The sequence below is a fragment of the Callospermophilus lateralis genome, unplaced genomic scaffold, assembly GCF_048772815.1.
Source record: "Callospermophilus lateralis isolate mCalLat2 unplaced genomic scaffold, mCalLat2.hap1 Scaffold_63, whole genome shotgun sequence".
Lineage (NCBI taxonomy): Eukaryota > Metazoa > Chordata > Mammalia > Rodentia > Sciuridae > Callospermophilus > Callospermophilus lateralis.
In genome coordinates, this window is record NW_027514713.1 from 2,832,545 (window position 1) to 2,904,633 (window position 72,089).

The 72,089-nt window shown below is 36.4% G+C and overlaps 1 long non-coding RNA gene across 1 annotated transcript; it reads left to right on the top strand.

The window, feature by feature from the left end:
* The first annotated feature begins 25,434 nt into the window (after positions 1 to 25,434).
* On the top strand, positions 25,435 to 58,412 carry LOC143389595 (uncharacterized). Its single transcript, XR_013090151.2, has 3 exons — positions 25,435 to 25,525; positions 45,004 to 45,186; positions 58,082 to 58,412. It is a non-coding gene; the product is annotated as an uncharacterized LOC143389595 (long non-coding RNA).
* The last annotated feature ends 13,677 nt before the right edge of the window (positions 58,413 to 72,089 follow it).

Consider the following 72,089-nt stretch of genomic DNA (forward strand, 5'->3'; position numbering starts at 1 on the left):
GAATAGATATTGTTTTTACTGGCTACATTGTATTCCAGTCAGTGAATAATCTTGTTTTGCCAACTTTCCAACTGAATGTTTTCTTTCTCTTCATATTTTTCTTTTTGTTATTATAAATGGAATGAAGTGAACATTATGTTCATAATTATGTATCTACATTGGTTAGTATTGTCTCAGGAATTTTTATTAAAAGTAAATTTTTTTGGTCAATGATGTTCAGAATATTTTTTTCAGATATTTTAAAGTTGGTAAGATTTTCATCTATTGAGATTATTATAGTTTTATTTTTTGGTTGGATTAAGGAGATAGAGGACTCCAGGGTGCTTTACCCTGTGATTCGTATAAATGTTTCAAAAATGAATAAATGATAAATTTATTCTGGTAATGCTTGCTTTGAGAATTTTCTAATTATCGTAATTTCTGAACTGAGGTAAGCTGATGACTGGGCAGAATACTCATACATTTTTCAACCCATAAAATTACTGTTCTGTTACGTGATGAAAAAAATATTTTAAGATATTTTTGATTAATTATTTGATGACTTAATTGGAGATTTTAGATCCTTCTCACAGTGTGTATACATTTACTTATTCAACAACAAAATTATTCATGTTATAGTGCTAGGACCAGGAGGGAAAAAAAGAGAGAGAATTCCTCAATTTGCTCACTATCTAGTAATATAAAGTCATATATTACCTGTGGTATGCTGAAAAGTGGTGGCTTCTAACAGCAGGGTATCAAAACACAAAAGAACATACTACCCTTGTCTTTTAAAGGTGGAGCTGGGGGCTGGGACTGCAATCCATAGGCTGTTGTACAATCCAGCACTGCTTTAAGTGCCTTTTCTGTGATTGCAGTCTGACTCCTGATGTTTCTATCTTCCTCTGAATGGATTGACAAATTTATTTCACACTGCTTCCTCTGATGACCTTTCTTTATGTCAACATCTTACAATGTAGAAATTATTAAACAGGAATCATTTGGGCAGGGAACACCTTCCCCCTCCGCCTTCTTCCCGCCTGTGTGCCGCTTAGATGCATGAAAGTGAATGAAGTTGACTAATGGGGTTTAGTGCCAATTTCTCCATTCCATGTTATCAGTTGTAGGTCCCAATTTCTAGCACATGGACTATTCTCCATTGATGGATTTCCTTCTTGCATACATACTGTTTTTATTTAGAGCGTCCCCTGATCCCATGCAGTTTTCAAACTGTTGGTTGCTTTCCCAAGGGCAGAGGCTGTCCCTGGAGGCTGCATTTCATGCTTCAATTATTCAAATAGTCCCTTGTCTCTGGAACAGGGGTACCGTTCAGTGTGCTCTGGATATGCATATGTGGAAAGCAGTTCTCTCAAGGTGGGGAGGCTGCATTGGACATGGTGTTGTTTTTGAGCCAAACATTATTATTTTTGGCCAGTTGGTGGTTTTCTTCTCCATGTCAGAGAATTGAATTATTAATGTGGTGGAGTGAGCTGGGTAGCTATTTCAGGGTACTCATTTGCTAGATTACCTGTTCTAAAGAATGCTAAATGGAATCCTTTCTTTTCTGTAAAGTTTATCTTCATCTAAATTTGCTTGCACAGTGTACATAGACATGTCATTTCTCAGTATGTGCATAATTGCACATGAGGGAAGACCATATGCTATTCCTTTTTAGAAGGGAAAGGTTTGAAATTTTTACAACTCTTTTGGGCTTAGAAGACTTGTCCTCAGTGATACTATTAGTCAAGTGTCCAGTGGCAAGTCATGCAAGTGGTTTATCCCAGGAGAAGTCAAAGATTATAATTGATTTTTCAGGCCAGGGTTTGTGTGATTGTGGGGTTACCTGACATCAATTGGTACCAAAGATGAAGGACATTGGTTTGATAACTGATTTGGTCACTCTCTGCCCTGCTATGGGAAGGGAAGTTTTCTTTTTAAAAGTTACACTACAATAGTGTGTTCCTAGTTAAGTGGATATGTTATCTTGGTGTCAAAGGAAAAAAAAAAACAGTTATATGCCTCTGTGTGATTGTTATGTGACCATGTGTGGCATTCCAGGGAAAGGACCTGTAAGATGACAGGCAAGGCATACAACTCACTTTTCCACAGAAAATAACTTGACTTTCACTGGTGCAGATCATTGTTGAAAAGAACACCCATGTGCTGCTGGGCTGTAAACTTTCTGATTCCTGCATGTGAACAGGTTCTGGCCCATTTTATTAAAATTTTGGCCTTCAATTCTTTGCAAGGTGAAATACACACACACACACACACACAAAAAGGGACTAGGTGAGAAATGGGTTCTTAGTGGATTTACTTTGTATTTACTGAGTGCTTCTGATTTTAAAAAGTTCAGATCCATGGACCATAAGATCAAAGTAAAGGATAGCTTCTTAAGGAATACTCAAGTATTCCTGTTCAGGTGCTACTGATTACACTATTTCCTCTTTAGAGTGTACTTTATGATTTTGAACAATCTACTGAGAACAATGTGTGAATTATAGATCAATTCTATGATAAAGCTTTCAGTTAAAAAGAGTAGGACAGCACAAAATACCATAAAAAAGGGAAAGAAGAAAGAATAAGCTACCTACCATATACTTTTATATTGGTTCTTTTTAGTGACACTTCTCATTCTTTCTTAGCATAGCTCATACAGATGTTTTATTTTAAGAATTTGTTTTAAAATAATTGCTTTCACAGGGTAATAGTTATAGTTTGGACAGATATGTTCTTAATTTGTATAGATATATCTTGATCGAAGTAAGAAGGAATAGAAAAAGCCCTTTCCTTGGGTTGGTGAACTAAAACTAATTCTCAAAATATAGAAAGGCTAGGAAAACAAACAAACATATAAACAAAATCTAGAGAACAACAACAAAAAAGGAAATGGAGATATTGATGTTGAAATTCTGAAAAAAAATACTGAGCAAGATTGAACATAGTGAACTTTAATTAAAACTAACATAACAATATCTTAAGAGAGTAAAAGCTTTAAAAAACCAGAACCAAGTAAATACAGAAATCTCTTAAGATTGATTTTTCTTGGCTCTGGCAAACGATTCAATGAAAATGGAAAATGACTATTATTGTCAGTCATGTATGGCCCTGCCTGTATGATTTCCCAAAATAAGCCTTATGGTCGAAGCTGCTTGAATTATAAATAAATAAATAGAGGTACCTTCTCTCTGGCTTCCTTACCTGACTCTCATTAAACCCTATCAGCAACTGTAGAGGGCCAAAGAAGCAATTTCAATAAATATTTCATTACGTGGGAGCCCATTTGCTGGTATTTCAAATAAATAAGTACATTTTTTCACTCAGTGGGCACTAGAAGGGAAAACTCTGGTTTCCATTTTCAGACTTTATTTTACTTTCTGAGGAGGTCAGTCATTTTCGTTTTCCAGTGTACAACTCAATTATTTATTGGAGGAAAATGTCTTAAACCAGAAAAAGGGGAAAAAACCAACCAAATAATTTATTGAAGACTGTCTCATGGCAGATTAATCCCTACCACTTGGCCAGGGCTCATTCCATAGTGATCAGACTGATCAAGCTTAAATTGTATGTCCACAAGAAGTTGCATAAATAATCCCAAATATTCTGAGCTTATTTTTACTCCGTCATCTCTACGACCTTCACAGAAAATGTCAGAAAGGCATTCAGAAAAAATATAGCCTGAGACCCTCTAGTTATGGTATTTTCTAATAAATAACAACGTTTTGGGGCTACTTTCACCTAAACACATTTATCAGTGAAGACACATATGTTTCCTCTAGGTAATTGAGTAGAAATACTGCTCTTTTTCTTATGGATAACCGGGAAATATGTTTAAAAGTATTTTTAACTCACACTTAGGAGTGATGTTCAGAGCTAGAGTTAGTGCTTAAGTAATATCTTAATTGTATTAGACTGAACATACTCTGAACTATGGTCTATTTTTAATTGCCCCCTACACAAAGAGGCTGTGGGTGTGGTTGATATTTCTGAAAAACTGACTCCCTTCCTGTCTCTCCGAGGGATGCGCCTTGATTTGCAGCTACAGAGAAACAAGAGCTGTCTTAGAGATTTTGCCTGCTCACTTATTGCTCAGCAATTTCAGTTCAAAACTGAAGTTCTAATCTCAGCTGAGCTACCTTCCATTCTTGACTTTTCAGTTTTGACTAGAAACATCATCAGTATTCAAGTTTCTCAAACAGAAATCATGAACTTATCTTAATCCTTCTTTCTAATTCCCTTTGGCTAATCATTGTGTGCTGTATTTTCTATCTTACAAGATATTATAAAATGAGCTACTGTAAATTATCCCAATTTATGTGGTAGAACATGGCAAGGGTAATCTAACTGGACTGTTGCTATCCTCCAGGTACCAGAACATGAAACCTGTGCCACTTGAGTACCATCCACTTCTATGCCTTTGCCAAATTCGAAAGCTTAGAAGGAGAGTTTGTTGTTGCTTCCTGTAGCAACCCAGCCCTGATCATGGTGAAGGTTAAGCTCTTCAGAAGCTGCTTATCACATTGCTAACCCCTGAGGACCAAACACCATGTGAGAACACTGAGGCTCTGTTAAGTCCATTCACACTGCTTTGACACAACTTAGTGTCAAAGTGTCCACAATCCTTCAAGAAACTGTGGAAATTAAATCTACTCTTCTTCACATACATGTTTTCCTCAGCTATCTACTGGACATCTTCTTTGGGACATCTCATAAGAACATCACACTTAATAGATCTTAACCCAGACTTAATATTTCCTTTTTCCAAAGTGTTCCTTTTCTGTGTCTCCCATCTCGGTGAATATCTCACCACCATCTATCTACTTGCCCAAGACAGCAGTCTAGAGCTGCCCTCCCTCTGTCAAAATCTAATTAAGTACCCAAACCTCTTGAGTTTGTCTACTAAACATATTTTAATTGTATTCATTTTTCTGTCATCTTAATTGCTACCTAACCTGTTTCAGGTCTTCATTCTGAAATACCTCAATTACCATCACTGTTTCCCAAATTGTCTCTCAGCCTCTACTCATTCCCCAACTTTCCTCAATTCTGTTTTCATATTCTAACCAGGATCATGTTTCTGAAATGCAAATTTGACAATTTCATGAACCTGCATAACATGTTTTCAGGCTTTCACCTGCCTTCAAGATACTGACCAAATTCATAAATCCCTGCTATGGTTTGAATATTGCTTGGCCCCTTGAAAATTCAGAACTAAAATTGAATCCCCATTATGAGATATTAAATTGTGGGACCAGTTGGAATCTTTAAGAGGTGATTAGGGCTCTGCCTTGGTCATCTCTACGAAAACTCTCCTTCTAAGCTTTTGAATAGATTAACAAATGGGTTAATCTATTCAAGTGATTAATGGATTAATGGAGTAAATGAGTCAATGGTTTATCTTGACATTGGGTCTGCTAAAAAAGTTAGTTTGGGTAGGTCCCTAGTACTCCCTGTCTCTTGCCACATGATGCTCTTGCAACAGATGCTTCTCACCACCATGAGCATCTGCCATGAAAGAGGCCATCACCAGATGCTGCTCCTTGATCTTGGATTAGAACCAAAATAAACATGTGATGTGTGTGTGTGTGTGTGTGTGTGTGTGTGTGTGTGTGTAATTTACCCTGTCTGTGGTATTTGTTATTGCAACAGAAAATGGATTAAGGCAGTCCTCTAAGGTCAAATTTCTGTTAATACCTCTAATGCCTACAGCTTACCTCTTCCATTCATGCCATATATGAGCAGCTTATAAACTTGAGTAATGTGTCATGAGAACATCTTCATGACTTTGCCTTGCTAGTCCTTCATACTTGGATTACCTTTCTCTGTCTCTTTGCCTTGTTAATTCTCATTCTTTGATTTAAATATAGATGTTGCTTCTTCTGGAAAGCTTTCTATGCTTACCCAAGTTCTGAGAATGCCCTGTCCTTCTTATATGATAACATTCAGCACATTCTTAGATAATTGTCTGTTTAACCCAGTTTGTCTCATACCAACACCAACAATGGCCAGGATTATGTATGGCAGATTTACCACTCAGTTTCTTTGATTCAGCATGAGCCTAGTGCACAGAAAACTCTCAAAGATTTGTTGAATAAATAAATGAAACAAAGAAATGGCAACTTTTCTTATCTTCCTGGGAAAACAACGGTACCATTAAAACAAATCTCCCAATCTCCAAGGTATCTGCAGTCCCAAATTCCAAGCCCACTTCCCAAATTGTGTGATTATAAATATCACCAAGCTCTCCACAGAATGGAATAAAAATTCCATAGAATGGAATAACAATACCTGCATGAGACTACTTTAAGTAAACTCACTATAAAATTCAAGCTTTCCCATAAATAAAAGCAATAATTATGTCTGCACTGGCATGTGCATGCATATATTAAATACTTCAGAACTATTACTCAAGTTCTATAGTATGTTTTTAAGCTAATCATTGCTGCATAACAACCTTCTCCAAAATAATTTAAGTGGTTTAAAAGAACAATCTTTATTTAGTTCATAATTCTGCAAGTTGGAAATTTAGGCTAGGTTCAACTAGGCAGTTGGTCTTGGTTGGGCTCTATGCCAATTATCAGGTTAGCTCGGGAGTGGCTGGCCTCAGTTGGATAGGTTGGCTCTATTCCATGTGTTCTCTCCTCCTCTGTTAGGTTACCTTGAGCTTGATCATATAATGGGGCAGATTCCAGGAGAGAAAACAGAAACGTGTAAGACCTCTTAAAGTAAAGGCTTGGGACAGGCACATTATAACTGCTGCATTTAGTTACACAAGTCCAAAGTCAGCCCATTTTAAGTAGGTAGGGACATATATTCTTACCTCTTGATGGGAAAAATCCTCCAAAGACATTATAAAGGGTGTGGAAACTGGAAGGGAAGTAATTGTGGCCATTTTCCTAAGAAGCCATCTTACTCTTGTCAGCAACTTCCTTTAATTATGGATCAACTCATGAATCTGTGACATTTATTAATCTAAAATTATTCAGTGACTATTCATTCCTTATGAAATAAAATCCAAACTCATAGTAAAGCCTTCTACAAATTAGCCTTGTCTGCTTAGGTCCTTTAGGACTTAAGAATGGAACCTTTGCAATCCCAACAAACCAGTTGTGATGTTCCTGTCCTCTACAGTTCACACTGATCTCTGTACCTTTTCTTGATAATAGCAACAATACTACTTACTGTATGACTGTTCTAAACACTTTATATATGTGTATGCTATTCCTAGGAAGTGGTACTATTGTTTAAATCTCCTTATGGATTAAGAAACTAGGGCACAGAGAAATTAAGTAACATGTCTGCAGTCATTCAGCTAAAAGTCTAGTTTCAGAATCTGGATCTGGAGTTCATGCATTCGTCCTCCAGGGCTTTTTACCTCTTGAGATCTAACTCAGTTTGGAATATATTCACATGTCTCTTGACGTCTTCTGTGTGCAGTATTCTATTTGTGTGCCTGATGCCTCTTTGAGTTCTGAGCTCATAACATGCCCTACATTTGTAACCATCAGACCTAGCACAGAATCAGTCTGTGTTGCCCTGTCCAAACAGATGGAGATGTGTCTTTTGTACCATTAAAATCTATGCTGCTTCTTGAAGCAAGCAGGGGTGTCCATACTTGTATCAAATAAAATAGACTTCAAGCCAAAGTTAATCAAAAGGGATAAACAAGGACAATACATACTGCTCAAGGGAACCATACACCAACAAGACTTGACGATCATTAATATATATGCCCCAAACAATGGTGCAGCTACGTTCATCAAACAAACTCTTCTCAAGTTCAAGAGTCTAATCGACCACAACACAATAATCATGGGAGATTTTAATACACCTCTCTCACCAATGGACAGATCTTCCAAACAAAAATTGAATAAAGAAACCATAGAGCTCAATAATACAATAAATAACTTAGACTTAATTGATATATACAGAATATACCACCCAACATCAAGCGGATACACTTTCTTCTCAGCAGCACATGGATCCTTCTCAAAAATAGACCATATATTATGTCACAGGGCAAAGCTTAGCAATTACAAAGGAGTTGAGATACTACCATGCATTTTATCTGATCATAATGGAATGAAATTGGAAATCAATAATAAAATGAGAAAGGAAAAACCCTACATCACATGGAGATTAAACAATATACTACTGAATGAACAAAGGGTTACAGAAGACATCAAAGAGGAAATTAAAAAATTCTTAGAGGTAAACGAAAACTCAGAAACAACATATCGAAATCTTTGGGACACTATGAAAGCAGTACTAAGAGGAAAATTCATTTCATGGAGTTCATTCCTTAAAAGAAGGAAAAGCCAACAAATAAATGACCTCATACTACACCTCAAAGCCTTAGAAAAAGAAGAACAAATCAGCAGCAAATACAGTAGAAGGCAAGAAATAATTAAAATTAGAGCAGAAATCAATGAAATCGAAACAAAAGAAACAATCGAAAAAATTGACAAAACTAAAAGTTGGTTCTTTGAAAAAATAAATAAGATTGATAGACCAGTAGCCACACTAACAAAGAGAAGAAGAGAGAGAACCCAAATTACTAGCTTACGGGATGAAAAAGGCAACATCACAACAGACAATTCAGAAATACAGACGATAATTAGAAATTATTTTGAAACCCTATACTCTAATAAAATAGAAGATAGTGAAGGCATAGATAAATTCCTTGAGACATATGAACTACCCAGATTGAATCAGGAAGATATAAATAACCTAAACAGATCAATATCAAGGGAGGAAATAGAAGAAGCCATCAAAAGACTACCAACCAAGAAAAGCCCAGGACCGGATGGATATACAGCAGAGTTTTACAAAACATTTAAAGAGGAACTAATACCAATACTCCATAATCTATTTCAGGAGATAGAAAAAGAGGGAGAACTCCCAAATTCATTCTATGAGGCCAATATCACCCTGATTCCCAAACCAGAGAAGGACACCTCAAAGAAAGAAAACTACAGACCAATATCTCTAATGAATTTAGATGCAAAAATCCTCAATAAAATTCTGGCAAATTGTGTACAAAAACATATCAAAAAGATTGTGCACCATGATCAAGTAGGATTCATCCCTGGGATGCAAGGCTGGTTCAATATACGGAAATCAATAAACGTAATTCACCACATCAATAGACTTAAAGATAAGAACCATATGATCATCTGGTGGACGCAGAAAAAGCATTCGACAAAGTACAGCATCCCTTTATGTTCAAAATATTAGAAAAACTAGGGATAACATGAACTTACCTCAAAATTATAAAAGCTATATATGCTAAGCCTCAGGCTAGCATCATTCTAAATGGAAAAAAACTGAAGGCATTCCCTCTAAAATCTGGAACAAGACAGGGATGCCCTCTCTCACCACTTCTATTCAATATAGTTCTCGAAACACTGGCCAGAGCAATTAGACAGACGAAAGAAATTAAAGGCATAAAAATAGGAAAAGAAGAACTTAAATTATCACTATTTGCGGATGATATGATCCTATACCTAGAAGACACAAAAGGGTCTACAAAGAAACTACTAGAGCTAATAAATGAATTCAGCAAAGTGGCTGGATATAAAATCAACACGCATAAATCAAAGGCATTCCTGTATATCAGCGACAAATCTTCTGAACTGGAAATGAGGACATCTACCCCATTCACAATATCCTCAAAAAAAATAAAATACTTGGGAATCAACCTAACAAAAGAGGTGAAAGATTTATACAATGAAAACTACAGAACCCTAAAGAGAGAAATAGAAGAAGATCTCAGAAGATGGAAAAATATACCCTGTTCATGGATAGGCAGAACTAACATCATCAAAATGGCAATATTACCAAAAGTTCTCTATAGGTTCAATGCAATGCCAATCAAAATCCCAACAGCATTTCTTGAAGAAATAGATAAAGCAATCATGAAATTCATATGGAAAAATAAAAGACCCAGAATAGCAAAAGCAATTCTAAGCAGGAAGTGTGAATCAGGAGGTGTAGCGATACCAGATTTCAAACTGTACTACAAAGCAATATTAACAAAAACAGCATGGTACTGGTACCAAAACAGGCGGGTGGACCAATGGTATAGAATAGAGGACACAGAAACCAATCCACAAAATTACAACTATCTTATATTCGATAAAGGGGCTAAAAGCATGCAATGGAGGAAGGATAGCATCTTCAACAAATGTTGCTGGGAAAACTGGAAATCCATATGCAATAAAATGAAACGGAATCCCCTCCTCTCGCCATGCACAAAAGTTAACTCAAAATGGATCAAGGACCTTGATATCAAATCAGAGACTATGCGTCTGATAGATGAAAAGGTTGGCTCCGATCTACATATTGTGGGGTCGGGCTCCAAATTCCTTAATAGGACACCCATAGCACAAGAGTTAAAAACAAGAATCAACAAATGGGACTTACTTAAACTAAAAAGTTTTTTCTCAGCAAGAGAAACAATAAGAGAGGTAAATAGGGAGCCTACATCATGGGAACAAATTTTTACTCCTCACACTTCAGATAGAGCCCTAATATCCAGAGTATACAAAGAACTCAAAAAATTAAACAATAAGAAAACAAATAACCCAATCAACAAATGGGCCAAAGACCTGAACAGACACTTCTCAGAGGAGGACATACAATCAATCAACAAGTACATGAAAAAATGCTCACCATCTCTAGCAGTCAGAGAAATGCAAATCAAAACCACCCTAAGATACCATCTCACTCCAGTAAGATTGGCAGCCATTATGAAGTCGAACAATAACAAGTGCTGGCGAGGATGTGGGGAAAAGGGTACTCTTATACATTGCTGGTGGGACTGCAAAATGGTGAGGCCAATATGGAAAGCAGTATGGAGATTCCTGGGAAAGCTGGGAATGGAACCACCATTTGACCCAGCTATTGCCCTTCTCGGACTATTCCCTGAAGACCTCAAAAGAGCGTACTACAGGGATACTGCCACATCGATGTTCATAGCAGCACAATTCACAATAGCTAGACTGTGGAACCAACCCCGATGCCCCTCAATAGATGAATGGATAAAAAAATGTGGCATTTATACACAATGGAGTACTACGCAGCACTAAGAAATGACAAAATCATGGAATTTGCAGGGAAATGGATGGCACTAGAGCAGATTATGCTAAGTGAAGCTAGCCAATCCCTAAAAAACAAATGCCAAATGTCTTCTTTGATATAATGAGAGCAACCAAGAACAGAGCAGGGAGGAAGAGCAGGAGGAAAAGATCAACATTAAGCAGAGTCATGAAGTGGGAGGGAAAGGGAGAGAAAAGGGAAATTGCTTGGAAATGGAAGGAGACCCTCATTGTTATACAAAATTACATATAAGAGTTTGTGAGGGGAATGGGAAAAAAATAAGGAGAGAAATGAATTACAGTAGATGGGGTAGAGAGAGAAGATGGGAGGGGAGGGGAGGGGGGATAGTAGAGGATAGGAAAGGTAGCAGAATACAACAGTTACTATTATGGTATTATGTAAAAATGTGGATGTGTAACCGATGTGATTCTGAAATCTTTGTAATGTTTTGAATAACCAATAAAAAAATAAAATAAAATAAAATAAAAAAATCTATGCTGCTTCTTGGAAGGAAAAAAAAATCAGAGTGAAGACTATTAGTCTTCACAGCCTCTCCAAGAAAGAAGTGACGAGTGGGAAGCTCTATCTCATTTTGCAAACAGGAAATTTAGGCAAGTGGAGATGAAATCACCCAGTGCTGTGCCAGGATTCTTATTTGGGTTTTCTGATTCCTAGTTTTGTGTTCTATCTACCAAAAAGTGGTATTTGTCTATGAAGTGCAGCTGATGGATGCTTAATTTCCCCTAGAACAAAGTTAAAAAACATAACAATTAAATTAAATCACCCAAGAGGGACGTTGCCTTTCATTGTAAAATATTGAGGGAACAAACTATTGGGGAAACTTTTTTTCCCCCTGGGGTATAGTGCTTTCTTCTCTTTCAGCAGAATATATTGTGTCTGATGGAGCAAAAAATTGTTTTTAAGAAACCCTGCACCAATCTGTCTGCCCCAGCTCAGACACATGCTCGCACAGAAAATTAAATTCACAGAAATGAGAGAAAATCAAGAGAACCAAAGGAGCACGTCTTCTGTTTCCCAGAATCATTCTCTAGTGTATTTAGTAGCCTGTTGGGTGATAGGGTGATGAGGGAAAGGGATTGGTTAAAGGGTAATAATTTTTTTCATGTCTCTTTGCTTATTTCATCAAAGCACCAAAAATTAGTAAGCATTATGTACATTTTACCTACCTGGTTTTAATCTGTAAGAAGGTTTATTAGAACTTACTTAAGACAGGCTTTTTCTTCCAGCTTGAGTTTCATGACTACCATTTGCTTCATTAGCAGCAGTAACTTCTTGAGTATAAAGCTTGCTTGAAATAGTAAGTACTGAGAGAATGTGGAGAGGGAAGAAGAAATAAAGGAAGAAGCTTAAGAAACGGTGCCATTCAAACACATTCATGAGAAAGAGAATCCACTCTCTAGAGAGAATGTTTCCCCTAGCCATTTAAAATGTTGTTCCTCTTCAAGGTTTTTTTGGCATTAAATTCTGTTATTTCCAAAATCATAATCTTTAAATCTTCTCATAATCATCTGTCTTACATATATTATTTTGATCATGTCTCAGAATTTTTATTTATATAAAAATGTATTTTGCATTATTTTGCTTCTTAGTGATGGCCCAGTTTCACAGATTTCCTTGGGCTTATATCTCTCTAAACTTCCTTAGCCCACATAACCATGCACTTGAGAGGGACTTTGGCATGTCTTGTAAACTATGCACTTAATAAATGTTAGATGGGAATAACCAAGATCATGCTGCAGATGCTAAACTTTCCCTAGTAATCTATTTTTCTTGAAATGATTTTATTTGCCTCTCTCTCAGTGACTCAAACATTTTTTTGGCTATCTCTAGAAGGACCAAACACCTTTCAGATTTTGTTATTTTCTGCTCCTGAACTGAGAGTTTGAGAAACTAGAAGCCAAGTCCCTCTGGTCACTGTGCACGATCATGAAGTTGCATATGAACTGGCAATTAAAATTCACCAACTCTTCTACACTGTCTCGGATTCTTCTGCCCTATCTCTTCTCACCTCTATTCTCAGAATGGCTGGTTTATTATGAAACTAATTCTTTTCTAGGCCAAGTTTCCTTTGAACAGGGTGCAAAGGCATAGGATCCTGTGGATTAGAAGTGGGTTGTCGTCAAAGTGATATAGCTCTGTTCTTCTCTGTTCCTTTATTGGAATGGCTGAGAACAGACTTGCGAAGAGAAAAACTTGATGGCGTTTGGGAGCTGCCAGGTTTTAGAGAGCCCAATTATGTATTTTTTGAACTAGCATTTCTTTAATAGAGTTTAATTTTAAAATGTTTTTGTTTTCATTTTTGACATTTCAATTGGTTTTTAATTTGAAAAGATGAGGATATATTTACTCATCAGGAAAATAAAAATGGCCTGTGCATGAGTAGGTAGGATCAGGGGCCTATCTGTGATGGTATTTGGATGGCCATTAAAGGGCCCCTATGGTCCCCAATGTGCCCTTTTTACTGCCTTAGTCCCTAAAATGCCCTATTGTTTGTGTCTTTGCTTAAACTCATTGCAATTCTACTAGAGAATTAGTCTTGTTTGTGGCTCAGCATATATTAAATCTACTTCTTGATACGAATGCACAGAAATTCCCTATGAATGTCACCTCTCCTCTCTTTTGGAAGAGGTGATTCCATTTAAATCCTAGTACTGTGTCAGTAAGTCCAATCCAATCTCCTCACCAGAGGAATCCGAGCAACCAGAGGCACAAAGACTAATAAAAGAGCTGTAAACAGACTTGTTGAATTAAGAAAATGTATGTGTATATGTACATACACATATATGTGTGTATATGTCTGTATGTATACATATATATTCAAGAACTATTTTGTTTTCCACCAGAGCTCCTAGACACTTGATCCTTTTCTACTGAATCTGTCAGTAGGAGAATGTGAAGTATGTGATCATAGCCTTCATTTTCTATCACATAAGTCTAGAAATGAGGAGCCACTGAGTGGACCCTGAGCTTGGAGCTGAACATGTGAGAAGTGGGACAGAGAGACAGTGAGAAATATCTTTTGAACAGTGGTTCAAGTCTTATCTGAACTCATTGCTACTTAGATTGTTTGATATAGCTACTTGTATGTCTTATAATAATGTGACTGCTTTATAGATACTTGATCATCTATTGGGATTTAACTCTACATATTACTGATTCTTCAGTGCCAGAGAGTTCCATGGAGTTAGGTGGAGTTTATAGGTCTGCATCACATCTTCTCTGTCCAACACTACTTCCCCTCTTGAATAGAGGTTAATTCCAATGGCATACCATAAGAAAATCCTACACAGGAAACTCTATCTCAGAGTCTTATTCCTAGAGAAACCAAATCAAAGTAGAAAAAGCTTCTTTTAGGCGGACTGATTTTCCATGAACTCACCCCCAATCAAAACAAAAACAAAACAAGATAATCCAATTTTATCATTTCTGCTTCCGCAATGTTCTGGAAATTCTGTTGGATTTTGTTCTGAGATATAATCGTTAACCAAGAAATCAAGTTATCCCAGTGAGGGAGAAGTAGAAAGATGATATCACATAAAGCACTGTCTTCTAGATTTTCTAAACAATTTTATGTTTTGTTAATATATTTATGTACTAAAAATCATCATAATATAAATATTAAAAAATCATTATAATCAAGATACTTTTGTAATTTTTTCCTTCCACCATTTTCCCCATCTCCATTTGAACATGAATCTGCTTTTCTTTTCTTTTCTCTTTTTTTTTTTGTACCAGGGATTTATCTCAGGGGCACTTAACTACGGAGCCACATCTCCAGCCATATTTTGTATTTTTTAAAAAATATATTTTTAGTTGTCAATGGACTTTTATTTATTTTTATGTGGTGCTGACGATTGAACCCAGTGCCTCACACATGCTAGGCAAGTGCTCTACCACTGAGCTAAAACCCCAGTCCCCCTATTTTGTATTTTATATTTAGAGACAGGGTCTCACTGAATTGCTTAGAATTTTGGTTTTGTTGAGGCTGACTTTGAACTCACCATCCTTCTGTCCCAGCCTCCCAAGATGCTGGGATTACAGGTGTGTGCCACCAGACCTGGCTGGATCTGCTTTTTTTCACTATAGATTCCTTGCCTTTTAAAGAATTTTATGTAAATAGAATTATGCAGTATGCATTCTTTTGGTTTGTCTTATTTAACTCAGCACAATTATTTTTATATTCATTTGTATTTCATGTATCAGTAGTTCATTTCTTATTACTGATGAAAAGCTTTCCATTTTTGCACATACAACAACTTGTCTATTCATTTTCTTGTTGATGGAACACTTGTGCTGTTTCCAGATTTTGGCAATTATAAATAAAACTATTATGAACATGTAGGTACAAGTCTTTGTAAAAACATATGCTTTCATTTCTCTTGGCTAAATATCCAGGAATAAAATGACTGGATTCTATGGGAAATATATGTTTAATATTTTAAGAGACTGCCAAACTATTTTCCAAACTGGTTCCATCATTTTACATTCCTTCCAGCAGTGTATGAGGCTTCAAGTTCTTCCAAATTTTTCCTGATCCTGGGTACAGTCTTTTTTTAAATGTCAACAATTCTATGAGTAATCAGTGGTATCTCATTGGTTTTTAATTTGCCTTTCACTAATGACTGGTGATTTTGAATACCTTTTCTTTCATGTGACTACCTGCCATTTATTTGTCTTCTTCTTTGAAGTGTCTGTTTAGGTATTTTTCTCATAATTTGTTTATTTGCTTTATTTATTATTAAGTTTTAAGAATTTTTTCCAAAAATAATACATTTTATATATAAATACTTCATTAGATATGTACTTTGAAAACATTTCCTCCCAGTCTTTGTTTTTCTTTTAAATCTCTTCTCATGACAATGTCTTTCAAAGAGCAAAAAATTTTGGTTATTATTAAATCCAATTTATCAACTTTTATTCTATGGATTGTGCTTTGGTGTCATATAATTAAGAAATCTTTGCATAACCCAAAGCCACAAATGTTTTCTCCTAGAAGTTTTACAGTTTTAGGTTTTCATTTAGGTCTATGAGCCATTTATTTTTAATTTTTCTATGATCCATTTTGAGTTAATTTTTGTATATGGTGCAAAATATGGATTGAAATTCTCTTTTTTTTGCATATGGATATACAAGTGTTCCAGCACCATGTGTTGAAATTGCTCATCTAATTTTAACAAATGGAGCACATAATTCCAGTGTGGCCCATAGACTATCTCAGCATAATCATTCCTAGTGCTTGTTAAAAATACAAATTCCTAGGTATTGCACTATCCCTTCAAATTACAATCTTATAGCAAATATCCTAGGTGATTCTTATGGATACTAAATTTTGGGAACAACTGGTATAATGCTATTTTTATCCATTAGTACTTTACTTCAAATCAGTAACATCTTCATCAAAGATTAGAAAAGACAATTTAGGAAAAAAATTTACTTATTTGGGGAAAAACTACCAAGGTAAATGTGAGAAGGACTAAAAGTAGAAAAGATAGTATGAGAAACTGCAAAAATAAAAATGGTCAAAATCAATATTTTTTTCAATCAGTAAAAATCTTTAAAAAATATCAAAATATCTTAAATGACTTAAAATAAGCATTAATATGGATGATTCTTTTAAATAGTTTAAGTGATTAATTTATAAAGTTTATTAAAATGAGTAAAAAAAGGACACTGGACATAAAACATATCATTTATTACATTGAGAGAATATTTCTTATTCAGTATTATCTTGAAAAGATTTTTAAGATAATAGAGAAATTCTTATGGTGAAAAATCTGAAAAGGGGAAGGTTGGGAATGCCTCAGAAGTTTGTGGCCTGAACAGACCATGATGACAGCATTTCTGTGCAAGAACAAGAATGCATTAAGTAAACAGAGTTCACTTTCAGACCAGCTTAGTTTGGAATGTGACTGTCAAGATGTTATGTTTCTGTGACAATTCACTTGACGTCATTCACTAATAGAAGCCTCTCTAGGGATTGCTTATTTTCTTTGCTATGACTTTCGAGAGACTAGCATGGATTTTCAGAGGTACCTTTATTAGCTCTTAGATAAAGTAATTAAAATTCATTTTATACAGTGCAGCTTGTTCTGTTTTTATGTTTTCTGACTTTTTTTTTAACCAGGAATTGAGCTCAGGGTGCTCAATCACTGAGCCACATCCCCAACTATTTTTTTTTCTTGAGACAGGGTTCTGTTAAGTTGCTTAGAGCCTCACTAATTGCTAAGGCTGGGTTTGAACTTGCAAACCTCCTGTTTCATGTTTACAAGCCACTGGGATTATAGGTGTGTGCCACCAACCTGGATGAACAGTCTTTCTTAATGGACAAAGAACAGTAGATGCTGTTTAACTGGTTCTTGCTCCTATGTTAGTGAAGTCTGAATTGAAATTTCTTTATGCATCTCAAAAAGTACAATATAGTGTACAGCAATTATATAAGGGTGGAAGTTATATGGTTTCTGTAAACTTCTTTTCTGAATATAATCCATGAACCATCAGTGTGTGTAGCAGTTAAAAAGCAATTTTGGTCAGAGGACAGTGGAAGGCTGCACTGGCATTAGACTGTTACTCCAACAGCATCATTCAAACACCAGCTTTCTGGGATGGGGATGTGGCTTGCCTCACATGTGTGAGGCCTTGAGTTTGATACTCACTTCCACAGAAAACTCATTGTTCTGTTTTCATTAATGAAATACAAAGTCATTTTTGGAGAAAAGAATGATAAATTAATCATTTATATATCTTATGTGATATAACATGACATGAATCATTTGCTTATGTGATAAATACAGCTACATTTAAGATCAGAATTGTTTTGAATATTTAAAGTCACTTTAAACATGGTCAGGATTGATAATAGCATTTCTGGTAAGGCCATTCCATAGATACCATTTTACTAAAGAGATCTGGATCTTGCCTGGTTTTGTAAGATATGACAACGAAGGCTAGTTGAATGCCAAAACTTTGAAGATAAATTATTGCCCACAACAGCTCTGCCACTATGTTTTTTCTCCTCCATGCCAAGGCAGATGATCAGATTAAGGTGAACTAGAAAAAAATAAATTTGCTGAGATTAAATGGGAGGTACTTATGGTGGGATGAATCCATATTCTCTGGCAGGTGTGGTCCCATTTAGGGCCCTCTTGATAAAAGATTCAAGATATACTCTGTGCTGTTAGTAATCGGAAGTAGTTCAGTGACCTTGGACAGTGCCAAAAACATTTCAAATTAAAATTAGTTCTTACTCCACACAACAGTGTTTTTCTTCAAAGTAAAATGCAACAGGAGGGCAGTAATTGACAGCTGAGGTATCACAAGGAACCACAAATTGACTATTAGCTTCAATGGAACTCAAGCTGTAGCAGGTGTTATTTCACAATTTTAATTAAAATCAGTATCAGAGGTGAGATGTAAATTTACATAATTTTAACTATAAGTAGTTAAATTTCTGTGCTTTTTTCACCAATTTACCTAAAGCAAGCTGTTTTTATTTGTAAAACTGTAAAAATCAATAAATAGAAGATGCAATAACTGAATACTATGGTTGGTTTCGTCTTTTAGTGGATACTGCTTCTCAGTGAAGATGAGAATACTTGGATATTGTGCTTGCAGAGCTCATGATCTAGGTTCCATGGTTACTGAACACTCAGGATTAGTAGTGTTTAATGTATATATGAATTTGAGTATGATGTGTTTGGAACACGTGCAGAGTAATCATGTCAGTCAAAATTCACTAAAAGCTTATGGTTTAGCAAAATTGTACCTTTGAGAACAGAAAACATGACAGTTCTGAAGAATCTGAAAAAAATTAGAAGAAGAGTAACCTTCTACGGGAATCTGAAGCACATGCCATCCACAGTTATCGCTGAGCAGTGATTTTTATAGATTTTGATGGACGTGGCATGAGTTTGTTGGTTTTTTTTTTTTAAACAAAATTATTCACTAGTTCTAATTAGTTATACATGAGAGTAGAAAATGCTTCAATTCATCATGCACAAATGGAACAGGTGTTGTGTTCTTTTAGAGAAACAACCTTAAAGGGTAGTTTCATTGCAGGGGAATAAAAGATAGTGGATGGTTTTCAAATGGATATCCTTGCTAAGCTGTAAAATGTCTTGAATATTGTGGCAGAGCTATGGATGGTTATATTTATGATGAATAATTAAGGTTGGATCTTCTATAAGATATAGTAATTTCAATTCTTGGTCCAGTTAGCTGAGCTCAGTAATGAAGAATGTGCTGTTACAGTGTTATATTTAATACCACCTGTTAGAATATTTACTTAAATTTTCCTGTTTGTTATTGGTATTTAAAAAAATTATTTGGGGTCTGTCTTCACATCCTTTTATATTTCAAAGCCAGAAGGACTTCTTAGAGCTAGTAGACTCTATACTTGCTGTGTGTGGAATAATTGTTAAACTTTTTCTCTGAGTTCACTTAATATATGAGAGATACTTGTCATTTTGGAATTCTAAGCTGCTAGGATACAGTTCTTCAGTCATGTTATCATTGAAATTTAATATTTTAACCTTTAATTAGAAGAGTCACTGTTCTAGGCTGTGGCATGTTTCCATTGCTATTCTTTCATCATGTGATTTAAGTGTTGCTATACTTTACAAATTATTCCACAAAAAGACATGGAATAACTTTGTAATTCGGTACTGTCTATTCTGCATGAAATCCAGCACTTTCAACAGTACCATACAGAGAGCACATGTGCAGTAAATATTTATTTGAATTAGAGATTTGCTTTAGGGCAGCTTGCAAAAGTAATGTTTTCAGTATTCAATGACTGAGCCTTCAGTACTGGTAGTTTAGCTAAACATTCAGACTTCATTTGAAGCCAGTAAACAGACAACTGTGCAATCCAGGGAGACCAATTTCTTTAATTTTCTATCCAATATTAATTTTCTTTTACAATCATGTTTATATAGAGTAAAGGTCAAGGGAAAAGGTGTATTTGGAGCAGTTACATGAGTAAGTTTGCTACAATGAAAGATTTTGGGTATGCTGATGGAAAAGGGAAAATTTAAAATAAAAATTATAAAATTCAGGCAGCTCTTTTTAAAGACAGTTTTATTTAGGTCTAATTGATAACAAATAGACTTCATGTTTAAAGTGTATGATTTTGTCAGTTCTGACACATGTGCACACCCAGGAAACCATCATCACAATAAGGAGAATGAGCAGATCCATCACCGCCCCAAATTTCTTTGTACTTCTATCCTCATGGTTCTCTGCCCCTTTTTCCAGGTAGCCACTGACCTCCCTCTCTACTGTCACTGTAGGTTAGTTTGCTTATTCTAGGGCTTTATGTAAATGGAATTCTATCACATGAACTTTTATTTTTTGGCTTCTTTCACTCAGTGTAATTATTTTGAAACTTATCTCTTTCTGATGATATCAATAGTTTATTCCTTTTGTGTGCCAATGAGCAAGGAGAGCTGGCAAGAGAAGCACCTTGGCACTGCCCTCTCCTCCATCTCCTCTGTGGGCCCCCCTGTAGCCCGAACAGTTGGCTAATACTCCAGAGCAACAGGAGGCAGGAATCCACTAGGCAGCTCTTTGGTCAGTCATATTTCTTAGAATGCTGCTGCTCTCTTTTTTTGCATTCAAAGCAAGCTGTGTTTAGGTACTGAGCAACTTGTTGAGGCAGCTTATCTTCCCGGCCTCCTCATGATGCACCTGTGGTACTCACTCTGCATCCTGCTGACTGACAAGGCATTCTGACAGCCCCAGCCTCATGTGCTCCTGGTGTGGTGCAGGCTCTGCAGGTGACTGGGAAGGTGAGGAAGGATGGCCATGCCTGATGCAGGCACTCTGTGCTTGTGGACTGCCTTTGTTCCACTGGGCTTCCCTTTCAGAGCACAAGTTCAAGGATAAAATTGTTGAGGATTTCAAGATGGTGAGCACAGCACAGAAGAACAACTGGGAGGCTCTTCTGGATTCTTTGGTACTTGTGAGGCTGGCACTATCTGCCCAGAGTCAGAAGAAGGAATGCTGTTGTTATTTCATGAAAATATGGCCTTGGACAAAGTTCACTTGGACTGGAGGAAGGCTCTGTTTTGGGGACTCAGTGGTCAAAGACCTGAGAGAATCATAAGCCCAGTGCTTACTGGAACTTCAAATCAATGGCACACAGAGACTGGGTCACACATAGTTGCTTTAGGCCTTGCTAAGTTATTGAGGCTGGCTTTAAACTCAGAATGATCTTGCCTTAGCCTCAAAATCCAATGGGATTAGAGGTGTGTGCCATGGAACCTCATTCTGTTTTATTTTTATATTGAAATATATATTACTTCTGAAAATAATTTATTCATGATATTAAGAAAGCATAGAATACAATTTTCCCCCACAAATAACCCCCCCTTTTTTGGAAAAGATGTCATTTTTTTTGGAAAAGATGTCAATAGTGCCAGATATATAATTTATTAATGTCTAAATGGCAAGTTTATTATTATTATTATTATTATTATTATTATTATTATTATTATGTTTTATATTAGTTACAAAACTTTATGTGTTCATATCATTATAAGGTTATATACTCTTTTCTATAACTTCATAGCATACATCAGTGTGTATCAAAACAAACTTTTGGGGGTTGAGAGGTGAGGGGAGGGATCATGGGTTAGAAATGATGGTGAAATATGATGTATATTATTATATAAAGTACATGTATACAAAAGTGAATTTATGTAAATATAATTTGTATAAAACCAGAGAAATGAAAAAATTGTGCTCTATATGTGTAATAAGAATTGTAATGCACTCTGTTGTCATATGTAATTAAAAAATATTTAAAATTAAGATAAATGATGGCATTATGTTCTAACAGAAAATAAATACTACTCCTCTTAAAAATTGAAAAAAAAAGTCTGTTGGTCAGTTGTAAACTTTATAATGTACAAAATGTATCCTGAACATTTGGTAATACATAAAACTAGATGTAGGTATTTATAGTGTTGTCAGCAAAATTAAAAAAAAAAAAAGATTACTGTAGAGTTAATTTTTTGCAATGTATACACATTTTGTACATTTTGTACATATACATTTTGTACATATACATGTATACTACCATTATATATAATTAATAAATGATTACTACATCTCACATTTACTACATTTATTTGAAATTAATTTGTCTTTTGAAAGCACCAATATATGACACTCTTTGAGATATGCACTTGGTGTGTCTTCAAATTTTTTCACTTTTATGTATTATGTTCTTTTCTTTATTCTCCTTTTTATAGAATTTCTTTTTCCAAATTATTGAGATTAATAAATTTTAAACAATTCAGTTTAACAGTGCATTCTGTAGATTTTGATTTTTAACCTAAGACAAAATTCATCCCAATTTTAATAGGCTTATTGTTATGTAAATGACTTTTAAAAACCTGCATATATAACACCCTAACCTGACCTTACTCTGGACTATTAATATCTGGGTGGAGAGGATCTCAAAGTGATCCATGGTAAAGGCATAACAGGGATGGGTCAGGATGTGAGATTTGTGGATGCTGAGTATATAGTAGTGAGTATTCATGAAAAAGTATTGGTGGAATAGGTATGGGTAGAGAAAAACGTGCTGTGAAGGAAAGAGGGAAAGAATCACCTGCTCAAGTGTTCAGATTTAAAAAGTCTAACGGTGGATCAATGGTAGTATGAGGGTAAAGGGTAGTTTCTTTGGAGGCAGAAATAAGGTAGAAGTGAAAGAAGAAGGTAACTCTGGCACAGTGTCCAAGAGAAAGAGTCAAATGAACACTACCCTCTATATTCACGCTATATATATATATATATTGCAAACTTCTATAACATTAGATCAAAGTCAACCAGCCTCAGCAACTTAGTGAGGCTCTATGAAAATCAGCGGAACCCCTTTTCTTTATAGAATAATTTATTAAAGGCTGAGAATGTTTCTTAGTAAAAAAAAAAGATCTAATTTCAATTTGTCATTGAGAGAGGGTGGGGAGGGAGAGAGAGATCATGCAAAAATAAAAAAAAAGTAACCAGTGACACTCTTAGTGTCAAGGATGTAAATATTTTAAAAGTAATAGTGAGCTACTTGGAAAACTCATCTAGTTTATTAACTACTCCTTGGGAAGTTAGTCTACTCTCCAAAATATAAAAGTGAGAGAGGGATTCTTTATTAAAGTGTATATAAGAAAAAAGAGGACTTTTGATACAGCTTTTAGTTGACCCAGACTGGGTCAACTTTAGTGGGTGATTAGGGTTCTGCAAGATGATAAATCCTTGAGTTATTTGGAATACAGTGATTTTATCTAGTCTTCATAAATGAAGATTGAGTTCTAATATAAATCAGGGTTGGCAAAGGAAAAACATTTCAATGAAAAGTAAATGTATGAAAAACACATAAAACAAATTTAACCAAAAGTCAACATTCAGAATATTTATGCAATTATGTAATCACCAGTAATGTAAAAACAATGACAACTAAAGAAAAAGTGAATTAATAAAAAACAAATAAATAATGTAATGAATTAATTAATTAATGAATAGCTAAGCTAACAAGTGCAATGATGTAATGTGACTAGAATTTTCAAAGTCAGCTTGTAGCCATGAAAAAGTGTAAAAGTACATAGAAATGGTGTTTTACTACTTACTGAGACATACCTTATGAACTACAAGTTCCACTCCTAGGTGGGAAGAGTTGAACACAGAACCCATTCACCTGGATCTGTCACTTGGAAACTGCAAAAATTACCTTTTTCTTTCCCCTCAAATTTTATTGCTGCTTCCAAGAACACTACCCTCTATATTCACGCTATCATTGTAGACTTGTAGCATGTGAACCCCTCTACTGTTCAAGTTTTTCTTCTTTTTTTTCATTGCTCTTTTCTCCCCACCCCCATATATCTACCAATACTTATTTTGTGTAGCAAAATCTACATACTCAGCAATCACCTGGCTTATATCTTACTATATCCATTTCCTATCTTGTGCATGACCACATTATGATCCCCTCCATCAAAACATCAATAGTCCAAAGTGATCAGAATGTTGGTAAAATTTGCAGAATATTAAAGGTCAGTTACACAACAAGAAAGGTATAAAAAGTGAGCTTCATTTAAAGGTGAAAATAAAAAGAAAATCTTTAGACTTCACTTGTTAAAATAAAGAATCAAAAATATATGAGTCTAAATAATTTGAATTATACCTGTGAGTCACTTTTTTGGGGGAAAGTGATATGAAGACATTGCTAATGAGTTTAAAGCCCAAACTGTTTTTTATGAGACAAAGAATAGAAAAATTAAAAAAAAAATTAAAGTAATTGTGATATCATTTACATAAAAAATGTATACATATTTTTTCACAAATTGCTTTAACCTTATAAACAGTTATAAGTTTAAATACTATTCTTTATGGGAGAGGTCCTATTATTGGAAGAAAACTCTGCCTTAAAATAACCCCATACAGAGGCATTTAATGCAATTAACAGGCCTCAAGTAATAATAATAATAATAATAATAATAATAATAATAAGAAGAAGAAGAAGAAGAAGAAGAAGAGAGGTGGGGAAGATTTCAGGGTTATGAAGCATACCTGTAATATAAGTTACTTGAAAAGACATCATAGGAACATTTTATACAATGTCTGAAGACATATATGTATATATTATTTATACAAAGTGTTTATGAGTTCTGTAGTGTGGGTGCACAAGTCCAATACACAATATTTTTTTTCTTGAATATTTTTTGTTGTAGATGGACACATTACCATTAGTAGTTTGTTTGTTGGCATTTTTTTAATATTTATTTTTAGTTTTTGGCAGACACACATCTTTGTTTGTATGTGGTACTGAGGATGGAACCCAGGCCGCCTGCATGCCAGGTGAGTGTGCTACAGCTTGAGCCACATCCTCGCTTGGGTGGCTTTTTAATATGGTACTGGGTATTCAACCAAGTATCTCATGAATGCTAGGGAAGTGCTCTACCACTGACCCATAACCCTAGTCCCCAAAGTCCTTTACTTAATCTTTTTTTTGGGGGGGGGTGAGAGTGTATGTGTGTAGTGCAGTGGATTGAATCTATGGCCTCATATCAGCAAAACAAGCACTCTATTGATGAAACTATATTCTCAGCCATGATCTGTAGTCTTTTAACAATGACAGTGGAGCAGCCTGTCATTCAAACTTTGATTCTGTGCCCACTTGGCTCAGGTTGGAGGCAGTGCCTGAAACCTTGACCAATCAGTCTCTTAGGTGAGAACTGTGCAATCCTCATGCAGCTGGTGATGAGGGGGAGGTCTTCCACAATCTTCTGTTCCCTTGGTGTCTGGAGCCCACTATTTTTTTCAATCTTTTTGTAGGCTTCTGTCCTGGATCCAGAGCCCAGGTGTCTGTGCTATGTAGAATCTGAAAACAAACCACAGGGACAACGCTGAGAACCCTGAAACCCATGAAATGGTAAGTGTTACTTACTATCTTGAGACTGGGTAGGAAGGTGGCTTAATGATGACAGGAGTGGCAATGGTGGAAACTAGGAGTCATGGCTAGAGACTCCTCATGGTCCTCTCCAGAGTTTTTTGGCTAGAGGGTCACTCTGTGGCAGCCTATCCTTCACCTCCCTCTGACTAGTATAGTGAGGCTTAGATCGGCAGTTGAAAACCTGGCCATATTATTCCATCATTTATGATGTTTTTAGCTACTTTCTGAAGCCCTTTTGGGGCATCCCTGTGCCAGGAGTCCAGCATGTCTCAGATTGTGTGGTGAAGACTGGGATAATTTTCAGGAGAGAACCCCAAATCCATTTGTTGTACTCATGCATGAGAGAGGCTTCTGATTTTAGGGCTTGTTACTCATGAGGGTTTGTTTGTTGGTTTGTTTGTTTATTTAATTTTTGTGTGTGTGTGTGTGTGTGTGTGTATGTTGTTTTCTTTTTGGTACCAGAAATTCAACCCAGAGGCATTCATCCACTGATTCCCATCCCCACCCCTTTTTTTAATATTTTTATTTAGAGACAGGGTCCCTTTGAGTTTTTAGGGTCTCATTAATTTTATGATGTTAGCTTTTATCTCATTCTCTTCATGAGTCCTGAGATTTTTAAATGCAGGGGAAGCAGTATCTCAAATCCAGAACAAAAATCTGAAATCCAGAACTTCAGCTGAACTCTCCATATGTCTCAGAATAAACGCCTAGTTTTCTAGCTCTCTTTTCACATATCCAAATCTAGGGTTCTCTGTTCACAGTGAATAGGTATAAAATAGAATAGATAGTATAATGACCATGTAATCAGGATAATGGGCCTCTATCAACAACACCTGGAGTCTATCTGGAAGATATATTAATAGGCACCATTAAGGCCTATTTCAAATGTAAAAGACCTTGAAGCCCATAGGTGGAAACACCTTCAACAAATTCCTTTGTCCCAGATTGAATTTGAAGAAAAAAGGATGGGTCACTGAAAGGATGAAAGTGAACACATATGGTAGTCAGGATGCCTTTTCCAATGCCTATTCTAAATGCATTTTGCTCCATGTTCTGCCCAAAACCATCAAGAAACTTCTAAGATGGCACACTAAAATAAGTTTGTTTTTTTTTCCTGGTATTATTCCTCATACCACATGATGGAAGTTTTATTTATTCTTGCTTAAATAGATTTTTTTCTTCAAAATTAATGAGACAAGCACCCAGATTCAATTTGCAAACTGAGAAATTTTGGTTAATCTCAAAACTGCACTTTCAGCATTACCCTAATCATTATTTTCCCATGTTTTATTTCAAATATATGCATCATTTATAATGTTTTTCTTCAAGAACTGGAGGGCATTTTTTAAAGATTATAATTTGTCATTCTGAGATTTTCACATGAGAAGAAAACAGAATAAAATTAGGTGACATTAAAAAAAATGAATCTCTCCTAAATGAGGTTTAAGTGTCCCAATTTAGGATTTTTAAAAACGGTAATGGGTCATCAATTGAGGGTTTATTTATTTATTAATTTGTTTGTTTGTTTATTTATTTATGGTCAGACAATCTGGGGTTGTGGCTCAGTGATAGAGCACTCACCTAGCACATACAAGGTCCTGGGTTCCATCCTCAGCAACACATAAATATAAGTAAATAATAAATAAGTAAATAAATAACCCACAGAAACATTCCAAACATTTCAGGAAACTCTTTTATTCTTGTGTGACAGGAAAAATAAAAGTGGGACTAACTTGTATTTAAATTACATGCAATTTCAATCTCTCTCTCTCTCTCTCTCTCTCTCTCTCTCTCTCTCTCTCTCTCCCTCTCTCTCTCTCTCTCTCTGTACTGGGTATTAACCCCAGGGCCTCATGCTTAGAAAGCAAGCACTCTACAAGCTGAGCTATTTACTCAGTCCTATTTTTTTGGGAAGGAGACCAGGGATTGAAATCAGGGGCACTCTACCACTGAGCCACATCCCTACCCCTGTTTTGTATTTTACATAGAGACAGGGTTTCACTGAGTTGCTTAGTGCCTCACCATTGTGAGACTGGTTTTTAATTCATGATCCTTATGTCTCAGCTGATATTACAGGCATGCACCATCATGCCTGGCCAACTTCAATCTTTTTTTTTTAAGAGAGAGTATGAGAGAGAGAGAGAGAGAGAGACAGGGGGAGAGAGAGAGAGAGAGAATTATTTTTATATTGATTTTTCAGTTTTCTGCAGACACAAAATCTTTGTTTGTATATGGTGCTGGGTATTGAACCCTGGCCACACGCAATGCCACGCAAGCATGCCACTGCTTGAGCCACATCCCCAGCCCCAACTAACTTCAATCTTAAAGACTAAAGTACACACAAATTAGATCAAAGTCCATGTCAATATCTTTGTAATATATATATATATATAGTTGTTGATAGACCTTATATTTTATTTACTTATATGTGGAGCTGAGAATTGATTTCAGTGCCTCATATGTGCCAGACAAGTGAGCTCCACTGAGCCCCAGCCCCAGCCCCCTGGTACATTTTTTATGGGGGATATTGGAGATTGAACTCACTAACACTTGACTACTAAGACAAATCCCCAGGATTTTTTTTTTTTTACTTTATTTAGAGACAGTTTTTCACTGAGTTTCTTAGCACCTCGCTTCTGCTAAGGCTGGCTTTGAACATTTGGTAATTCTTCCTCAGCCTCTTCAGCAACTGGGATTACAGGCTTGCACCAACACACCCAGCCCCTGGTACATTTTTAATACCTGTTTTACGTAGATTTTAACCAGTGGCCTTAACTTTTTTTCTAATATATATTTGATTTGAATCCAAAACCCAGAAATCAGTGAAACAGAATCTATTTTTTATCTCCAACACTTCTTTTGGTTATGTCAGTGTCTGAGTTAAGATTCCCCATTAAAGAATTTACTGTCTTGTGTTCTCATTCTGACCTTCCATATGACCTAGTTCTGAGTTTTAGAATATCTGAAACAAGGTTTCCAGAGATTCCAAAACTTGGGCAGTATTTAGAAAACACCACTCTCTTGAGTCTTGCCTTATAGGGACCAGTTTGAATTTTAAGTGTGTAGCTTCTAAAGGGATGGACTAATTGGATGCTTTGCAGCTGGAAGGCATTTTCTCTTATACTTTCTATCTAAAAGGAACTATATTTGTTTCCTTTTAGTAGATACTTTGAATAAAGGTACAATAAAAATAGATGTGTGGCAATATATTTAGCAAAAGGATTCCAAATTTTTTACATATATACCCAGAGTTATTATTACTGGATTGTATGGCATTTTTTTACTGAGAATTATTATTTATATATTTTTTATTTATTTAAATACTAGAGATTAACCCTAGGTCACTTTACCAGTGTGCTACATACCCAGTCTCCAACACTTTTATTTATTTATTTTTTATTTTTGAGAGAGGGTTTTACTGAGTTTCTTAGGACCTTGCCAAGTTCTTGAGGCTGGTCTTTAACTTGAAAATAAATGCCTAGTTTTCTACCTCTTATTCTCCTAAGCCACTGGGAGTACAGGCATGTACAATTTTGCACTGCTACCCCAAACTATTACTAGTGGATTATGTGGCATTTTTATTTTGGGCTTTTAAAGAACCTTAAAAATTTCATAAAAATATATTTATTAAATTTATATTGTCACCAATATTTTTACATATTTGTGTACCCTGGAATCCTTATTAATTATGAGATATTTTCTTGGTTTTCTATGGTTTGGTGCTGAGTATTGAACCCAGAGGTGCACACCACTGAGATAAATCTACATTTTTTTACGTTATATTTTGAGACTGGCTCTCATTAAGCTGATTGTAGCCTTGTTATGTTACTGAGGCTGTCTTTGTACTACCAATTCTCCTGTGTCATTTTCCATAGCTTCTCTAATTTCAGGCATATGCCACCATAAATGACAATTTTAGATTTTTATTATAGTCATTCCAACAGCTCTGCATAGGTTGCAGAAAATCTATTTGATTAATGCATTAAATCCCTGAGGCAAGTTTATGTGAAGTAGCCAGTGTAGGAGTGTTGTGTAAAGATTAGCAAGGATTGTGGAATGTGATAGGCATTATTATCTAAAGTATATATATGGGGCTGGGGATGTGGCTCAAGATGTAGTGCTCTCACCTGGCATGCGTGCAGCTGGTGCTCGATCCTCAGCACCACATACAAACAAAGATGTTGTGTCCACTGAACACTAAAAAAACAAAAATATTAAAATTCTCTCCCTCTCTCTCTCTCCCTCTCTCTTTAAAAAAATAAAGTACATATATGAAGACAGGAATTGATGTGAACATACTTTATATACAAACAGAGGTATGAAAAGTTGTTCTATACGTGTAATAAGAATTGTGATGCATTCCACTGTTATGTATTTAAAAAATAAAACAAAAAAAATCTTATATGTAGTGCTGAGAATCAAACTCAGTGCTTTCCACATGCTAGCAAAGAAGTCTACAACTGAGACACAACTGCAGCCCATATACCCAGCTTTTTATACTCTCTTTGTAGTAATTAGAAACAACTTTAAAAATTAAAATTGCATTGATATCACTTTTCCTAGTACAGTAATGTATTACTAACTAAACTTATTCTTAGTATTTTTAAAAAATTATCTAATGGTTGACTGTTATTTTTTCCAGAGATTATTTTATCATTTCATTAGGGCTTGGTGAAGGGTCATTTATTTCAGAATATAGATGTCTTCTATTATCAAATGGGTCCATGCTAAGTGTGTTGAAAATAGTGATTCTAAAAGTTCACACAATCTACGCATTTCCAAGACTATAGGAAAAAGGGAAAGACAATATTCACAACCAAGAAACCATTTCCCATGGAAGCATAGTATCAGTGTCCAACCTGGTGTGTAATCCAGATCTTTCAGTGGTAAGGTTTTTTAAGAACCACAACCATAGGTTTTTGGAATCCTCTAAATTACACTGAATGGCTTTAAATCACTTACTCTTCTTTAAAATAAAATTTCTGCCACCTACTTAAAAAATAAAGCACTATGAATGAGAAAGGTGAATGAGACTTAAGTTCTGTGGAGGTACTGAGGTTGAATATTAATTATAGTTTATAAATATCAAATAAGAAGGACCTTAGAGTTGTCTCATCTTTTCCAACACATGATATGGAATACTTAGATGAACTGACATGAAATAATGAAAATACATTTCAGGGAAGTGATATCTCAGAAATTTTCAGGGTAGAATCTTGGAAATGTGGGAAAAATATAGTCATATTCATATGCATTTCTATAAAAAAATAAGTGATAAGTACATGAGTATCAGAGTAAATTCAGTGTGCCTCATGCATTGTAGGTTGAAGGTAATGATAAAGTAGTAACTGAGGAGATCCAGAACTCTATAATTGTGGGAGACATTAACAGCAATTTAGAAAAAAGAAAACATAGTTAAATCCCTTTAGATTTTCCTCTGTCCTCTGTTCCTCTTATGAATTTGATTCTGTCAAATGAGATTATGTGAGTATGGTTCTCTCTGAATTTATGTTTTCTTTTGTTTTTAGGATTCTGGCAGCAATGTCATGTAAAGCCTTGTCTTAAACTCACTTTGGGGGCTCTTTTACCTCCTGTTCTGCACTGCAGAGCAGAGACTCACCTCACTCATTATGTGCAATGAATTGACTTTTGTCAATCTTTGCAAACAATGGTTGGGAGAACAAGCATATCGGAGGATCTTTCATATCCTATAATATGGTTGTCAGACCATGTGGGTTAAAGGGTAGTTACTTGCTATGTTTGAAGAATCTTTCCTATGAGAAGGGCTTATCTATATTTTTTATTTTGGAAGCCCCATAAACACAGAAGAGAAGCATTTATGGTCACAAACTAAGGAATGCCAGAAGCCATTAGGTATGAAAATATACATACATACATACATACATACATACATACATACATACATACATAAATAAATAAATAATATCTTCTCTTAGAGCTTTTAGAGGTAAAAAGTTTATTTTTGTATTTTGTAAGAAAACTAAAATTTCTCTTTGGCCTGACAATATTTTGATGTTTTAAACTTGCTTGCAATTTCTAAGTGTTTTGAATTCACCTATGCCTGGCTATCCCTTACCAGATAACAACCCTCTCTAAAACCTTACTGGTGCCTCATAAATTCTGGCTCCTGCTGACCAAATAACAATTCTCTCTAAATCTCAGTGGCAGCTCATAAATTCTAATGTCTGGAGCTGAATTTATTTTCTACCTTGAAATGTTAGCCATGTAGATCCTTAATCTGCTCTTTGTCTTTGTATTATGATTGTCAAAATCTTGTTAGCTTTAAGTACCTTAGACACCCACCTCCTTAGTGAGTTTTTGTGCTGTAAAAACTTTTTTCTGAAGATCAGGGTAATGATCTCTAGCATGGAATTATGTAAGAGACAGTCCTGGACAGCTATTGTGTACACAATACAATTTTTTTAAAAAAGAAAGAGTGAGAGAGAGAGAGAGAGAATTTTGTAATATATATTTTAGTTTTCGGCAGACACAACATCTTTTTTTTGTCAGTGGTGTTGAGGATCGAGCCCGGGCTGCACGCAAGCCAGGTGAGCGTGCTACCGATTGAGCCACATCCCCAGCCCACAATACAATCTTGATTTAATTTGATTTAAAATTTGAGTTGGTTGTCTTTTCTTTGTGTTTTGGCTTAACATTAATCTTTTTTTTTAACTTCACTGTAAATAAAAACAAGGAACACAACAAAACTCCTGTAAATGAGCCAGGTGCATAAAAAATAGTCATTCTTTACTGAAAGCACAATATTCATTATAGAAATGATATAAGCTTAAAAATTAAAAGATCGCTCAAGTATCAAGGGTGTTTAGGAGTTAGAAATTTTTTCTTTCAGAATATAGGTAGTAAAATAGGACAAAATAGAAAATGTGAAGCATAAATATATTAAGTAATATGCAAAAATCACCAAAATATTTATTACAAAAAAATCATATCTACAGAAATGGTTCAAAAGAAGCAGTCTTTTTGTCAGGAATAAACATTTGGACAGGAATGGAAGTTTTTTTCTCGTTTTAAGTAGTTTTACTTCTAGTGAAAAATCTTTATACTATTTCTGCATTTTACTGGATGGAATTAATTATAATTCATATGTCTGCAAAAAAGGTACTGAATGCAGAAAAATATCATTGCTCAGGTTTAAATCACTTCCATTATTTGATCTTTCCCTTTTTAAACCAAAAATCTACATAAAACCATCTCTTAACTAATATCTCTAACTCTCTATATTAGCAGCAACTAAGTTACAAAATTTGCTATGATAACTTGTCTCTTAATGTACTTAAAGACTATGAATTTGCTAATTAACACTTAGCTATAATACTCTATGATGTTCTCTAGTTAATTATGTTTTCTGTGCCAAGTTTTATACCAAGCTCTTAGTATGTGCCTTAATTACTCTGTGTAGCAATGTAGGATTTATGTGTCTAAAGGGAAATATGCACAAAATGATTATTCAGGAAAAAATCTATCTAATATTATATTTTTATATTTATTTATATATTTGTGTATACATATTTTTATTATTTACAAACACACTTTGGTCTGAAACTACAGTGATACTAGTGTATTTTACTTTGAATTGGCTGTGAGAAACAAACTAAAAAGACTTTTCTCTGTGTTGGTTGGTGATTTCTGCAACCTCAGGAACCTAGTGAATAATAGCAGAAATAAATAAGTAACTCTCTAGTTTCAGGCAGAACCACCAAATTAGATGATGTTTTGCTTCTGCTTTCTATCTTGATTATTAGAAACATACCTTTAAATTTACATGGAACACTTTTGGAATTCTGTTCTGTTAGTTCTTATAAAAAAATCAATGAAAGTGAAAAATAATGCAGGAAAGATAAATAGTTAATTTCAACCAATTCATTTCTTAAAATAAATAATTTTTTTTCATATCACCAAAAATTTTGAAGTTAGAAAAGTTAAAAGCTTTAGAAATAGCCTAAGGCAATTTCTCTTTTACTCAGGACTGTAGACTATATCTCCAACTCATTCCCCTCTAAAATTGGACTGTATGCAAATATTTTTTTAAAAAGTGCTAAAATGCCCCACATGGCATTTAAGTTTTAAAATCCTGACAGGATCTCAAATCTGCCATTTTTCTACTTTACAAAATACAAAATCTTAAATTTGTATACTTAATAAACATTTGCAGAAGTGTAATTCAAAATGACCTAAAAATAAAATGAAAAAAATCATTGAAGGACTGACCCACTTTACATGAGGTACTTATAATATTGAATCCCTTATATTAAATGTCTTTTTATCATTGTCAAAATTTTCCATGTTTATATCATCAATATATTAATCAAAAAATTTTACGCCATTAATATAACAAATATCTTAGTTCTTATTTTATTCGGTCTTTTAAAAAATTAGTATTTAATATTAATAATTTAATTCTCATACTTGTTAAAGTATGAAAAATATACTTTAAAAGCAATGGCCATAGCTTGTGAAAAATCCAGACTAATTTTCTTTTAAGATTGGGAGCCATCTCATCCCAAAGGCATGAAAAGTTAATTTCTGCTTCATTAACAATTACTGTGATTTGTAAATTTGCTTGAAATGCCTACCAGTGCCTTGAACTTACCCATGTCTGGTTTTCCCTGATGAGATAACAACCCTCCCTGAAACTTTAGTGAGGACTCATAAATTCTGTCTTACCCTGACCAAATAACAACTCACTCTGAAACTTTAGTGTTCGCACCATAAATTCTGATATTGTGATCTAAATTTACTCCCTATGTGCTAAACCATTTAGACCATTAACCTACTATGTGTCTTTGTATTATGATTGTAAAATTCCTGTTATTCGTGTAAGTTCTAAAGTCACCCCACTTTTGTAATTTTTTGTGCTATAAAACTACAGTCCTAGAGAACTGGAGTGCTGAATTCTTTTCCCATGGGTTTCAGGAGAGACTGTTATGCTCAAATGCGTGATCCCCAGAAGACCACCAGAGACCAAGATCGATGTAAGCGTCAAAGAGGTGTTTATTGCAAGCAAGCTCAGTCCTCCACACACACAGAAACTGGTGGCTTAGAGGCCCCGAGCCTGGGGTTTGCAGCAGTTTTATAACTCTTTGGGAAAGGCAGAAACCCCACATACATCATAGTGTTACTGCTGTTGACTGGTGATTGTGAGGAGTCCTTGCTTCCCCACTGTTGAAGTACAACATCAGAGAAGCACGTGGAGGCAAGGTCAGAGTGGAAAATAGAAGTTTATTAAAGGACAGCAGAAAGGGGAAGAAGGGGACCCAAGAGGTGGAATCCATGGAAGTGCAGTTGTTTCCCCTTTTTATAGTTCTTTCAGTGATGGAATGTAGGTGGGAAGGCCCAAGGGGTGGGACACTGGTGGCCCAAAGAAGTAATCTGGGCCTGAAGGATTTCATTAATATTTCTTTGGGATGGGCTATTTTAAATCTTCTGGGGCTGTTCATTAACATTTCTTTGGGATGGACTTTGGGCCTAGGGCTTTTGTCAGAACTTCATTAACATTCCATGAGTTGTCCTGCATTTCCCAGAATTCATTCTCAACATGGCCTCCATTTTAGATCCGATTTACCTAACTACACTTACTACCTAATTTTAAATCTGGCTTCAATAGCATCTCTTAGCAAATCATCACACACCTTGTGAATATCATAAACAACTCTAAAACATGATTAGCACATTCACTAGTGGGAACAAGTTGGGTAAGCGTGATTGGTTAATACAAGATGGGGATTCATTTGAACAGATTGGCTTAGGCCATGAGGGGAGAATATGCTGAACTATATGGTTTCCCAAAATGTTATTAACCACCATAAACTACTGGAAGTGTCATGTGGAATACCAGGAATTTTTCCTGTCTCATGCTGATTAGTGGCTGCTAGGGAGTTGCTATGGATCCCAACCTAACCTGACTGAGTCAGGAACACCAGACACAGCAGATCTTTCCTGTTATTTGTAGATAAACAACTCAGCAGGTTAGGTATGAGCCTAGGAGTGCTCTGTGTGTCTTTCCAAGAATAAGAGTCATGCCCCCTTCCTTGGACAGTCTTTGCTCTGAGGTAGAGACTGGTTTCTCACCTTGTGCCTTATGTTTTTTTATGTTTTTTTTTTTTTTAGCTATAGCTGGACACAATACCTTTATTTCACTTTTTTTTATGTGGTACTGAGGATTGATCTCAGGATCTTGCACATGGAAGGTGAGCACTCTACTGCTGAGCCAAAATCCCAGCCACTTAAGTGTTGTTTCTATTGGGCATTTTTACTTTAGGGGTTTTCTTCCCAGTTCAAAGTTCAATCTGTCACCTAAAAAGAACAGAGATCAAAAAATAAATAAATACAATTTGATAATTATTGTCATTATTTTATATCAAATCCTGAGTAATATAGAAGCACATATAATCTATAAACTGAAATGACTTTATATGTAAGTTTAAATGAAAATGTTCTGTTGGTTGGTTTAGTTCCCACTTATGGGAAAAAAACCTTGCCTTAAAATAACAGCAGCCTGAAACTCTGGGGTACATTTCTCAGATTTAAAAAACAAACAAACAAACAAACAACAAAAAACAAAACAAAACAAAAAAAAAAACCAGCACTCAATGACCTGAGATTCTAGCCCTTATTCATGACTGGATTTGATAATATTCCCTGTCATTCCAAAACAGGGCTCACTTCTCTCAGATTCAATATTCATGATCTGAAGCCCCTTCCAATCAAGAGCATTTTGTGGGAACTGTCCATTCCTGTCACCAGGGAGGAAGAGGGTGGACTTTCACTTCTTATCTCCTGAGTTCTGCATTTATGCCATCTATAATCTCACACTTCAGAGTCACAGGTTATTCTTCTATGCAGGATCTGAGGATCCATGATGAGAGCCATAGCCAAGTAGGATTGACACATGGCAATTTTCTTGTCAGCCTACCCAATGTAGCTTAGAGGGAGGACTCTCCATTGTGGAAATGGGCTTGCCTTGGACCCAGGTTATTTGCAGTGACATTGCATGAAAGGTGACCTTGCTCAGGGATTAGGGTGGATCCGGGTTTAGGGCGGATCCTGCTGCCTCAGGCACCTGCTCCTTGAGTTCCCGTTTAGTTCTCCGGGATTCAGAGAGTATTTGGGATGCAGAGCCCAGGGGAGGTGTATTTTTCCCCAGAACGTGCATGTAGAGTGCCGATGAGAGTTCAGGAATAAAGAGTTGCTGTTGGAATCTACAAGGTTTTTGTTGTGGCTCAGTTATTTTGTGATTAACCAGACTGCAGCAGATCCCAAGTAGCCCTACTCCTGAGAGCCAGGAAATGGTGAGTGTGCATTGGCCTAGCAAGGGAGGCAGGGGGAGGAAGACTGTTGGAACCACATGACTGGCTCTGTTGAAAAAAGGAGCTAGCAGATTGGGACTCTGGGCAGTCTCTGGAGTCATCAGGCTTAACTCCTCCACTGGGCCACTATGTTCTCAGTCCTACTGGCCAACCAGGTGAGGAACATGTCAGTGGCAGAGACTGTTTGCTGCCTTCCTTATGCTCAAAGGGCATCCTCAGAATCTGCATAAAATACCATGTGGCAGGTGTGTTCCTGCAGCCCAGTATCTTACCAGATACTGGAGATTGACCAGTGAAATAATTATCAAAATCAAATCTCCAACATCCATTTTTCTGCAGTATAGGAGCTGTCATTTTTGGGTACCTAATTTCCATTTTAGCTATCTAATTTTCATTTTGACATTCTTTAATTTTTACTTTCTTCATTATTATTATTTTGTTAAAATTAGGTGAACTCAGGGATACTTTACTACTTAGCCATATCCTTGGTAGTGGAGCCAGATTTACGAATAGGTAGTTTGTGTAGTTAGGTAAATTGGGTCTAATTTCCAGTAAAATCAATCAAAACTCCATATTGAGGATGGAGTCCAGGATAAGGGGAATTGAAAATGTCCCTAAGGCCCTAAGCCCACCCCAAGGAAATTTTAATGAAGCAGCTCACAGCAAACATGGAGATGCTAATCCAAAAGCCCTTCCTGCCCAGATTACTCCTTCAGCCCACCTGTCCTCCATACTTTGGGTCTTCCCACCTACATTCCAACACTGCAAGATAACAGAACAAAGGACAGCAATGTGACAGGAATGCAGGATAGCTGAAGGAAGACCTTAGCTCTAAAAAAGGTAATAAGACCTTAAATTTTTTTAAAGTTTTTTAAAAAATCTCTTTAATGGATTCTACCACTTTGGTCCCCTTTGTCTTCTTGGGAGAAGTCTTTTCTACTGTCCTTTAATAAAGCTTCTACTTTCTGCTCGAAACCTGCCTTGGAGAACTTATCTAGTGTTATACTTCAGCATTGGGGAAGCAAGGACTCTTCACCAATAAACACCCTAACAGGTTTAAATTTATTTTGAGTAGGGCCCTAGCTAAGTAGCTGAGATTATTTTTGTTAAGGTTTGATTTATGTAGAATTTGCTATTGCAGTAAAGCATACTGTTTTTACACACACACACACACACACACACACACACATATATATATATATATATATATATATATATATATATATATATATATATATTCATATGGGGATCTTATTTATATTGTGATTCTTTATTATTGTAATATTATATTTTCACCATATATATGAATTAGTAGGCCATGATAAGTTCTTTTTTTGCTCTTATAATTGAAAAGATTTTTGGCTAAAGTTACATATAACTTTGTAGATGAATTTTAAAAATTTATGCTTTGATTTCTTACTTCATTTAAAGTAAAGCTTGATGATTTTTTTATTATTGCATTATTGTTGTATTTAATAGTCAGGTTTATTTTGACATTATCATAAAACATGAAATATAATTTGCTCCCCTTCAGTATCCAGTAATTCCCCTTTCCCTATTCTCATGCTTTCTTCTATCATATATTTACTTATAGTTTTTTTTTTAATTATTGCTTTATAGAATGCACATAAAAGTAGACTTCACTGTGATATATTTCTATGTGTATGTAGCAGTTTTGGTGAGATATATTGTCAGTTAATTTGGGGGAAAATGATCACCTTTGTAATGATGAGTTATATTATTTACATGGAATGTATAATTCAGTCTTTTATGTGCTTTTTGTGACTTCTATTTTCTCATAAGTTCTACATATTTTGTTTCTAAAAATGTACACATGTGAAATACCACTTGTATAAGGCACCTATGTAAAATTTATACATAGTGTTTTATGCCCTTTTTAAAACTGGATATATTATGAAATGTGACTGGCCTCAGTGACAATTTTTCTTCTTTTTTTTTTAATTTTTAATGTTGGTTGTTCAAAATATTACATAGTTCTTGATATATCATATTTCACACTTTGATTCAAGTGGGATATGAACTCCTATTTTTACCCCGTATACAGATTGCAGAATCACATCAGTTACACATCCATTGATTTACATATTGCCATACAGTGACCATTTTTCCTACAGATTATTATTTATCTCTTTCAAGATGTATATTGTATTGAGCTATGCCCTTGAGCTTCAAGTGTTTGGGTAAGTACCATTGCATACTTACATGCTATCATGATCACATATGCTCTAATTTCAGTAAGTCTCTGTGATGGGGAGTATCATGTATATTCAATAGCAAAATAGTTTCCACAAATAGATACTAATTTAAACTCCTTTTGAGTTAATGATTATTAATTTGTTTTAAATGTTCATCAATATTACCTAATTTTTTCCATGATGGGTTTTTATTTTGTATTTCTAAAATTTCTAAAGATTTTGAATTTTATAGTTAATAAACATATCTCATGTATAAATTTGAAGTTCAAACTTCTGTCTTTTATATATTTTTGGCTTAAAAATGAGAAAAGGATCCAAAAATGCAGCTAGACATTGATTTCAAAAAAGAAAAAGGTTTAAATTTCTATAATTGACTTTTTTCTTTACTCATCATTTATTATAGATTTCTTGTATGATTGTAAGGTTAGGTTATTTAAAGTGGATTCTAGGGCTTATCTTTGTTAATTACTACAGGAAAATTAAATAAGGAATTTCTCTACACTATGGCTGCAGGAAAATGAATAAATTTCTTTAAAATCATATGGTAATAAAATTGTTAAATGACATACTTACTAAACATCCACTCCTTAAATTTTTTTACTGTAATATTTTTGGCAGTGAATCATGAATTCTATCATCTAGATTTGGGGATTTAATATGAAATCATATGGAATAAAATTAGGCCAATCCAAAAGTATTCATACATAATTTGTTGTTTACTTAATGACATGTTGTGGAGATAGCAACTAGTGAACATATTTATTTTTAGACATAGTTACTTTTTGGCTTTTCAGTTTCTAATAAGCCTTTTAGATTTATTTCCTTACTGAGTCACTCAGGGCCACTGATGTTTGTTTTTTTATTTATTTTTATTTTTTTTTATTTTGTAATCTCCAGGCATTTACCCTTCTAAGAAATCTGTCTTGGGAGCTCTGTTTCTGAAGAGTTTCTTAACATTAAAGAAAAAATGTATATATGTTGCCCCTGAAATGTACTGTCAATGCACTCTCTTCAAAATGGAGAGAAAATAATATTTTTCCAGACTGACATCCCTGTGTTAAGAGCTAAAACTACATTGAGGGTCTTTGAAGAAATTTCATACAGTTCTGTCTCTGGGTAGTTTTCTGTGGGCTGCTGAATTGCCACTTAGTATCCAGATACCCATGTTTTTCCATCTGTTCTATCGGAATAATTTTAGAGGGCACAGATGAATAATGCTCTTCATGGAGGCTATGAATACCTGTATGTTCTATAGTGCACAGCTGGCAAAGCCCCTGGAATACACTGTGCAGAGTCTATTTGGTTAACCATTATCTGCCACTCACATGAATTTTCTTTCAAAAGCTTGTAATAACCTTTTCACTTTAGGCATCCATGTCATCCACATTCCCAAGTATAAAAGTTTGAATCTTTCTTTTCTGAATTCCAGGTTCCATTTCTCTTGTGGTTCAATGTGGTACATATAATTATGTTTTTTTCTTTCTTTTACACTGTGTTTCTAATAAAAATGTTCTCTGTCCCAAACCTATATTTCCCAGGTCCAGCTATGTTTAGAAAATGACATAGATAATTGTATTTGATAATTTATAAAGGAGAATTGAGAATAATTCTTGCTCATGTTTCCCTTCCTTAGAAACTGAACCTTTTCAGAACTGTTCCTGAAAAGGGAGGATCATAATCAATCACATAAATAAAAAAATGTTGATTGATTGTATATTCTATTCTAAAAACTCTCTGTTCAGATCCTTGGCCCATTTCTTGATTGGGTTATTAATATTATTATTATTACTATTATTATTGTTATTATTATCATCATCATCACTATTATTATTATTTACTTAGTTTTTTGAGTTCTTTTTGTACCCTAGAGATTAGTGCTCTATCTGATATGTGAGGCGTAAAATATTCCTCCTAAAAGCTAGGCTCTGTCTTCACCTCACAGATTGTTTCTTTTGCTGAGAATAAACTTTTTAGTTTGATTCTATCCCATTTATTGATTATTTGTTTTAATTCTTATGCTATAGGTGTCTTATTAAAAGAAATTGGGGCCTAATCCCACATGATGAAGATTAGAGCCTGTGTTTTATTCTATTAGACACAGAGTCTTGGGTTTAATTCCTAGGTTCTTGATACATTTGGAGTTGAGTTTTGTGCATGGTGAGAGATAGCAGTTTGTTGAAGAGGCTATCTTTTCTCCCTTGCATGTTTTGACACCTTTGTCTAATATATAATAATTATATTTTGGGGGTTAGTCTTTGTGACCTCTATTCTATACCATTTGTGTGCAGTCTGTTTTTTTTTTTTTTTTTTTTTTGCAAATGCAATGCTGTTTTTGTTACCATTGCTCTGTAGTATGACTGAAGGTCTGGTATAGTGATACCACCTGTTTCACTCTTTCTGCTGAGGATTACTTTATCTATTCTTGGTCTCTTATTTTTCCAGATAAATTTCATGGTTGCTTTTTCTATTTCTGTGAGGAATGCCATTAATATTTTGATCAGATTGCAGTAAATCTGTATAGTGCTTTGGTAGCATTGTCATTTTGAAAATATTAATTCTGCCTACTCATGATCAAGGTTGATCTTTCCATCTTCTAAGGTCTTTTTAAATTTTTTCTTTAGGGTTCTGTAGTGTTTCTTGTTTAGGTCTTTCACCTTTTTTATTAAGTTGCTTCCCAAGTATCTTATTTTTTTGAAGTTATTATAAATGGGGTAGTTATCTATCTTCATTTCTTTCTCAGAAGATTTTTCACTGATATACAGAAATGCCTTTGATTTAAGGGTGTTGATTTTTTATCCTGCTACTTTGCTAAATTTATTTACTAGTTCTAGAAGTTTTCTGGTGAAGTTTTTTGAGTCTCCTAGGTATATAATCATATCTGGCATTTGCAGGTAAATGGATATCATTGGAGAAGATAATGCTAAGTGATGTTAGCCAACTCCAAAAAAAAATATAAGGAGAGTGACTCATAATGGGGTAGGGAGGGGGAGCATGAGAGAAATAGATGGATTCTCAATAAAGAATAGGGTTGGAAGGAAAATAAAGGGGGCAAAAATGGTGGAATGTGATAGAGACCATCATCAAAAGTACATGTACGAAGACACAAATTTGTATCACTATACTTTATATATATATACCAGAGATGAAAAATTGTGTTCTATACATTAAATAAGAATTGTAATGCTTCTGTTGTCATTTCTTTAAAAAAATGATAGAAATATAAAAAAAATTCATAAATTATACACAGTAAATATGTACATGTTATATATAGAATATATACATATATATGCACATATATGTTTATATATAGATCTAGGGAAAGGCAAGTCTCTTTCCTGAATTTTTAAAAATCAATTAATTTATTAATATGTTGTAACTTGATAATAGAGCAGAATGCATTTCACTTTATAGCACACAATTTTATTTCTCTTGTTGTACAGAAAGTATAGTTACAAAACCCATGAACCTCTAATTTGTGTACAACAAGATTTTCATCTCCTTACACCAACTTACCTACCTCTATACCATCTCCCATCACCTCCATCCTTGTTGTCTTATAAAATGTTTCTTCATTTCTTCCATGCTACCTCCCACTTTCCTCATTGTGGATCACCATCCACTTAGCAGAGAAAACATTAGGTCTTTGATTTGGGAGGATTGGCTTACTTACCTTAACATGATATTCTTTAACTCCATCCATTTACTTCCCAATTCCATAATTTTATTCTCTTTTAATGTTCAGTAACATTTCACTGTGTAAATAGACCATATTTTCCTTATCCATTCATCTATTGAACAGCATATAAATTGGTTCTATACTTTACCTATTGTGAATTGTTTTGCTATGAGCATTGATGTGGATATGCCTCTGTATTATGCTGTTTTTAGCTCTTGTTGGTCTAAAGTGAGGAGTGGGATAGCTGAGTAAATTTTGGTTTCTTTCCAAGTTTTCTAAGGAATCTCTTTATTCTTTTCCAGACTGGTGTCACCAATTTAGAGTCCTAACAACACTGTAACAGTGGGCCTATTTCCTCACATCCTCACCAAACCATATTTTTGCTTGTATTTTTAATAATTTTTAGTCTGAGTGGAGTAAGATTAATATTGGAGTAGTTTTGATTTGCAATTCTTTAATTGCTAGAGATGTTGTTTTCAAAGCAAAACTCAAACACACTTTGTTATAATTAGTAACCGTAATATTACCACTACATGTATAACTACTTGGATTTTATGTTTGTTTGTGAATATCAGATTTCATGAAAATTTTAAAATATCAATTCTATCAATTATTTAAAATAGTAACTTGTTATACTTTTTATTCACCATATGGTCTACTCATGCATCATCTCTATATACATAAACCCAGGGTACACCTATTTTTATCCCCAAACTCTAAAATGGTAGGGTTTCAAAACATCCTTATTGATATCTATTTCCCAAAGTGCCTTGTTGTGACTGACTCTTCATGTGTGCTGACATTCCCATTTACACATTAATAGAAATTCATTGAATTGCAAAAAGGGCCTTTGGTCCCAATCCTAAACTCACTATTCTTCCTTACCCTACACTGGAATCTATTTCACTGCAAATTCTCTTTTACATTCAGTAGTACCAGGTACAAGATCTTGGCCATTATCTATGGATTTAGAGGATTCATCTCTGCAGAACATAATTCAAAACTATGTATTCAAATCAAGGGCCCAACGAACTTGTGTGCTTCAGATCTTACCTAGTTTTCTATTTTCATACTTACATTTCACCTTACATTCGTATAAATATCCTAGTTGCCCAATACCCGTATTCATCCAGCAGAATGACTCCTAACCCAAATCGAACATGATATGACCCTTAACCATACTCTGTTACCTCGATCTATTTTCACATAACAGCAGGTCCTGAGTTGATCTTGCAATACAGGTGTGTAGGGAATCCTACAGCTGCTGAGAAGCTCAAAGGTAGATGCAGAAATGATCCCTGGAGCAAATGTAGGCAGCTAAGTAGGACCTGTGAGGTCTAAAGTCATCTTCCATGGCCAAGAACCCAGTCAGGATGAAGAGATGAGGCTGAATCAGCCTCTCTCTTCTCAATGCAGGGAAGATGGACACAATCAGGTCTGTGTGGATTGCTGATCCCGGGCTCCTAGGGTATATAGACCTTTATGTCTTGTGAAAATGTCACAGGAAGTTCAGCAGCCTCCATCTCATGAAACCCTTGGAAACAACTGTTAGGACAAAGTGGTTGCCAAGGCAGTGACCTCATTCACTTCCCTGAAGGAAGTGACCTCACCTCACTTCCTTGGTGATGGAACTCTCTGAACTTGGGATCCAGGAGGCGAGGCATCCAGAGGCAGTTCCACTCCCAGTGGGCTCACTTGATTGTCTGTACCAAGGCCAGAGTCATTCTTTGTTGGTACCTAGTGATGTGTGGATAGCCAAATGCCTTGAATGGTCTCAACAGGGGCCTTTCCTGAGAAAGAAGTGTTGGCTCATTGCTGGCTCCAGACAACTACACAGAGATGGCCAATGATACCAGAGCTGAGACAGGACCGGCCACTGCTGAGGAACATATTTTCACCCACCAGTCAGAGGACAGAGTGGATAGATGCAAACCAAATACAGGGGTGGTTTGTTTGTCTCAGTGGGTGTGTGTTTCAATTTGTCGTTTTGTCTCATGTTCTGAGAACATGAAGGAAAAACATTTTTTTTTGTTGTTGTTGTTGTTGGTTTGAAATGGACTGTTAACTAGTGAGCCTTTTTATGTCAGTGGATTCCACTGGGTTTGTGGTTAAAGAGAGTAGAGAAAAGAATGCAGCCGTGACTCTGTCCTGTCTAGTGCAAATCTTTGCAGGACTCCTCATGGCCAATTTATGAATGGAATGCTGCTTGCCTTGCAGATGGGCAACACCTACCAAGATCCTAAGTTCCTGTATTCTTCCTGAATTTTGGCCACTCTCTGAAGGGGTTCGTGGTTTTGTGTCCAAGATGTGTACCGCATTCAAGCTCTGTGACATGGCCATGTACTGGATTCCTGAAGGGCATGCCAAGCATGTCAGAAAACTCAAAAATTAGCATGACTGGTAAGGATCTCTCTGGAGAATCCCTGCTTGGATAGATAGTAACCCAAGTTGCATGATTAGGAGCTGTCAGTGCCACAGTGTTCAATTAAAGAAAAGTTTTTCTCCAGGCTTCTTTCTTCCCTATTGTTCTGTTCCCCTGAATGTCAGGGAGGTGTTTGCCTTAGGGCACTCCTTTGGGACTCCTCAAGAAAACAGTTTCAAATGGAAATGAAGAGGCCTAATCTGTGCCTTTTAATTAAAGTGCTTTGTAAAAGCTGTGTCTGAATAAGACTCTTGGCCCTGTGTGTGGCTGTGAATTACATTCTCAGCACCCCAGGAAACTCCAGAAAAATCCCATGTGTCCATCCCAATCTAAAAGAATGAAAAAGAAGTGTACTATTGGATGAAGTCTCTAGCCTTCCTCTGATCAGGATCCTGACCCCTATGAAGTCAGAACAGGGATCCTCTGGGTCAAAAGAGTTGTTGCAAGCCCTCCAGTAACTAGCACACAGGTGTTTGGGTTTTTTCATGAGTCCAGTACACATAAAGAATCTACTCCAGGCAGGCAAGAGGCCTTAATTTGACAAGCAGAGCAGTATTAACTACAGGCCCATTATATCTATCCTGTTTCTCAGGAAGGGTGTACAGGCCACCATGACATTTGGCATATGATGGGTATGGGAGCTTACTTTGCACACCATCTTAGACTGCTCACCCTATAGAAACCCCAGCCAGATTGTTATGATGAGTGTCTGTATGAAAGAAGATGAGGGCCATGTGGGAGTTTTTTTGTTAGAATAGTGGTCTTTTGTATGGTGGTTGGAAAAGAAGACTGGGTCCACCTCAGCTTGAACTCTGGTATGATGCCAATAGAGACTGAGTTCTGGAACTGACCTCAGAGAACTGTTGCCTTGAATTGTGTTGGGATTTTAGAAGGCTGGGCATTAAAGGAGCCTTTGGAAAGGAGATCTAGGCCGAGGGTGGCTTTCTCCACAGCACTGGGAATCTCAGCCAGGATTTCACATGATTTTGCTGTGAAAGCCTTTTCAGCTACAGTTGAGAGCCAAAACTCACAGGAACCTCATATTTTAGACCCCAATGGGCCTGGATTCCTGTGACCTTTCGCCACTCTTTGGGAACCTTGCTTGCATGCGATTTATTGCTTGTTTGGATTTATAATCAACTTTTCAGGAGATATTTTTCAGAAATATTCTTTTTCTTGACATACATATTCATTTCAGAATACTCAAAATGAACTTCAGTGAATATTGAGTACTAACCCTAATATTTCTACAGTAAGTGACCCAGTTTAACATCAATGAAAGTATATTCATATGGGACATGATGTGTATTTTGAATTAAATTTTTATTCAAAATTGTTATATTCCTATTTCTTCAGTATATATACTTCATAGGATGTATCATTTCATCCACAATTCACAAATTGATATGCATATGGTTCACTTTCATTCACTCCCTGTATCAGATCCCATGTATTTCTCCATGTTGTGCTTTACTTGCTTTTTCATGAGATTTCTTTTATATCACATAACTTTTGAATTCCTTCATCATTTTTGAAGCAAAACTCAAACACAGTTTGTTATAATTAGTAACCCTAATATTACCACTACATGTATAACTACTTGGATTGAATGTTTGTATGTGAATACCAGATTTCATGTATTTTTTAAAATAACAATTCAATCCATTATTTAAAATAGTAATCTGTTATATTTTTATTCACCATATGGTCTATTCATGCATTATCTCTATATACATAAACCCAGGGTACACCTATTTTTATCCCCATACTCTAAATGTTAGGGTTTCAAAACATGCTCCCAGAAATGGTGGAAGAAATACGCATGTCACCTGCTCCATGTATTCCTTTCATCACATCATGTTCTGGACACAAAATGCAAAACTCATCCTTTTCTTATTCTTCTCCCAAAGCCTCATTTTAAAGAGAGAATGGATTACTAAAATCATCTATGTCTGCATTGCCTATTGTTTTCAATAGGTGTGCTAGGTAGGACTTTTGGGTGCAGTTGGATGTGGGGCAGCCGTTTTCCTGTGAACAGTGGCTGCTTCATCCACAAAAGCAGCCGGTTGTCCCCCACCAGAGCTGTCCAGAGTTATGACCTTTTAATTTTATTATCAGGACCATGAGGCTTCTAGCCGGGATCACACCTCCCTAAGAGGTTGTAAGGAATCTCTGTGAATAGAAATCTACATAGTGGTGGAAAGATCTCAGACCAGCCATCCCTTGGGAGGTGGAAGTTAAAGATTAGTTTCACTCAGTTGGCAGAAAAGTTTTGATGGAAAAGTTCATTTTCATAATGTTTCTTTTGGCTGGAGATAGGATAAATGGGGCAAAGATGAATGTGCTTTTGTACATTGGGCTAATTGGGTTAGATTGATGAACGTGGTCACATATCCAGGGCACAATATGAGCTACTTTTGTATGTACAGATTCTTTTACTTCCCACTATAATCTCAGAGGGTAGACATCATCACTCCCCAGTTCTTACAGATGGGGAACTGAGATGTGGAGAGATTGAGGAACCACCCAGATCACCCAGATGGTAAATGGCAGAGCTAAGATTTGAACTGCAGTCTTGTGACACAGTCTTTGGTTGTGACCAGTATACTGCATTACCTGGACATGCAGGGTGGGTCTAGATAGTATGGCTGGATATGTTCCTGAGGTCTATGGCATTCTGTGAAGCAGTGTCCCATTGGGTGTAAGTCATCAATTGCATTTCATCACTTCCAGTAGCCTCCTGGAGGGAAGGGTTCTATTCTGTGTCCTGGCACCCTGCTTGATGCCTGCCATTTAGGACCTGTATCCATTTGCAGATCTCCATGTCAGCAACCTGGGTCAGAGTGGAACAGGAAGGCAAAGGGCTTCAAGTGGTCTCCCTGACTCTTGTCAGCTCTTATCAGGATGAACAGAGGTAATGTCTTGGATCATTGTTTAGGGTTCACTGAAATCAAAGCTAAAAGATGATCTTAAAAAAGAAAAGCACTCATTTCTGATGTGTTTGGTTGCTCTCCCTCTTTATCATTAATGTTTTCCTTTTTCTGGAACCATGTACAGGCAGCCAACCTCCCCTGCTCCTCTGTAAAAGCTAAGCCAGCAAGGTGTTTGGTTATCATTGCCAAATAAATTAATTGAGAACTACTATTATCATCTTAAAGCTTAATTCTTTCCCTTTGTACTTTCTGGATGCTTATAGGATGTTGATTCCTCTCCAATCTGCTGGGCTTCTGCAGGATTTCCAGATTTTTCTCCCCACTGTGAGTGTTTTGTGCATTGAGTGCAAAGCTTCAGTTATCAAGTGCTTAGTTTAGGTGTGGTTTGTCCACCCAGGGTTCCTGTGTTGGAAGCTTGCTCCTGAGTGTGGTGATATGGGGGATGGTGGAACCTTGAAGAGGTGGAGCTAGTGGTAGGTCAGTGAGGACACTGCCCTCAGGAATGGAGACCTGAAGATGCTGCCCTTAGAAGAGACTCTGGTTAGTTCTTGCATCTTGAGAGTCATTATGAAAGAGTAAGACTTCTCCACAGTCTCTGGCTTCCTAGCTCATCATGTGATCTCTCCTTTTTGCTTGTATTCCTGCAACAATGCGATCTGCCATGATGTTATATAGCCAAAGAAGGAACCCTCATCAGAGGCTGAATTAATAAGAACATCTGATTTTTATTTTTTAGCTTCCCAAACTGTAATATATAAACCCCTTTTCTTTATAAAGTACATAGCCCACAACCTCAAATATATGGGTCACTGGAGGAACCCAGAAACACCATGGAGGAACCCAGCAATACCATCAGGGTAGTGCCCAGGACACATTATCCATCAGATCTCTCATCAGATGAACCAGAGGGAGCACAGGGTTGGGCATCTTCACCTCCACCACCACAGTACTAACACCAGAGATGGGAGTTCAAATCATTCCCACAGGAGTAAAAGGACCTCTTCCCCAAGAAACCGTAGACTTATTTTTGGGACACAGTTCTTCTACTACAAAAGGACTTATGATAAGTCCTGGAGTAATTGATCCCGATTATGAAGGTGAAATAAAAATTATAGCTAGTTCTCCAAAGGGCATATCAGTAATTTCACCAGGAGACAGAATAGCACAGTTATTAATAATACCCAGGCTACATGATAAATTTTCCAGTAGTACAATAGAAAGAGGTTCCAGGGGATTAGGCTCCACAGTTGTAGATTGGTCTCTGCTGTCTTTAAATTTAGATTCTCGCCCAATGCTAAAACTAAATATTCAAGGATATGAATTTAATGGGCTACTGGTCACATGCAGACCTTAGCATCATATCTCATCAAGAATGGTCAAAACATTGACCATTACAACAAGCCAGTCAAACACTTTGAGGCCTAGGAGTGGCAACTAATCCCCATAGAAATGCAATGGTGTTAGATTGGAAGGATCCTGAAGGATGTGAAGGAACTATACAGCCATATTTATTGGATCATCTTCCTATAAATTTATGGGGATGAGATGTCCTAGATCAATTAGGTTTGCAATTAAAAAATAATAGCAATCCAAATGCACCCACTATTAGGGCTAGACAAGGTTTTAGGAAAGAAAAAAGATTAGGAGAACAAGAACAAGGTATAGCAGCACCAATTCAAATAGATCAAGGAATAAATAGACATGGATTGGGTTTTCAGAAGGGGTCACTGAGACAATAAAAATTACTTGGAAATCAGAAAGACCAGTATGGGTTTCTCAGTGGCCCCTGAGTAAAGAAAAGATACAAGCAGCCCATGACCTGGTCAAACAACAATTAACGGAGGGACATATACAACCTTCCATATCTCCCTATAATACTCCCATTTTTGTCATTAAAAAGAAATCTGGTAAATGGAGATTATTGCAAGATTTAAGAGCCATTAATAATGAGATGCTTATTATGGGACCTGCTCAATCAGGGATTTCCCAATAGTCTGCTTTGCCAAAAACCTGGTATGTTTTAGCTATAGATATTAAAGATTGTTTTTTTTTTCAATTCCAATTCATCCTGAGGATAGTCCACGTTTTGCATTTACTATCTCTGCACTAAATCATGAAGTTCCTGATTTGAGATATGAATGGAAAGTACTCCCTCAAGGGATGGCTAACAGCCCAACTATGTGTCAAATTTTTGTTAACAAAGCAATCCAGCCACTTAGAAATATTTCACTATATGGATGATTTATTATTAGCACATAAACTTAGAAACACGTTGCTAGAATATTATGCCACACTTACAAATATAGTAAAAAATTATAATCTAGAGATAGCAATAGATAAAGTACAATTAAATTTTCCAATTAATTATTTAGGAGTTCTTTTATCTTCAACCATGGTGCATTCACCAAAAATTCAAATACAAGTAGATCAACTCAAATCACTGAACGACTTTCAAAAATTATTAGAAGACATAAATTGAATAAGACCTTATCTAGGCATACCAACGGGAGAGTTGCCTGTGTGTGATGGCCTGGGATTCTGCAGCTACTACTTAATCCAATAGCCACAGTGTGACCCATTTATCCAATAAAACATTTTCCACAGCGGCAGGGAACATAAAGTTACTGCTGTGGGTAGTAGAATATGGTCTTTTGTTAGCCGGAGGTGACTGGAGATTTTGGATGAAGTTAGAATATTATTTTTGTTTTTGTGGGTGCTTTTGAAGATTGTATTGATCCACCTTCTGAATGTCTTGACATGGGGTGCAATTGCTCTTCTCTCATGCCTTGTTTTCCTTTCCTTGTTAGTGACTTCACTCTTGGTCACGACAGAGGATTTAATCAAATAGTTGGCTGTGTATCCACTCTCTGCAAGGGTCATATAAAGGATATGGATTGTCTATAGGCATAAAGGGGATTCAGCGATAGCACTGGCTTGATATATTAACCTTAGATTCAACCTTTGTAGTTTGAAATTCAACTTAAAAAAATAGTTGGTTAAACAAATCCAAGTCACATTTTTCATTAAATGCTGCAAGTAACAACATATGATTTGCAGAAAGCATGAAAGAAATGGATTTAAAAACCTATTTTCAGCATGAGAATATTGGTTAGAATAGATACTTTGAGAAGTGGCACTTTTATCATCAGGGTGTCCAGTTGGGATTCAGATTCTTTTTGTCCTGAAAAAGAATTGAGCAAGACCCAAAGAAGTAACAGACAAGGTACAAATTAAATAAAGTTGAAGTTAGAAGTAGCATTTCATAAAGTAGAGTGCAGTGCACCAAGCAAGAGAGGCTCAAGACCCCAGTGTCTGGGAATTATCTTATATACTGAGCTGTGAAGCCTTTTCTTCCCTATGTGGACTGGATTGAGGACTGTATCCCATTTGCTCTCATTGGTTACCTCATGATACCTGAATAGAATATTGTCCAATATTCCCTGATTGGTTACTTTAGAATACAGCTCACTTTACCCCCATTGGTCATTTTAAAGTATAGAAACTATGGCAGGAGTTGTCATGGTGATAGCCCTCAATGGTGGGAGTTGTCATGGGAATGGGACTAATCTTAACAGGGACATGATGACTTGTTTGCCTGTCTTGTCCTCCAATGGCATCTTCTTACACCCTGCCTCCACCAGCTTGGCATTTCTGAACTCTTACCTAACACCATCATTTCTTACATTCTTCTCAAACTCTTTTTATCATACTCACTGTTTATAATGCATTCCAGGCACTCAGGATAAAACAATGGTGCTGGATTTGAGCAGGTGTAGGGATAGGCTTGACCCTTGCTTCAATAAGAAATAAGACCCCCAAAAATCTAATTTAGAGTGTTGTAAGAAAGTTCAAACAATTAACCTATTCAAGGAGGTAAGAGAATCTATGTGCAAGAAAAAATGTTTAAAATAGGAGATATGCACGAGGTAGGAGAAGTTAAGATAGCTTATTGCACTAAGTTTTATAAGTTTCTCACTGTCTCCCTCACACCTTCTTCTTTTTTTATTCCCCAATAGAAATGACTATATAAAATACAGCTACAAAATTCCAGTGTGCATTTGATATATTAGGAAACTGTGAATCTTGCTTTCCAAAGATCCACAGTCATTTTAAAATCATGGTTGTAGTAGGTTGGGGGGGGGGGAAAGATAGCAAGATAGCACTCAGAGATCTAGCTTAGTCTCCCCATGGAGTGAGTGACCTTTGTATATTATGATTCTTCAGTGTAAATGGAGATAATGCCCAACTAATAGATTGATTGTGCAAACTCCTGGAGAAAGTGTGTATACAAAATCCTCATAAAATACCTGTTCATAATGTACAATTATTAGAACTACTCCTCCACCCACTCTCTATGTAACCCTGTTTGAAGACTGACATTTGTCTGACTCAGTTCTCATGTATTCTGTTCTCAAAAGCCAGCACCTCATAGGCCACCCTGCAGAAGAATTCTATTGAATTCTTCATCTTTTCCATCATAAAATTTATTTTCTTAAATCATAATCTTTCTACACTGAAGTTAAAGAAGGGAGTGTAGTTTACTTTTGTAGTGACAGACCAATTAGGAAACAGAAATCCTCACCTCAAGAAAACACAATTGTTAGATTTTCTTGAGACCTACCTGCTTTCTAAATATACAACTTAAATATGGAATCATCTATATCATTCCAACTAACTGGTCTTATGACTCCCTGAGGCACTTTTAATAAATTTTATTAATCTCAACAGGTTTCCAGTTAAGACCCAAAACTGATCAAGAGAGATTCCTAGGAAGCTGGATTCTTAATAAAATTCCCTTGGTGATTCTTATTTTCAGTTAAGATTAGGCTACGATGATGTATGTAAAAAGTAATTACAGAGTTCAAGATGCTTAGCTTCATATGTAAATGTATACTATATTTATTCAATTTATTCATTCATTTACTTAGCAAATACACACTGAACTCTGAATATATCAGGTACTATCTCTGGAGATGAAAAGGTAAATAATGGTCCTTACCCTCAAGGAGACCATATCTGATAGTGACAGATAAAAGATTCAAATAAGTAGGTAAAATAGAAGCATACAGGAAAGAATGTTTGAGAAAATTAGGATTTAACAGAGTGGTTAATGTTTTCATAATATCCTTCACATGCTTTTCATCTGACTTTCTTCTGACTCTTCCTTTGCCCTAATTACAATGGATATATGACCCAACACATTTTTTTTAAAAGAATCCATTATCTCAGGCAATTGAAATGCCCTATCGCTGAGTGTACATTAATTACATCACTCAAGGTACCATTCTAGGTTTGAATAATTACATTCTTTTCTGCTGAATAATGTTGGCATTGTATTGGTATCTTGCTGAAGACCTCATCAGCTACACGAATCCTGTGGCTTTAAAAGTAGGATGAGAAAAACCAATAAAAAATATTTTAATTTGAATTACTATGACTTTAATTACTTAGAACAATTTTTCTACTAAAAGCAGGAGATAATTTTTTTAATTCAGTCCCCTTTTGATAACTAACATTTGTGAAAATTAGATAGAGAAAATAAATGATATTAAAGTTTGGCTTTGTATTTTCCTTCAAGTATAACTATAGTAATCTCTTAAAGTAATGTTGGGTATGATCAGTAGCTATCTGTTGACATTTGAAGATGCATTATTCACTTCTTGGAGTGTCATTTTCCTCATACATGTTAACTGATTGTTAACATTTCTCTTAATTTAAAGGTCTACAATATACTATCTACTCAGATATTGCAATATTACACATAAAACTGGCTTACAATAAACAAAAATTGTTTTTAATTTAAAAAAAAAAAACACTAGCTGTGTTTAAGAGTTTTCAAATGAAGATTAAATTACTGTGTGAATAGCTTTCTGTGGACAATAAAAATTGATATTACATACTAATTTTATTCTTTGCAGTCATTGTATGTTCTACATAGAAGTCTAAACATGTCTCTCTATATTCCTGGTGAAGAAGGAATGAGACCTATATGACATTTTGTTTTCTTATCACCCTAGTCTAACTGTGGATGTCTCAGATAAAAATATGATACACTCAGGTAAAACAGAGAGTATTTGAATGTAAGCATGACCAGTTTGCAAACAACTTGCCATGAGAAGGAGGGATTACTACCACAAAATTAAGGAAGACAAACTATAAGCAATGAGAAGGAGATGAAGATATGTGGAAATCACTCCTTTTTAAAATAATTAACAAAAGTGTTTTCTGGAATTCTTTGTAATATGAATAATTTTAAAAAGATAACCCTTTGAGGAACTTAGTATACCATATTCACAAATGATTGCTTATATGTTGCTCACAAGTGATTCATATTAACTATACAATCTATTTTACTGCATTAGGAAGAATGTCTGTTTGATTAATTCAGAATTTATTTAGCTATAGTCTATGTTAACATTAGTGTTTTCCTGAAGTTTTTTTTCAATGTTGGTTTAAGTTGCCCTAACTTGAGAACAAGTTTTTAAAATGTGCCTTCCTACATATTTTATAAAGTATCTTTAGAAAAAAAATGGATACTTTCATTCATATCTGCCTTTTTAAAAATTATCTTAGTTCCAGCTAGACTTGCCATGGTCTTCAAGGACAAGTTGATGTCATTCTGAACTATATGTGTTATACTGATAATCAGCATCATTGCACCTGAAATGCTGCCATCTTTCTTTTGTGTGATTGACCTTGTTATTTTAAAGGTGGTAGCGGTGGGGGGAGGAATTTGGCAAAGCATCTAAAAATCAAGCACTTCATAGCTCAGCAGTTCATTGTAGACACTGAGGTCAGATCAGGTGCCAAATAACCTGACAAATTTGGAATGAGCAGCGGGACAGCAACCTGGAGAACGTCAGAAGTTCACAATGTCACCACAGCAGCAGAAAATAGGATAGCTACTAGCAATCCTTTTCATTATTTGGCTGGTATTATTAGTGGAGACAATGAACTCTTCCTTTTTACTTTCCAAAGACACTGTATAGATACATAAAGCATCAATAAAAATGGATTCTTACAAAGTCCTGGAATAGTTAATGCAGTCATTTGTAATGTGAATCACATTACTGATGCAATAGCAAGAAGTTGGCTTTTATTATTGGTATAATATTCACATTATGGCATCTAACACTAATATAATATCTATCTTATGATCTCTAATACTATTAAGATATACTATAACATATAATATAGTAGTTGCCTGATGGCCTAAAATACCTATATGATATTCTTACTATCCCATCAAAAACTAATATAATATCAGCCTCTTTTCTTTAATACTTTGTTATCCATACAATACCATCAAAAATTAAATAATAGGTGATGTGACACTTTTAATATTAATATCTGCCTTATAGTATCTAAAATAAATATTATAAATGCCCTGTTTCCTTTAATACTAGTATAGTAAACATAATTAGTAGCATCTAAAACTGACCTACTGGTTTTCCTGTGGCCTTTAATACTAAGAGGCATCCATAAAATAGCATCTAAAAGTAATGTAATAGCTTCAATGTGGCCTTTATTATCAATGTAAAATTTATACTATAACACCTTAAACTCATATAATAGCTTCCTTGTGGTCTTTATATTAATATTTATAGTGGCCTCTAATAGTGATATAATAGTTGACATGTGGGCTTTAATGTCAATATAATATCTATATAGTGACCTATAAGTTAAGGTCATAGGAGTCTTTACAGCCCCAAAGTAAAAGGTATCTCTGTCTCTTGTGTGATTATTTCATGCAGCCCAGTTCAGTTTACTTGGAGTGACCCTAAGTGTTTTAGTTATGAGAAATGCAACAATTGGTGGCCTGTGCAGGGACTCCAAGGTTAATTTTAGAAATTCAGTGGGACTGGAATTTCTCTCCAGAAGTTAAGCACATTTAGGATTTGAGAGTATTGTGGGCTGAATTGTAGAAAATAAGTGAGTTAGACAGAAGAAGAATCTGTGATGTTAACCTTTTTTAATATTTGGGAATATTTTGTCTTTAGATATATGAAAAAGATTATTTTTGCAATTCTAGAGACCCTAAATAAATGTAAAAAATTATTAAGTTGATTCATAAGATATGTTGAAAATTTCAGACCTCTCCCATGGGAAAAGTACTTCTGTTGACTTCTTTGGATTGTTTTTGTGAATCTTTATATTTTGAAATATTAGGTAAAGGGTTTTGTGGTTTATGTAGTAGAAGTCTGCACTTGGAGAGTGAGAAAAAGGGGAATTTTTTTTTTTTGTGTGTGTGTGTGTGATGAGACCTGATACAAGGATTCTTTACCTGTGGAGAAGTGAATTTTATTTTTCTATTATTTTTGTGAATACCCAGAAGGTTTATACTGAACCTCTTTGCTACATTCTTGTCCTATGGATCAGAATGGCTATAACTCAGCTGCTGTGGACAAAAGACTTTAGCTGCAGTTCCCTATGGGGTCTATAACTAAGCCCACAGCCAGCAGTGTTTTAACCATTAAACAATCTGACCTATGTGCCAAACACAGACTGCCTTACCTTAAGATCTAATAGTAACACTGGCATTTGCTGTTAAAACTCACTTTTAAAGTCCCACATGCTGCAAGGAAAAGTACAAAAGACAAGAGAACACAAGCTACAAGCACAGGTCACAGAGACAAGGCAAGCCACTGCCCACCCTGCTGTTAAAACTCACTTTTAAAGTCCCACATGCTGCAAGGAAAAGTACAAAAGACAGGAGAACACAAGCTACAAGCACAGGTCACATAGACAAGGCAAGCCACAACCCACCAAAAAAAATTTTTTTTGATACAAAAAAAATCAAATGGAAAGCAAGTGGCTAAAAGCTCCAGGAGCCTTTGCCCTGACAATGGGCAGCCAGCTCTATGCTGTTTCCATCACCATCTCCTGGCTGGAGGAACAGTCTTCTGGTTTCACCTCCTGAATTTTCACGGGCTTCCCATTGGTCCTTCCACTGTCACTCAGAACTTCTGGTCCTGCCTTCCAGCCACTAACATGTACTTCCTTTCTCACACAGATCTGCTACTAATAGTATACAGAGTCTGCATATTTAAGAAAGCCCACTTTAAAAATGAGTTTTAACAGCTGATGCCAGTTAACATCTGTAAATGCTAACAAAATATCTTTTTTGGGCAAATCTAATTCCACAGGTTTCTAAGTTGCAGCCCTTGAGCCTAACTTATTTTCAAAGCTAAGTAACCTATTTTTTCTTAATAGCTGTATTATTAAGAAAAATTTCAGAGGTAATATAACAATTATAAAAAATACATGTGTTTTATATTTTGCTTTTAATTTTGAAGGTTATGAAGATGCATTTGCTTGTAGCAGGAAGAAAAGCTGGCAATGTTCCTATGATAATCAGGAAATCTTTATTCTCATTCCTGACTATATAATTGCAAGAAATGAATAAATGTATACACAAAGATCTTATTTCAGCCACATCATGTGATGTCACATGAAAGAGTGCACTCCTAGTTAAAAGTAAATTGAATGGATTCAAATATCTTAAGAACCACATGGTTACATAAAGTTAATACAATTATAAGTTATGCCCTTATTCTTAATATATATTTTTCTAGGTATTTAAATAAACTATAGTTGTTAACCTATAAAATAATTAGCATATATGTCTAATTGTTTAGTTAATGTATGTTTATCTAATTGTTTTTCCTTCAATAGAGAACACATAATTTATACATTTCTTATACATTCATGTATTTGATGCTTTGCCTTTTAGTTGCAGATATTTGAGATAAGTGTATTTTAATATATATTTGCATTCAACAGTTCAAACAGCAATCAAGTAATCTCATATTATTATACAAACTGTATAAGATGATAAACAGATATAATTCTGACTACAGAAATATCCAAGTACTTTAACTATATTTTCATTAAGATATTTCTTCTTATCAAGGTATGATAACTTGTTTTGATTCTAAAGTTTTTAGAAATTCTTCGAAAGTATAACCAGGAAAAGTTTTAAAAGGAAAAGAAGATGCTTCAACAGAGGGAGAGGAAGCACACATTGGAGGTCCTCAGAAGAAGAAAAAAATCATCATTGGGTAAAACAAGGTCTTTCTATTCTAGATTTTAATGATAAAAATATTTTTCTAAATAGAAAGATTTTTATATCATCATCTAGACAGATGATATAGAAAGTTAAAACAATTGAGAAAAAGATTTATTTGTACTGGACTGACTATAAAAATTGTAACTGATTAAGAATGTTTCAGGCTATTTTTCTGATTTTACTATACTGATGTGAGCTAAGATTTTGTCAATATTTAGTCATGATAACTACATATTAAAATGTTAAGTTTATTTTTTAAGGAAGGTCTTTATTGCCTAATTATTTCTATGTTTAAGACAAGGATTATTTTTTAAATAAATTCATATCATTAATTAAACACTAAATATATTAAGCTGATAACTTACATCCCAATTTTGACAATTCTCCTTGGTTATAAATTTGATTGATTCAAAGACACTGCTGATTCTTACATATTACTTTGTTAGATAATTATGAGATTTGGAAGAACATTTTATTAGGACTGAAGTTTTCCAAATTAAAGTTGTATGTTAGTTTTGAGCAAGAAAGTTTACAAACGTTGTTGTAAATTCATCAGTATTTTATAATTTCTCTGACTGGACCTATTACCCATAAAAAATAGGGTAAGATTTATATATTACTCTCAACACTGGGAAGTAACTTAATTATATTTTCTAAAAGACAATTAAGAGACACCTAACTAAAGGATAATATTCTGAAACATAGAGATATTTGAAGACCTTGTCTCAGAAAGAGATTGATGGTTCTTTCTAAATTGTTAGAATAAATTAACTAGTCTATATATTGGAAAATTACAATTATTAATGAAAGGTATCTCATTTTCATACCTAGCCTTAATTACTCTTAAGAGAAGGCCTTAAAATTTTGCCTATCAGAAACTATAATCAAAGGAAACCTCTCAAACTTAATATAGACCAAAATAAATTCAAGGAGATTTCCAAGAGATCCATATTCATATATTAATATTTTAGAATTTACACCAGGACTTTAATCAATTTTATTAAATAAAGAAAAGGGGGACTCCACAGGCACACACTACATCTTACAAATATTTCAAAATTTTCTTAAATTGTGTTACTGAGAGTCTTACTGTTACTGAACATAATTCAGTAAATTAATCAGATTTCAAAAGATAAAGTTTAAACTTGTCATCATGATAATGACTGAGAAACCTGGCACAGGAAGGTAAATTTTCAGCTACAGAGTTTATAGCCATGTAGATTCATGAGCTTTTCAGGTCAGTAAAAATTAAGAAGAGACTTATATGGGCCCATTTCTCAGGTCCATTTTTAATGTACATTGCAGTGTGGAGTGGAAAGTCCACCAATGAAACTAGATTAATTGTACTGACTGTAGTGGTCAGCTATACCTATATGTTGATCCTATGGTAACAGGCTGTCTGGAAGTAGCTTTTGAGAAAAAGACAGCATATAAGAAACCTAAACCAGCCAATCATGCTGGTCCCTAAGATTAAAACTATATTTACTTATCTAGACAATTGTCAGAAAAAATATTAAAATAGATTTTTTCTATTCAGGCCAGTTATTTACATAGAATATCCACCAATGTAATATTGCCTTAATATTTCTGAAATAGAATTTGGTACCTTTTCTAAGTGGATGGATTGTGCATATCTTGTCAGTACAACACAAGATATCTAGAAATAATGGATATATTTTAGGCTGGTCTCCTAAAATGGACAAGAACAATTGCATGAGGATGCCATAACTCCTAGAAACTTTAAACCCTAGGTGAGATGGCATACAAAAAGATGTTTTGATGTCTGACTCTTATCTTCAGAATATTTCTATTACTGACAGACCTAATAAACTTTTTAAATGTGAGAATTAAGAGGAAGGATGAAAAATACAACTTATATTATTGTATCACTAGTTATTGCTAGCTAATATTTCAGATCTATTATATGCTGAAATTAATGTTCAGTCTTTGAAACAGGTGAATGCCAATTAACCAGACCTAAGCAAGCTCTTGATCTCACAATCCCCAAAGTGACTACTTTAAATATTATTCCTTGCTTCTTCAATATTCCTTGCAGCCGTATCTTAAAACTTATAATATATGAATTTTCTTAATATTTGAATTAAATTACTTCCAAGATCCTTCATAGTCAGATAAGTGATGATGGAAGAATTGAAACTAAGTTAAAATGCTCTAAAAAGCCAATGTAATAAATATTATGAATGAGCTCTCTGCTCTACACTTTGTGGAAAGGCCTAAATGCCATGTCAAATAAAAATGTCTATGTTACTATGACCAAACAGAATGCTTCTCAATAGAATTGGGAAAAGATTAAGAAACTTCTGATGAGTGTTTGGCAAAATAATAATAATAACCTGGATCTTCCAAAGTGAATTAAATGACTTTAATCCTAAATATGTTGAAACATTCCACATGGTGTGTCATTGAGATAATACATTTTCTAACAATTCCTTTTGTGTTTCAATAGTAGATCATGATGACCTTGGACCAAGAATCCAGCGACTAAAATATATAATTCCCCAATTGTCTTTAAATATTAAGAAAGGGGGAATATGTGGAGAGCCACATTGAGCTACCATGCCTTCCATTCTGGTGTGGTAGTGCTATGACTCATGACTCGGTATTTTCCCCCGCTCGAATAGCAAGGCCAGTTTTCTGAGTAGGCGTACCCCTGAGGTTGAGCTACACTTACCTATTCTTTTGTAACACTACCCCTTTGCCCTGTTTGGGATAGAATATCCATGGAAACTCCCTTTGTGTGTCCCCTTCTCTTGCTTTGCCTTTGAGCATGGCCTTCTTAGCTGTCAGTCAACCTGCTGACAGCAGATCATGAAACTAGACTCAACTCTCTGAAACCTGACCCCTTCTCCTAATTTGAATGGCTTCTCCCCAATAAAAGGGTTCAGCACATGCTCTCTCTCTCTTTTCACAAACCTCTAGGTCAGAGGAGCCTTCACAGAACCCAAAGAAAAAGGTATCTCTGTCTCTTGTATGATTATTTCATGTAGCCCAGTTCAGTTTACCTGGAGTGACCCTAAGTGTTTTAGTCATGACACATGCAACAATTATGGATAATGTTATTGTGAATTTTACCCTCTCACCTCTGTCAGGAATCCCATGGAAACTGAAAGCCATATACCCTGGTGCCCTGAGGATTCTAAGTATTGTTAGGGTCAGGATGAGGGCTATTGTAGGTTTAGTTGTTGTGTTGGTACTATGGATTGAACCCAGGATGCTTAAGCACTGAGCCATATCTCCAAACTTTTTATTTTTTATTTGAGACTGGGTCTTGTTAAGTTGCTTAGGGCCTCACTAAATTGCTAAGGCCAGCTTTGAACTTGTAATCCTTCAACCTCAGTCTTCCAAGCCACTGGAATTAAATGTATCCTCCAATGTTTAGCATTTTGCTGATTATTTGCTAGGGATCCTGGTGGGTTTTTTCCAATTAGAATTGTGAGTAATGTAGTCTTGTGATTAGCCCACTCACTATGAGAAGAGGGCTCTGACAACTTCTGCCCTTTGGCATCATGGTTGATATAATTCTGAGTTTTGCCCACATATCTCTGCTGATAGTCACATAAAGATGAATGCCTCATTCTTGCCCTGGTACCCTGAGGATTCTGAGCAGCTAGAATTAGGGCTAGGATTAGTGCAAGGGCTAGGGGTTGGGTTAATATTTGCCCTTTGCTGATTTCTACATGGGATCCTGGCAGCATCTGCCACTTCAGATTGTGGGCAAGGTAATCTGTGACATGCCTGCTGATTGTGGAGAATCCTTGAAGCATTGAATGCTCCCTAGCACTGGGGTGTAAGGAGAGTGAAGGGTGAAAAAGGACTGAGGGAACCTTGGGGCAGGTGCCCACTGTGCTGCTAGGAGAGATTGAGGGTGACATTGAGGTACAAAGAGAGTGAAGTGCTGATAATCAGGGTCAGGGTGAACCACAGGAAGTGTTGCTTTGAGGTAAGCTCAATTCAACTCATCAAGAGCCAGGGTGACAGAGGGGAGGTCACTGACCTGATGAGAAGAGTCCTGGAGGCTCTTACCATGTAGTGAGTAGGGATGATGCACCTCAGCCAATCTGCACAGGGGACAACTGATCAATGACCCTCTTCCTCACTGGAGATTTGGGTAAATGAGATAAAGCCTCTTTTCTGCAGGATCAAAACAAGGATGTCTGCTGTTGCCCCCAGGTTTGGTCATTATCCTAAAACCCACCCATTGATAAGCCATTAGAACCAACAAAACCTGTCCCACAACCACAACCACTAATGCCAATGACCCCAAGTCATAATCTACAGAACCACAATTCCCAGGCATATAGAATTTTCAACAGAGATCTCCTAAAAAAAACAATTTCAAGGCCACTGGCTGCCAGGTGCTGTCATCCCCTCAGGCAGTGAGGTCATCTCTCCTGCTCAGTTTCCTCCTTCCTTAGTTGGAGACCAGGGCATAAAGAGGGAGCCTGGGGCCCAGGGGTGATGAACTTGGCTCAAGTGGCCCAGGCTAGCTGGGCTGGATGCTGTGTCTGCCTCTCTACTTGAGGCTGTGTCATGCTGCATGTGCTCCCTCCTCCCTCTAGTGGATTGTGGAATTTCTTTGCTTACAGAATTTACCCACATATGTTGCAGCAATCATCAGAGTGTGCCTGGAAAAGGGTCCAGGCCCATGTGGTGAGCTGGCAGAGGTGGGTAGCTTCCTGGTGACAGAGCTCCTACTACAAGCTCCTGATTCATGGTCCCCAGATGTAGACCTCAAGAGCCATAGGCCTAGGTAAGCATTTCTGAAGGATATGAAATTAAATATTACCTGATTTATAGACTTTCCATCTTGAAATATGCAGATAAAGTTTTCCTCAGGGATTTCTGAAAACTCTAATAGTTCCTCCAGCCTACATCTTTCAAAAACATCAGTTTTGCATTCAAAGAACACCCCAAAAATTAGGGCAGATGTGGGCATCCCATCTTTCATATGGTGTGTAGGGCTTACTTCCTCCTGAGATCACCCTGGCCCCATCAACCTTTTCCTGGCATTTAATTTCTCAGATAAAGTCTGCTGAATTTCTGAGCAGCACCAAGATCCTGATTTATATTCCAAATTGTAGTTTTGAACAGGCTTGGGAGGGTCTTGAACAACCTAGGTGAAAATCTGCTGTTGATGACATCAAAGCCAAGGACTGTTGGAGATGGAGCAGAGATGACCAAGGTCTCTGAGGGACTGCAGAGATGGAGTGGACAGTGTGATGGGGCAATCTGAAATCCTCTTTGGAGAGAAGACCAAAACTTCAAAGATGGGGAACAGCTAGGAGAACACAGAGAGGATGGACACTGTGGTGAAGTGGTCTGGGGTCCTCTGTTGAGAGATTATGTCCAAGGCCTCCAGACCACGAATACAGGCTGGGGGTTGAAGAGAGAGGGGGGTGGAGTGGAGAAATGTGATGAGGTTCTCCGGTGGAGAGGGGATCACTACCACCACACTTGTTCTGTCTCTATTAGGGGCCATGAGGACTAGGTACCTGGGATAGAGCTGAAGATCTGAGGACCCAAGGCAGGTACTCAGGGAGGGCAGAATTAGGGAACATGAGGAAAGGATAGTAGCCCCCATATCACATGCTCTGCTTGCTGAAACCATCTAATTATTAGAACACAAATAAACTTGCTGTTGCCACAGTGGGACAGATGCCACAGAGCCACCTGTGTTCCTGTGGGTCAATGATAGTTACTTATTTGTGCAAGACATTTGCATGTTGATGGTTATGTTGTGGGGCAGGTCACTCAGAAAACACAATAAGTTACAGTTTTTGTCCAAACTGAAGAGTCTTTATTCTGACTTACTGGGACTGCTTCCTACAGGACCAAGTTTTGTCTGCAGAAAACAGCCTTGAGTTTCAACATTTTAGGGTATTTAAAGGCAAAACCCCACATCCAGGTTGATGTAGCTCCAAGCAAGCAGAGGTAAAGAAGCTGAATTCAGAAGTTAACAAAACAATGCAACGGGACATTCCATATTGCCATAGCAGCAAGCAAGCAAAAGGGAAGTGGGTCAAAGTGACCCCAGTTGAGTACAAGTTAGAGAACAATTACTAATGGTTACTACTAACGGTTTACTAGACAGTCTCTGTCAGGGTATATTGCCCAAGAAAAATGGGACCAAAAGAAAACAATTTTACTTTGTATAAGAATTGACATTTTGTGTGGAAAAGTATGCTATGCTAGGTAAATATTAATGAATACAGAAGCAGGGCTTTCCCATGGGAGAAGTATTTATTACAAGATATGGAGTCTCAGGATAAAATGGAGTCTGTTTGATCATTGCCCATATAGCCTGACCCATAACAGAGCATTACAAAATAGGCTGCTGTGAACATTCCTGTGCATGTGTGCTCTGCAAACACCTTCACTTTCCCTGGTGCACAACTGACCGCCAACATGGAGGCATGTGTTGTCATGTGTAGGAATAACTGTTGTCCTGGGTGACTGTGTTTGCCCATTCTCTGCTCTCCCTCCTCCTGCTCCTTAACTTTGTCCTAATGGCCTCTCATCTCCTTCATAACTCAGGCCCATCCTTCACCATCTCCTCCTTCACATGCGTGCACTGGATCCATCTCCATAAACTTGCTCTGACACCCTATTTTCTGTTGCTCTGTGGCTCGTGGAGCAACTCTACTCTGGGTGTGTCACATTTCCCTCTTAACAGACACCCTTTACAGGTTTGGGCACTGACAGAAGAGAGTATTCAGGATTCACATTGAGCACCTAGGATGACTCTTAATGTGGAAACACATTGGTGGGGTGATCTTGTTAGGGAGATAAAGCCCATTCTGATGTGTAAAAAGGAAGACTGCAATATCCTGTCACATAGCACCCCTGAGGCAGAGCCCATCTCAACACTGTTCTTCTGCCAGGACCCCAGAGCATCTGCCAGCACCATCTGCCACCCCAGGCCCCATGTCTGCCATACAGCTGAGCCAACTCCTGCTCTCCAGCAAGGTAAGGCCTTCCTATGAGCACCATATGTTTTCCTCTTCCTGCATGATTTAGAGATCAAGGCTGGAAGGCTCATCCAGTGTTGTTGATATGAATAAATAAGGTTAACAAAGATAATAGACAACTCACAGCTGGATGTTAGTGGACTGAGAGCTGGAGTGAGGTTGTTGCAGGGCATTGTCCCCTCCAGAGTCCAGAGTATGGCCTGCACAGGGCGAGGAGGTGTCATGGGGAAGACAGGCCTTGGCAGAGGTGCCTCTGCATGTAATGCTGTGTTGGCTTTCTGGGCACATTGGCCTAAAGCTGGGCCTCCTGTGATGCCTTCTGGGGAGGCAGGAGGCTACTTGAACTTTCAGGGGCATCTGGGCAGAAATATATCTGTGGAGTCAGGTCAGCCCCCCATGAGGAGCAGGTAAAGATTATTAGTTTTTCAACGAAAGTTATAGAGCTTTATTTTGAGTAAAAGCAGAGGTCCCCAGAAATTTCTTAAGGTTTCTGTGGAGACAAAAACACTGCCACCCTTGGGTAGTGTGTTTGGCAGCTCCTTGTGTTAGAGGGAGCATTTGAGAAATGTTCAGAAATTGAGCAGCAGCCACAGATCAGAATTGAGCTCCCCGTGTCCTCTGAGCAGTGAAGTCTTCCCTAGAGAGGGAAGTGTTCCCTTTCCCACCACCTGTGCACAATATCACATTCCTGCACCCCATTAGTCTTCTGAATGGGGTGTGGGCTGCATTATGAAATGCTTGTGTTCATGGGGCATCTCCTTTGAGTACTGAGAGGGAAACCTGAATGAGGAAGGCTCAGGGAGGATTGACAAGGATGGATTTTGATTAAATTGTAATTCATTGGGTTTGAGAAGAGGGTTGTAGCCCCCAGCTTATTCTACCCTCACTGCCTTAAAAGGCTGGCTGGGCCCAGTGGACACAGGTGAGATACCATGAGCAGGTGGAGCATCCTCTTCTGTGCCTTCCTGAGACACCCTTCCTGCTGAGATTAAAAGGGACACCTTGGCTGTTACAAATTGTGGATGGCTAGGGGGGCATGAGAGATTGGTGGGCTTTCTGGATTCTGGGATTTTGGAGATTGAGTTTCTAACACATTAAATTTTAAACACATGTGGAATGCAAACATTCAAGCCATAGTGCCATGTTTTAGATTTATGGGATAAATCTAAAAACATGGCACTATGTTTTTAAAATGCATGGGATAATGGGTTGAATTTCAGCTTCAATGTGCAAACTTATGTTGTGGAATTAAGAGAACACTGAATCTCTTTGTCCATTCTGAATAGAACTTCTGTGTATAACTGCATGTTGTATATACATATTTTCAAGACATATTTTCTAAACAATTGTTTAAATTCTTAAGTTTTTATTGGATCATATGGTGTGCTTATGTATTCTCTGGAAAAAACACTTAAAACTTTTAAAAGTGATGAACTATTATGCATTCCACCAGCAATGAATGAGAGTTCTGGTTCTACATCTTCCAATCAATACTCATTGAAAAAGTTTGTAGCCATTGAATGCAGTTGAAGTTCCATACAGCATTGTAGGCCATTTCTCCTCATGTCAAGTGTAGCTGAGCAGCATTTCTATGCTTCTTTGCCCTTTTCATATCTTCTTTGGTGAGTTATCAGTTCAGATATTAACCCATTATAATTTGATTGTTTCTTACCATATTTAGGATACAAGTCCACTTTAGATTGACTTCATGTATTTTCCAAATATTTTCACCAGTCTCTGGCTTAATTTTTTTGTTCCCTTAATGTGAATTTTTCAGAGTAGATGTTTTTATTTAAAAAAATTGTGGGGGGGAGCTGGAGTTGTGGCTCAGTGGTAGAGCACTTGCCTAGCATGCGTGAGGCACTGGGTTCGATTCTCAGCATCACATATAAGCAATTAAATAAATAAAGGTCCATCAATAACTAATAAAAATAGTTTTTAAAAAATTGGTACTGAGCATAAAACACAGGGGTCTTCTACCTCTGAGCTATATTTCCAGCTCTTCTTAACTGTTTTACTTTGAGACAGGGTCTTGCTAAGTCTCCTCAGGCTACCTAATAGCTGAGACTACAGGCCTGCCCCACCATGCGCAGCGACAATTTAAATTTAAATTAAGTCCACATTATCAATTCTTTCTTTCATGGATTTGTTTTTGCAGCTGTATTTTTTTTAATAAAATCTCAATATGAAACATGGTCATAGTAGTTTCTACTATAATTATTATAGTTTCACATTTTTTATATAAGCCATGGACTATTTAGAGTGAGTTTGTGAACCTTATAAAGGTTTTTCCTGTCCATTTCTCCCATAGGGTTTCCAAACACTCCATCACCATCTGTGCAGTGTATGCTGTTTTCTTCATGAAGGTCTTTTTCCCTTGATAAAATCAGCTGCCTCTAGGCATGTGTGAATTTTGGGCTCTCCACTCATCTCCATTTATCTACCTGTGTATTCCTTCACAGCACCACTTTTTCCTCACTACTTCAGCTTTCTGACAGGTGTTGTGATACAGATATGTGAGTTCTTTGTCCTTCTGTAGTCTGTGACATCTATTCTAGTTTCAGAAACAATTTTCTGGAAATTTGAGTGTGATTGTGCTGAATCTGCAAGTCAACTGTGAGAGAATTTTATCTTTACTATGTAGAGACCTGAACAACGAATATCTCTATTTATATTTTGTTTGATTTCTTTCAATTATTTCAAGATTTTCTAAAAGTGTAGTTGTAATTTAAAACATATATAACATCAGTTTTGGGGATGCTGTTGTAAATGGAATTGTTCAATTTTTTTTCTTATTCTAGTTTTTAAATTCCAATTTTTCCTATATAGTTTTGTTGATATATAAGAAATCAATTGATTTTTGCTTGACTATGTATTTTGCTTTTTGCTATATTTATCCTTTACGAACATGGGATGGTGGATTCTATTACTGTTTGATTTCCAAAATTATAGCCTCATAAAATCAAAACCATGAATTTCAGAGCTTCACCAGGAATGCCACAAGGGGGCGCAGGGTAGGCACTGAACAGTGCTGAACAGTAGGCACTGATTATCCTAACTGCCCACAATGGCCAGAAGAAGGTTCTCAGAGTGACTTTTTCTGATCCCCTTGAATCATATGACTGCCAGGGATGGATTTCCTATGCCCACAGCAAACTTTCTTCTCAGGACTCACCTGGGGAAATCCATGGCTGGGGATACCTGGGGTCTATGTCCACAATGAGGGAGCCCAAACCTTCCAGACCTGCTGTAACCCTCACCATTGTGGTCCACCAGGGGAGACCATTGCTGTGGACACCTTGGGGCTATGAGTGTGGTGACAAAAGCTTCCTTCTCCTTGGGACCCACACAGAGAAATGCTGTAGCTGAGGACACCTGGTGCCCATGTCCACAGTGAGGTAACTCTAACTCAAAACTGGGAACCCACCCAGGAAGGGACCATGGGTGTAGGCTAAAGGCACCTTGGAGCAATGACTGCTGTGACAGAGCTTCCTTGATACCCTCACAGGGAGATGCCTTGGCTGGGGACACCTAGGGACCATGTGTACCATGAGATTTCTTCCCCTTGGCATCTACATGTGGATGGCACTTTGGTTTTGGGATAACTGAAGTCTATCTGAGGAAAAGGTGGGGGAAGAATGAGGAAAAGCCTCTTGTCCATTATCCCATGTGCTGAGAAAGAAGCTCTGCTGTGTTTTTACTTTTGTAGGTAATATTTTAGTGGGACTTAATTTTATGAAAATATTCCTTGTGAGGCTTTGACTGCTCATTGTCATAGTATATTTTATAGGGAGAAGGTATATTTTATGGGGAGAAAACCCAGCACACTAAAAGGAGAAATTGAGACAAAAACTCAGGGTAGTACAGGGGAGGCCTGGGATTCCCAGCACAGGGAGACTCACTAGTGCCTGAGGGCAAAGGCTAATGCAGCATCTACACCTTAAAAAAAATAAATATTTTTTTTAAAAAAGGAAAGGAAGATGGGATCCCAGGAGGTTAGGAACACATAGCCTGTAATCTTCAGCAGTCTTTATTGTTTAAATACATCAAATGCAAACATATTTGGCAATTTGGGTTTATACCCAATGGCCAGGCTGTAATATATGTTTTCTCCTGTGGACAGACTCTCACAACTAATAATCAGGTGGGCCGGGACAGAGAATGAGCTGTGTCTGATTCTGAAACTGAAACACCTCCACCAGATCACAAGACTCTTGCAACATTCCTTGCAAGACTTGGAAAGTGACTTATTCAAAAGAGCAGGCTTTGTGATATATGTATATAAAATGCAGTTCTGCATATTACATAGTGCCACACAAACAGAACATTCTCATAGATCTCTGCTATCTTGGGGCTCCCATTCCAGGCTCCATGGAATCATGTTTCAGTTTACCTCAAGGGCAAACACCAGCTAGAATTTAATCAACACCTTTTACAAATGAAAATATAGGTTGATATCGAATATATGTAAGTTTAATCAGGGTTTATAAATTATAGAATAGGCTGATTTAGAGGGATGTAAAGGACTACCAAGCTCTATGTTTTCAAAGCAAAGAGGGACAAGGCTATAGAGGTCTGCAGCACATTTCTTTTGTTGATGGCATAGAGCAAAAGGAGGCCAAGGATGACATATAATTATTGGCAGTACATGAAACATCAGAGAATTGGAATCTGGAGGTCAGACCAGGAAGATCTGAAATATTGTATTGGGGCACGTGAAGGACATGAGTGCCCGTGATGAATAGGTTATAAACTTCTGAAAGAAGACTGATATGGGGTCAGAGATGGTCTAGCAGCATCTGCACAACAACTTCAAGGTGTTTTGCCAGCTGTGGAAGCACAGCACCTACTTATATCAGGAGCCCCCATGAAGCCATTATCCACCTGAGACCTCTAAAACATCCAATTGTAGAGATTAGAGAACACAGGCTTCTGGTACCAAATGGCTTCTCAGCCGGCAGCTTGTGTCAGAACCGAGAGCTGCCCAGAGAAGAACTGTGTGACATTCTTTCTAAGCTTCTCAGTCTGGTTTGCTACTGATATAGGGGATGTTGCAGGTTTGTCTGGTTTGTCACCTCTCAAATAGAGAAATATTATTGCTTCTGCATTTTAAAGAGCAACCCTAGTGAGGATGTCCTAGGAGGTCCCTCTGACTTGAGAGACTGTGGTTTATCCTGCTTTCATGTTAAGGGAAGTCTTTAGTAACAGAGGTATGTCCACCCAGGTTCCTCACTGGGGCAATTGCAAGAGAGCACAATACAGGACCCAAAATATGGGTTGCACTCAGGGAAGAAAAAAATCTAAATGGTTGATAAATCAACTGAAAGGTAACTCAAGTTTTAAGTTGGGAAATTGGAAAAAAATAGAACAGTGTGAATTTAGTTGCCACATGGAAAAGAGATTAATCAAGGAAAATAATTTTTAAAATGCCAACACCCAGGGAAGCCTGGCTGCAGAGAAGCAGCTACAACCAGAGATTTCTTGTGGCAGTGTAACTTCAGCAGCTCTTCTGTGCTGTAAGCTGATTTTAGCTATTAACATGTTACATGTACATATCCCTTCACTCAGTATTCCCTTTCCAGGAAGTCTGCCTTCAGCAGGAGACAAGATTATGCTCTTAGCTGAATTGTGTCCCCTCCCCAAGTCTTATATATTGTGGTTCCAAATACCTAGTGCCTCAGACTGTGAATCTATTTAAATATATAATTTTTAAAGACATGATTAATGTTAATCTAGTTAATTGGGTAAAGTCTAATCCAATTAAATTTTTCTCCTTATAAAAAGCAACAATAAGGACACAGAGAAGCACAGAAAAAATTCATGCAAACTTAGAGACAGAAGATAGCAATAGACATGTCAGAGAGTGGACCTCAAAGGAAATCATTCCAGCAAGCACCTTGATATGGAGACTATGGAATTAGCTCAAATGAATTTCTGTTTTACCTCATCTGTTGCATTGCCATGACAGACTAGTGGTACTGATGCAATCCACTAGGACATGTATACTCTGTCCCTGCAGCGTGGCTGAATGAAGTAACAATCGAATCACATCACATTCCACCCTCACGGAAAGGCTAAACTGCTGCAAGAAATGACATTTTTTACTGGAGTATTATGAAGGCTTGTGAGAACACACTCCTTATCTGATGGGGCCATAGAGAATTGTTTTGTGGTATAGTATATGAAAAACTTATCTTACCTCATTTGTTTGTGAAACCCTCTCTCTTCTTTGTGCCAATACTTCCCTGGTAAAGGAGTTAGTTTTTAAGCCTTGAAAAGAAGTAGAAGTATAGTGATGACTGGTACATGGGCTACCTGGGGCAGGTAGCTAAAACAAAAAACAGTAGCATCAGAAAAGAAATATTTAGTGCACAGTAAACATTGAAAATGATGTGGAAATAGTTTCTCTGTTATTTCCACAAGTATGTAATCTAGAGATTTACACCTATTAGGTTGCCAAGGGAAGTAACGCAGTCTAGATTTCTTTGGGAATTGGAATGTAAATCTTTCAAGTGGTAATTTCCTGGTATAGGGTTTAGGGGAGTCTCCATATTTGGTATTTGTTCTGGACCTATCTTGGCTATCTCCAATTCCTGGCTGTGAAGACCCTTCTCTGGAAGTCTAATCTAACCTTAGACCAGAGATATCGTTGGTTGTGTAGTGCCTTTGTTCTTTCCCTAAGATACAAAATGAATAAATAGCTCCAAAATGACCTACATAGAAGTCTGCAAAGAGATTGTTTTACATGTAGGAAGATAATTAACTCTGGTCATCCTGGCTACCTCCACAGGGAGCACTTCCATTGAAACTTTTTATACCTAGATTAGCTATATACAAATATAGGACTCCATACATTGGCGACACTGGGTTATGGGGTTACTTGAGTTCCA